At 36.3% G+C, this 72,089-nt stretch overlaps 4 protein-coding genes and 1 long non-coding RNA gene across 9 annotated transcripts in view; 3 read left to right on the top strand and 2 right to left on the bottom strand.

Moving 5' to 3' along the window:
• LOC143589139 (4-diphosphocytidyl-2-C-methyl-D-erythritol kinase, chloroplastic/chromoplastic-like) overlaps nt 1–2,958 on the bottom strand; it is a 5,799-nt gene extending 2,841 nt beyond the window's left edge. The window contains exons 1-6 of the mRNA XM_077069982.1: nt 2,813–2,958; nt 2,638–2,733; nt 1,922–1,990; nt 1,717–1,821; nt 1,581–1,637; nt 356–556 (exon numbers count right to left, since the gene is read on the bottom strand). Of these exons, the coding sequence (XP_076926097.1) occupies nt 356–556; nt 1,581–1,637; nt 1,717–1,821; nt 1,922–1,990; nt 2,638–2,733; nt 2,813–2,956 (672 nt within the window). The 5' untranslated portion in view covers nt 2,957–2,958. The remainder of the gene's footprint in view (nt 1–355; nt 557–1,580; nt 1,638–1,716; nt 1,822–1,921; nt 1,991–2,637; nt 2,734–2,812) is intronic.
• Nucleotides 2,959–3,763: 805 nt separating this feature from the next.
• LOC143589137 (uncharacterized) lies at nt 3,764–5,817 on the bottom strand. Its single transcript, XM_077069981.1, has one exon. It carries the CDS (start codon nt 5,723–5,725, stop codon nt 3,872–3,874), a length of 1,854 nt encoding a protein of 617 aa, XP_076926096.1. The 5' UTR covers nt 5,726–5,817; the 3' UTR covers nt 3,764–3,871.
• A 22,255-nt stretch (nt 5,818–28,072) lies between these two features.
• On the top strand, nt 28,073–39,695 carry LOC143589143 (uncharacterized). The gene is made up of 18 exons (XM_077069986.1): nt 28,073–28,252; nt 28,798–28,949; nt 29,350–29,359; nt 29,576–29,740; nt 29,802–29,848; nt 30,546–30,606; nt 30,679–30,762; nt 30,888–31,001; nt 31,636–31,775; nt 31,914–31,983; nt 32,909–33,115; nt 37,462–37,680; nt 37,774–37,821; nt 38,012–38,155; nt 38,246–38,605; nt 38,725–38,784; nt 38,889–39,047; nt 39,582–39,695. Exons 1-18 carry the CDS (start codon nt 28,073–28,075, stop codon nt 39,693–39,695), a joined length of 2,334 nt encoding a protein of 777 aa, XP_076926101.1.
• A 98-nt stretch (nt 39,696–39,793) lies between these two features.
• Nucleotides 39,794–43,541, top strand: LOC143589136 (sulfite reductase [ferredoxin], chloroplastic-like). 5 transcript variants are annotated; one of them, XR_013145219.1, is made up of 7 exons: nt 39,794–39,913; nt 40,589–40,971; nt 41,206–41,897; nt 41,983–42,269; nt 42,395–42,458; nt 42,648–43,074; nt 43,259–43,538. XR_013145219.1 is itself a non-coding variant. In XM_077069979.1 (6 exons), the coding sequence occupies exons 2-6, from the start codon at nt 40,851–40,853 to the stop codon at nt 42,741–42,743; spliced, it is 1,221 nt and encodes a 406-aa protein (XP_076926094.1). In that variant the 5' UTR covers nt 39,794–39,913; nt 40,589–40,850; the 3' UTR covers nt 42,744–43,541. The 5 variants fall into 5 exon arrangements, 4 of the variants coding, with proteins under 4 accessions (XP_076926094.1, XP_076926093.1, XP_076926092.1 ...); XM_077069979.1 differs by having other exon boundaries at nt 41,983–42,134; nt 42,395–42,554; nt 42,648–43,541; XM_077069978.1 differs by having other exon boundaries at nt 42,648–43,540.
• A 202-nt stretch (nt 43,542–43,743) lies between these two features.
• LOC143589141 (uncharacterized) lies at nt 43,744–45,299 on the top strand. Its single transcript, XR_013145220.1, has 3 exons — nt 43,744–44,099; nt 44,510–44,637; nt 44,730–45,299. It is a non-coding gene; the product is annotated as an uncharacterized LOC143589141 (long non-coding RNA).
• The last annotated feature ends 26,790 nt before the right edge of the window (nt 45,300–72,089 follow it).

Below are 72,089 nucleotides of genomic sequence, written 5' to 3'. Positions count from 1 at the left end.
GTATTAGACTGTGTGTAGTGCTTTAACTAAAAAGTGAACCCCTCCCCCCCCCCCTGGGTCACTGCCACATAGGCATGGGGGGGCCTCACATTAACTTTTCCATAAAAACGCATAATTGTTTAACTAACACCACGATTATTATATAATTATTTTTTTATAAAAAATGTGACATGAACATGACCCCACACCCCCTTGCCAATGGCGCTCCTTCCCTTCTGCGCCCCTCACGCCCTACCCATTTTGGTGTTTGGCGCCTTATGTGGCTGACATGGATAAGGGCGTTTTAGCCCATTATACCTAGTCTTAAAAAAGAAAACAGTAAATTGATCATCTGTTAATTTAAATGGATACGTACCTCACCTCGACCGGTGCAATAGGCGGCTCCATTGGAGAAGAAGAACGGGACATCTGAACCGATCTCACCCGACCATTCTTGGAGTTCTTTTTCAGTGGCTAGACCGCCACTGAACTGGTTTGCTGCCCATAGTGCAGTTGCAGCGTTACTACTTCCGCCACCAAGCCCCGCCCCGGTTGGAACTCTTTTATCAACATGAACCTGCCACAAAATATCATAAGCGGATAAATAATAATAATAATAGAGGTCGCAATTTTGATACATGTGGTTAGAGTTTACGGGTGTAAATGAGCCAATATGGTCGTGAGGTACTCGAGATCAGCTGGTTAAAAGCTAGAATCGAGCCGAACTTAATCAAGCTTGAGCCAGAGTTTCACTTATCAAGCTTGAGCTGGCTCGTGAGCCTAAACGAGCCATTATTTATGTAGTTTTTATTTAATATTTAAATCCACATTTATATAATAGTTATTATATATACAATTATAAAAATAAGTAAATAATATATATTATTATCTGCATAAAATTTTAATTAAAATATATACATGTATATAAATAATTATAAATGTATATAAATTAGTTAATAAATAATAAACAAGCTGAGCTCGAGATTGAAAAACTACTCAGGAGCCGAGCTCAAGCTTTAGAAACAAAGCTCGATACGAGCCTATTGCGTATATAACTTTGATTTAATATAATCAATATTTATATAAAAAATATTATAAATATAACTATATAATATATATTATGATACTTAAAAATTACAATGAAAATATATATGCATATAAATAAATATATAAAATATACTTAATAAATGATAAATGAGCTCGAGCTTGTAAACTACTCACGAGCCAAGCTCAATCTTTAGAACTAAAGCTCGAAACGAGTAGAGCTCGAGTTCTCATAACCTATACGAGGGAAGCTCAACCTAAGCTCGGTTCATTTACACCCTAATTCAGAATAGTCAATCCAGATTGTCTTTTCTTTAGCGGGTCAAACTGGTAAAAAAATAGCTTAAAATAAAAACAGGTCAAAAGTTACCAAAGAACTTTCTCTCTCTCTCTCTCTCTTGTATAAATGCTCATAAATCATTTTGTTCACAAAATAACATCACAAGACAACAAATTATTTACTACGAAAACTATTATGGGAGGTTAACATCAAACAAAAATTATATAGAATCTAACAACCAGAAATTCATTATTTCATCTAATTTTGCACGTCTTACCCAAAAGAATTTGTCACTTCCAGTCTTCTTGCGGTATAAATTCAAGGCCTTTATTATCTACATGCACAAAATATTTCATAAAACCATTAAACACGTGACACTAAAAGCACAAAAGAATTAAAGATTGATGATTTACCAAATTTCTTTCATCAAGTGGGATTCCAGGCACATTGGTTGACAATCGATCAGTAGATGTTGATGGTGACAAGGAGAACTTTATCTTATCACCTAAACTGATTACCTAAGGGTAAAACAGTTCAGTTTTCAACACCAAAAGTTTAAATAAACCTTCAAAATATAGAATAAAAGATCAATAAGAAACAGCATATTATACAACTTACATGAAAGAGAGATGCCAAGTCGTGAAACCCGTCTGGCCTCTTACTCGTTATTCTTAAAAACACATTTATCTGCATTTTGAAAAGATTTCAAAAGCCAGTTCATAAACAGAGTGTTGCATTGACTTTTGAAGTCAAACTGACTTCAACTTTAAAATGCATATAAAATTATATTCAGAACACTTATATTAAATGTACTAATATGTAGTGTTGTAAACATCGCTAGGCGCTACGCAGGCGGTGGGGTACTGACTAGTGATTAATAAGGATTAGTTGGGCGATGGGGTACCGATTTGAGTTGTGAGAACTCGAATGAACTCCATTAAACAGTAACTTAAAAATAATCATATGTATTATATGTAAGTTACATCTACGAAAAAAAAATACATTGATTGACTATACATATATGATACATACGGGTATTTTTTATTTTATTTTTGATTTGTTAATAGAGTTCTTTCGAGTTTTCACAACTCAAATGATCTAATAATTCCTATGCACACACACATTTTGTATGTACATTTTGTAGGTTTTTACCAACCTTAGCATTTTAAACCCTTGTTTGATCATGTTTTGTTGCTTAAAAACTTGTTGATGTTTAAAACTCAGGTTAAATTAGGATAACATGAAACGCATGGGAGGGAGTAAGGAATTAGGCATAAATTAAGAAACATAATAAAAGAAAAGGAGAAGATGTAAAGTAAGTAAGTATTAGTAACCTTGCAAGGAGAAAAGAGGGAGAGTCTAGACAAACCAGCATTCATATCCACCTCATCAGCTAACCTATTTAGCTTCTCATCTAGATTATACACTATCTGAAACAACAAACTCACTTATAATATTAATAATCATCATCATCACAAGTAAATTAAATTAAATGAAGGAAGCATCAACCTCCACTTGCTTTCTGGTATCAGATGAGGCTTTGACTACTAGTCGATTTCTTGAACCAAATTGAAGAGATGAGAAGCGTTTAGATTGATGGTGATTGGCCGTGAATTTGGATGGGAACAGATTAGAAGCGCCCATTGTCGCCATCGATTGAACTTCAGAGACAGACTGACACAGAGATTATTATTATTATTATTATTATTATTATGGTGGGAGAGTGGGTGGTTAGTTGGTTGGCGGAATCAGAATTGGGGGTTAAATGAAGATTCTCAGCCTCTTTATTTTGACTTATAGACATCTCTTCTATATATATATATACACTCCTCTCATCTCATCTCATCTCATCTCATCTCATCTCTTTTGGATTGGTCCTCAACGTCAACATTCTACTCCCTTATTATTATTATTATTATTATTATTATTATTATTATTAATATCTATAAAATTTGAGATTCACATATGCATCTTTACTTTATTATATTTATTATTTACATGTGAATTTTAATTTTTACACCATGGTAATGCTTTTAGGTGGATAACTTGTTTCTATTGTATAGGTTCCTCTACAATACAATGAGAGGTACTTTTCTTTTCTCCGTCCAACAACTGAACGAAAGCTAAGGCCTCACACACAACCTCATACTCTAAAAAACCAATCAAAACCGCTAGAAGATGTTTGTGATTGTTCCTATATATCATCTAACATGGTAACATTACTATGCTATCAACACATCTTTCTTTCTTTCTGCTGCTAACCAATCCCTTCACTTTACTCCTAACTATTTGCAACGACCACTTCAAACAACTTACCTGAAATTGTGGATTTTTTTATTTACTTTTCTTTTTTATCATTTTAACCTAATGAAAACGAAAATCTAATGTTTAAGTAAGGATATGTAAATAGGCGGCAGCAGCAGCAGCAGCAGCAGCATAAATAAATAAAGAAACCAAACAGACAGGCAAACAACAATAAACACACACACGTTTAAAAGTCATGTTTTCTTTTTCATTTTCAAACCATTTCTTTCTTTCTTTCTTTTCCTTATTCTTTTCAAACTCCCACTAGAGAGAGGGCGAAGAAACAAAGTGTCTGGGCAAACTAAACAAGTCTTTCTCCTCAAAAGGAGACGTCCATTCACCCGCTTCCGAACCACCACCACCACCGGCGGCGCCGCCAACCGCCCCAATGCCCACTCCATCAGGGCCGTGCAACCCAACCCCGCCACCTATTGACAACACCGGCCTAATTGCACTCCTACCAGGCGAAGACCCCCACGACCCGTTCGGTATAAACCCACCACCAGCTGGCGCAGCACGATTTAAACTCCAGTCTATGTTTGTGTAGTCAAACTGTGACGACCAGTCACCGTTCCAGTCTTGTGACGGGCTTGAAACCCCGTTTGAACCGAAACCCGAGAACAAGCCAAGAGAAGTAGCAGCCGTTAACGGTGGAGTTGAGGTGGACCCCACCGTCCTGTTATTCCACAACTGGTTTGTAGCAACTGGCAGTTGACCACCATGATGGTCAACCACCCCACCACGAGGCTGATAATGAAGCTGGTCATACAGTTGGTTGGTTCTATAACTCGAGGAATTCATGTTAAAGCCTCTTGTCGTATGGAACCCGTTTGGATTCAAGCCTGTTAAGGGTTCAACTGCACTGTTAGAACTAGAGCTCATACTTGCAGCAGGCATATGCTTCGATTGAGCCCTCTGCATCATTATAACCGGTTCTCTAACTGACCCGACTGACCCGATCTGAAGACTCTTTAGCTCATTACCAATGTTCATGTACGGTGTTTCAGTTTTGGATAGCGGCGGGGCAGCCTGCAACGAAGACGTCAATGAATAAGAACCCGATGGGCTCGGGCTCAATCCACCAATCGCCCACCTCTTTTCTAAAGATGGAGCCGGTGGAGCTTTCTTCAACAGTTGTATATTCTTGCCGCCAGGTTCTGCTAATGATCGCCCTGTAACCGCCACGGCTCCAGGTGCTTGATTTTGCTTTAGTTGATGTATATGTGAAGCTGGCTGTGGCGGCATCTGGGTGGTGCCGCCAAAAGGTTTAGGTGGGGCACCGTTTTCCTCCGGCTTAGGCGGGACCGAGCCAGCATTAGATTCGGTTTTCTGAAACTTTAACAAATTCTCTGCCACCTGCGCAAGGTCACCCTCCCAGGCAACTACCGCACGTTCGACCTCTTGTTTTGAGCATTTGAATTTAATTTCCATGTCAGCAATTTGAGCAAGCTCGTGTGATATGTCAACTTTCAAGTTGCCGCCACCATGGTCAGAGTTGACTTCTTTTTGGCTGACTGAATCTTCACCACCTTCAAACAACCAAGCCACTGATTCTTCTAACTTTCCTTCGTTTATAATAAGGGCCATTGTTGCGCGTTCAGAAGGGAACCCCATTGCAACGAGCTGTTGAGAAAGCGATTCTAGCTTTCTCGACATTAAATACCCGCAACAACGTTCGTGTAGCTCCTGAGCCCGTCTCTCTTTCTGTCTCTGATGCTTTTTCTCATTTTTTTGACGAATTTTTTCTCGTTTGTCATTATCGACCCCAGTACCCGCCTCGTTGCGGGTGGTGGGCCCGTGAGTTGGTTTGTCTTTTGGGTCTTCTGACTCGCCTGACCAACTACCATTGTTGGACGCACAATCATATTCCACACCTGTATGAACAGAATTCGGGTCATCTGTATCATCAATATCATGAAAACGGCCATTGGTGTGAATATGCGGAACAGATGAAACTGGTGCGGTTTCGAGTGAGTGAAAGGTCCCAAGAAGTGGGTTGTAACCGCTAGAGGGAGCATTTCCACCAGTGTTTGCAGTTACTGTGGGTTTAGTGGAAGGCTTTGGTTGTTCTTTTCCTGCTGCTTTTTTATCCTTTGACTTTGACCTAGAAGTTGACATTTCTGTTTCTGGTTTTCCTGAAATGTAAATGATTTTATCTTGGTGTTAAATACTTGCAAACAATTGTTGTAATATCTAACATCTAAAACTAATGATTTGCTTGTTCATGTAGTAACTGATGCATTCTTATAATATCATAACCCTAAACATGTCATTAATTAAATTAGAGTCTGCAAATAAACGTCCAAAAATACATTTTATGCTTGATCATGCAGGCTTAGTTAAGTTCAAGTAAACAAAATACAATATACAGTTTCAAAAGTGCAAAAGAGGAGCCTCAATTCTCAAAACTAGATGGAGCAAATGTAAAGAACAAATCAAGGTTGAAAATAGCTTCGATTCTCAGCTGAAATGATATCAGAAGTAAAGATCCAAACAGTTTGAATGTTTTCACAAAGTTCCAGATGGTGATGGACACACCAGCACAGATGTAATATGCAAAGACAATGATCAAATAATAATATACTGATGTAAACTTGTATTCTACCATAATAATATATAAAGCCACAATTTATGTTGCTAAAAAAGCTAGCAGACCAAAATGCATCAGCCATCATTTGAAAGCGAAAACCTATGAATGGTAATAAATCAGCAAATGAAGTATCTAAGCATCCAAAGCCAAACAGTTGCATAAGTTACAACAAAAAACAGTTGCAAAACATAGAAAAATTACTAAAAACAATCCCAAATGAATCATAAACCAAGTAAGATGGGCGGAACCTAATCAGAAAGGTTCGATATATATAGTGCTCGGAAAATGAGTTACATCTCTCTCTGAGACAGACAGGTACACCCTACGTTCTAAATGTAACATTTCATAACATAACACCATACTTATATTCCTGTAAACCTTTAACATGTTAAATCAGATAAGCTGATTCACCACAATTAATTACACATGTTGAAATTGCAAACAAAGGAAGAAAGACATTTGAATGAATTGGATAAAGAGATGAAGTTTACCGCGCCTTTGTTTGTTCGATCGATTTGATTTGTTAGGGTTTGCAAGTCGAACGTATATAAAATGAACCCCTTTTCCTTTCTTCTTACACTCGTTTTGTTTTGTTTTGTTGTTAGCTCTTCGCTCTTTGGATTTTCATACTTATTTATGTATTGTATTGTATTTGTAGGTAGCCGACTTAGCCCATTTACTTTCTGGGTTGCCTGCTTTGGGCTTTTTCTTTATCAGCCTCAATATGTGCTCATTTCGCAAAACATTGCAAGCAAGAAATCAATGAGAAATTAAAGACTATTCCAATGTTAAATTATACAAATTACTGTTTTTTCTCATGTTTGTCATTTTTAACTTTTTTATTTATATATGTTTGTTTTTATCTACTTTTTTTCAGTTAAATAAAATGAGTCTATTTAACATTTTTAGTACTTAATAATTTTTTTGTAATTTCTTTATAAAATAAACGGTAAATAACCAGTTAGGTAGGTTAATCAGTCCATTGATAACCTAGCCGTTTTTCATGATTACAAATTTCAAGCATAAAAACCGGTTATGGGCAATAGTCGGTTTTAATCGCTTGACCAAAAATATGTTCGATTAATAACTGATGGCCCCAAAGCCGGTTTAACGGTATTTGCACCACTAGTGCATACGACCTACATATTTTTTTTTCACATAATGGTTTTAAACATGGTTGAATTTTATAAACAAAGTTAAAACACAAATTTAATATATACTATATTGGATCCAGAGTGATATTAAATGAAAATAATCTGCAGGGGTACGGTACTAAACCCACCTTAAAATAATATAAGGTCCTGCTGAGTGAAGAGATCAAGCGCCAGGCGGATGGCATGGCGCAAGAAACGTGGCCAAATATAATAAAAATTCTCTGACACCTCGGGAATGGTAGCGCCAAGATCTCCACCAGCATGAGACAAAAAAGAAGAATATACATCGAGAATATCGCCCAACCAATGGGGAATGAACAACACATAAAGGACGTTACAAAATAGTGCACCACGTCAATATTAAAAGGTCATGATGCCCACCAACCTCCACAATCACACGAATGGAGAATATAATTCGTGGAAAGCCTGACAAAGCAGTTGGCCATACTCTCTCTCATCCGGTTATTAATACCATGATATCTCCAAACGGTAAGGGATTCAGCATCCAATATCGTACACTCTCTCTATATACTCTTATCACATAGAAAATACTGATTCTCACGCCGGAGGGTGGTTACGAGAGAATCACCCCCTCCCCATTCCTCGTAACGAGCTCACGGTGTTCTGTTTTGCAGAAAGTACTCATTTGCGCCAAGAAGGAATCTAACTCATCGTGGGAGATACTTAACCATAACCCTTTGTCACACCCCGCCTTAGCGGAATCGCGAGCGTGCGACTAATTATGGATAATCACAACTATTGATTAAAGCAAACATCACATTCATAGATCACCAAATAGTTTAGTTATTTTACAAAATAAAAGGTTTGAAAGTATTTCAAAACATGACATAACTATATGATTCCCAATTCTATGACTCAAAATAATTTAAGTTATAGACAAAAATCCTATAAATAGGTGATCCGACATGCAATGCTTTGTCCTATAATACTTCTTACTTGTTTAGCGACCTGAAAAACATACTTGAAAACGTCAACATAATGTTGGTGAGCTCACAAGTTTAATGACACAATATAAATCATTTGTTTCGAAAAGTTAAAACATTTATGTTGAATAAGGAACTTAAAAAGGTGTAAAGTAAAACTAATGTAATGCATGATCCTCCGTAAACTTGCAAGGAGTACGAATTAATATATAACACATGAGACTATAATCAAACCTAAATCTGTTGTTACTTGCCCGGTACCGTAACTCCATGGTATGAGGTTAGAATATATACACCCATTATCACGTTGGTTAGAGCTACTAACCATGAGCGGGGGATCAATCCCGATAGTACTACCCACATATTCCTCGGCTAAACCCATAGTTAATGATTATAGAATGTATTGATCCGAAGATCTAAGGGCCTTGAGTTACTCATGATTATATAAAGATCATTTATTACGGTTTAAAAGATTAAGTACGTTTCCACCCCAAAAATAGTAAAACAATAAAAAGGGGTCGTGAAACTCACCTTAGTGTCGGTGAGTAGTGATGACAAGGTTCTTGATAGTACTCGACCTAATTGTGTCCTATGACAAGTATGGGCCATTGTTAGGGTCGGCATGACATATTAGTTATGTCGGTTTATGCTATGTGTTCATCCAATAAGCTAGACCTAGGCATGGTACGACTCATTGGTGATACGTTAAGTCTAATATATTATGTTTCGTAAATATATCTTCATATACTTATCTTATAAGTAATAGTAAATAAAATATATATTACACTATATCTTTATTTTAAAGGGAAATTGTATTTGTATATATTTATGTTAATAAATATATTACTTGTATAAACATATTTTGAGAAACTATAAGTATTTATACAACCAAAAATACATATTATTGTAAAAATGATTTTAAATAAATTATCATACATTGTACTTTTATAGACTTGCTACTAGATACTTATATATGTATGATTTTATAAGTAAAAGTATGTCTACGTTTTTACACAAAACATCTAACTTGTTTAAAATAATATATAATCTTAAATATATTTGTTCTTATGTATGGTTAAATAAGTTCATAAAAACTAAATTATTTTATTAAATAAACTTATATTTTGTAAAGTAAAACTCAAGTATCTCTTTTTAAAATAGTTTTCTTCATAACTAAGACACAAAAGTAATAAATTTATAATATTTTAATCTTTTCAAGTAACTTATTTGTTTAAGTTTAACCACCATCTTATTTAGTGTGTCCATAAATAATTCTTTGTTCAAACATAACTCATTTTATGAGTTTTTGGTAAATAATTCTTTGTCCACTAAGTATATGTTAAATATATCTTTTGGCCATCTTAAGGTTTATGTATTATATTTACTAATTGCACATTACTCGGTCCATAACTTACAACTATATATTAAGTGAAAACATATTAGATTTTATTGTCGTTGTGTTCATATTTACCTAATGCTAGTTTAAAAAATTTAGTCAGTTTGCTTGTGACACTCGTCAATTTCAGGTTAACTCCGTTAATTCGAACTCCGTTAATTTAAACTTAAGATCACACGAACTGTAACGCATATCTCATTACATTTAAACAAGGGTTTAGATGACGCATGATAATCTCTACACAAGTAGTCTTTCGGAATTTCACAGAAACACACATGGGTCGACTCAACCCGTTGGTGAACAAACGAAAAATATCAAAACAATAAGTATTTGATAATTATGTGTTAATCTATGTGTTACTTGATATTTATATATATAACACAAAAACTGAAGACGCAATGGTCTATTTTTATACTAGAAATTGATTTACTAGATGTTAAGGGGGCTAAGTGTAACAAATTGATATTATAATCAAATATTAACAAACCCTAATTCCCCTACCCCCTGCATACGATCGCCCCCCCCCCCCTCCCTCTCTTCCTCTTGGCAGCCGTGACCTACACACACACATACAATCTCTTTCAAGCTTGTTTTGAAGAATTAAAGGTGCTAGCTAGGTAGTTTACACTCTCTCTAGCCTATTTATTGATTTAATTGCATGGTCAAGCTTAATAAACATAAACCCTAGATGTTAAAATTATTGATTGTTGATAGATTATGAGTCTAGAGGGTTGCTTGCATGGTTGATTGTTCATAGATTGATAGTTTGTTGAGTTTTAATGAAAACTGATGCTGGACAGGTTCTTAACTTCATATTGAAACGACTGTAACTCGATGTTACTTACATGTTTTGAAGTGATTGTTGAATCTATAATATACTAGGTTGAGTCTAGTTTCTGAAAAGTCCAAGATTGTAAATTTTGGACGTGTAAAAGTTAGTTTTTATTATTTTACAAAACTGTTGTGCAAGGCTGATTCGGGAGACCTGCTGTTAGGCTGTTTTGAAATTAGTATATCTCATAAAATACAAGACCAAATGGGTTGGTTCCACTTCTGGAAATTTATATTTTAAGAGTTAGGAATCTAACCCAATTGGTCTTGCATTAATTGGATTTGTCATGAATCGGGAATAACAAATAACATTCTGTTACGCATGATAATGATTGATGTGTGTTTGCTGTGATGTTTTGATCATTGTGATAAAACCGTAGATGATAAAAATATAATAAAAATATTTTTTGAAACCTAACTCACGTATGCTTCTGTGATGATTTTTGGTGATTTATTTGACATGTTAGGATTTATTAAATAGAGTAATCTTGTCGAGTGAAAATCTGACTGGACAATTTAGCTACTGAATTACTTGAATTATCATGAAAAGTGCATAACTGATCGATGTTTGCTATGTTTTGACTAAATTGCCCTTGTGGGGGATATTTGCTAGTAATGAACGATGTTAATACTTGAAACTTAAGTACTTGTTCACATGTGTAACTTATCACCAATGTGTTTGTCGAGTCGCACTTATTTCACAAACGAAACACGAAACGTATCTCATGCATAAGTTGAATGTGTCGAGTCTAGGGACTCACTCGTAGTTCAATACTTAGAAAAATCTTGTTTTTGTTTTTAGAACACTAGTGAGGATTTTTCTGTGACGCACACCTTTCTCGGATCTTTTTGGTTATCTTTGCAAACAATGAGTTTCACGTCCCTTTTTTACTCTTTTAAACGCTTTTATTAGGGGGAGATAACATACTCCAACGCTGTAGATTTTGTTAGTTTTATATATCACTTGTAAGGCTAAGTGGAAAACAAACCAACCAAAGTCCTTCATAACATCGAACCGGTTAATATTTGTATAATAGCGAGTCACTGTTGAGTAGTACTACTGGGTTTAACAACCCCCACCCAACTCTAAACTCTACTGTAGGTCGAGTGGGTGTAATCTTGGCTAACACATTACCATGGTCGTCGTTGACATGGTGGCAAGGCAATTGATAAACAGTCAGCTTCGGTGTCGAACACTTAGTAATACATGTTTGATAGGTTAGCTACCTATTGATATATAATTGACTTAACACTATCTGGTAACGCAAAATGTAAACGCAAACGCTTTATTTATATAAACTTGTGAACTCACCAACCCTGTGTTGACACTTTTAGTATGTTATTCTCAGGTAGCCGAGGCGGACGTGCGGTTTAGGACATGCATTCGCTAAACACCATTGTTTTAAAAACTGCTTTTAATTTTTGTCTTGATAACTTGGGTTTTTAAGTCGTCCTGTGTGGCGCAACTGTTTGGTTTACAATTTACGCTTCCGTATTTCATTTAAGACTTGATGTCTTGTTGGTTTGAAAACTTTTAATATGGTGTTTGATTGTAACTAATGATTCCGATCCTATTAGTTCACACCCTCTGATGGTAAAACTCTGTTAGTGGATTTTGAGGGTGTGACAGATTGGTATCAGAGCCATTGGTTATAGCGAAATAGAATTGCATGCATACTAGACTATAACCGCAACGATCCATTAGTTATAATCATACGCACTGCATATATAAATATATATTATATTTAGCCCTTCGTTTTTCTTTAGCTCTGTACCTCATTCACTCATACGCACGCATACACGACTTATCCTGTAGGGATGTCGACGCCATCATCATCATCATCTGACCCGGTGTCTCATACCCCTGGAAAGGAACCGCAGCTACCCAACTCATCACCACCCGAATAGTCCCGGCACTAGCAGCCCCTGCACCGAAGATGCATCGCCCATCTAGAGACTTGTACGAAGACAACGTTAGTTGGAACTGGTACCCGATTCTGATCGACCGTATGGTTTACCGTGAGGAAGTTCCCCCACTACCTCTCCCGGGCTGTCCTAAATCCTACAACACCCTACCACCCATAACCGAACCAATGGAGCGTGTTTTCGCAGCTATCGCCTCTTGTTTAGAGCGTGAAGTGGGATTTATGTGCAAGACAAGAGCGGATGTTATTGGATTGATAGGGGATGGATCTGAGGCTAGGAAGAGAATTTCCCACCTGACTGAAGATATGAAGGAAGTTCAGGATGCTCACGTTCAGCAAATGAAGATAATGAACAAAATGCAAGCAGAGATGATAGATTTGCATGACCAAATTTTTAAAGCATGATCCCTTGCAGCGACAGCCCTAGCTCGTTGCAACACCTTAGAGGCGCAAATTTCCCAGAATGCAGCAGAGCCTGAGGAAGAACCCAAGGAAGATCCCGAGGAGGAACCCGAAGAGGAACCGAAGGAAAAGCCGGCTGAGGAGGAGACACACTCAGAGGTGTCCTCAGAAGATGACATCTAAGAATGATAACACCTAGATGGAGGGGTTGTCTCCATCCAAACTTATATTTTTCTATAATTTTAAGGAGTGATTTTAAATACTTTGTAGAGGATACAATGGTTTTAATCATGAATTATTATTTTGGATTATTATGTGGTTGTGATGCAATGTTTTTATTTCTTTTTCTTTTCTTTCTTACCTACCTTTTATTACATGTATGGTGTATTGCATATGAAACCGAGAGTTAATGTCTAACATTTTATGTTGTGATCCTAGGAGATGTCTGGAAGAAACGTTGGTGGTGGTCGCGGTAACATCAACATGACCGCGGCGGAACTCCAAGTCTTACTACACGACCATGCGGCGGCAACTCTAGCTGCGCATGTTCAGAATCAAGTCGGAGGTCCAGCCGGAGTCTGTACTTTCAAGAACTACCTAGACTGCAAGCCTAATTCATTTGACGGCACTGAGGGAGACATAGGTTTCATTCGTTGGGCCGAGAAGGCAGAGTCAGCTTTCGAGATGTGCAACTGCCCACCAGCCAGCAGAGTCAAGTTTGCTGCTGGAACACTGCAAGATTCTGCCCTCACCTGGTGGAACTCTAATATGCAAATTCTTGGGTTGGAATTGGCAAATGCTATGAATTGGGAGGAATTCAAGAACATGATGCGAGAAGAATATTATCCTAGAGAGGAAATCTCGTAGCTGGAATCGGAATTTTGGGCGTTAAAGGTGGTGGTATCTGAGATTGAAGCCTACACCACCCGTTCCCATGGCTGGCGGTGATGTGCCTGCGGATGGTAGATCATTCAAGTAAGAGAATCGAGATGTATATCGATGGTTTGGTACCCCCAGATTCAGGGTATGGTGACGTCTTCTAAACCAACCACTATTCAACAAGCGATCCGAATAGCCCACAAACTGACGGATCAAGCAGTGGCACAAGGTGCGTTACCACCTAGAGGTTCCACCTCTAAAACCCGTGACAACTCAAGCACTGAAAACAACAACAACTCTGGGAATGGAAAGAGGAAATTTGACAACACCAGGTCCTCGTCATCGAACCCACCACAGCAACAACACCACCGTAAACCCGAACTCACTCGGAACTTCAATAATCAGGGTTCCAACAATAACAACAACGGTGGCGGACAGGTTCGAGTGGCTATGCTGGAAAGTACCCAAAATGCAACAAGTGCAACTATCACCATCTTGGCCCATGCGACCGTATCAAGTGTTTGTGATGCGGTAAAATGGGTCATCAGGCCAAGGACTGTAGGGGAGACCTAGCGGCTAAGGGTGCTCCTAAACAGTCCACAGCGACGAAAGGGTTCTTTGAGTTTGGTCAAGAGGGTCACTTCAGGAAGGATTGCCCCAAATTGAAGCAGAATGAGAACAATGGAGGCAATAACAGTGGCGGGAGCAGTGGTAAAGGTAGAGCTTTCGTCACTGGGTCGGGTCAGGCCCGCAACGATCCGAATGTGGTTACCGGTAAGTTCCCTATGAACGACTGTTTTGCTTCTATTTTGTTTGACACTGGAGCTGATAGGAGTTTTGTATCGAAAGCCTTTAGTAAACTCTTAGACTTAACACCAACTCCGTTAGATACTAAGTTTCCTGTTGAGTTAGCCGACGACAAGTCTATAGAAACAACTCATGTACTAGCGGGATGTAAGTTGAAACTGTCGGGTCATACTTTCGATATCGACCACATACCCTTTACGCTTGGTAGTTTCGATGTCGTTATCGGCATGGACTGGCTATCCGAGAATAGAGCTGAGATTATAGGTCACGACAAGGTAGTCCATATCACTACCTCTCCCGGCGAAATCATCTCGATACAGGGCGAGAAGAGCGGCATGACTACAAGCGTCATCACCCTCATGAAGGCGCAAAAATATTTACGAAAGGGTCATCCGGCGATCTTAGCTCATATTGTCAAGAAACCCGCGGAGGAGAAGCGAATTGAAGACATACCGATTGTGCGAGATTTTCTGGAAGTCTTCCTGGAGGATTTTCCTGGACTACCACCTATTCGACAAGTCGAGTTCCAAATCGATTTAGCCCCCGGTGCTGCACCCATAGCACGAGCCCCGTATCGGCTCGCACTGGCGAAGCTTCAGGAGTTGTCCACTCAACTACAAGACTTGTTGGATAAAATTTTCATCCGACCTAGCTCATCATCATGGGGAGTCCCTGTCTTATTTGTTCGAAAGAAAGACGGGACTTTCCGCATGTGCATCGACTACCGAGAGCTGAACAAGGTGACGATCAAGAACCGTTATCCCCTACCCCGAATTGATGATCTGTTCGACTAGCTTCAAGGATCGAGTTACTACTCGAAGATCGATATGAGATCTGGTTACCATCAACTGAGAGTGCGCGAAGAAGATATTTCAAAGACGGCATTCAGAACTCGGTACGGTCACTACGAGTTTTCGGTTATGCCTTTTGGCTTAACCAACGCACCAGCTGTATTTATGGACCTCATGAACAGAGTATGCAAGGCGTTCCTCGACAAGTTTGTGATTGTTTTCATTGATGATATCCTCGTTTACTCCAAGAACAAGACCGACCATGAAGAACACCTGAGGTTAATCCTGGAATTGCTAAAGAAGGAACAACTGTACGCTAAACTCTCGAAATGCGAATTTTGGCTTCGTGAGGTTCACTTCTTAGGGTATGTGATCAATGAGAATGGTATCCATGTCGATCCAGGAAAGGTAGAGGCCATCAAAAACTGGGAAGCACCTAAGACTCCGACTGAGGTTCGACAATTCCTAGGACTGGCTAGCTACTACCGACGTTTCATCGAGGGATTTTCAAAGATCGCTCAACCCCTCACCGCATTGACACACAAGGGTACTAAGTACAATTGGGGTGACGCGCAGGAGTTTGCTTTCCAACTATTATTTTACAAAACTGTTGTGAAAGGCTGATTTGGGAGACCTGCTGTTAGGCTGTTTTGAAATTAGTATATCTCATAAGATACAAGACCAAATGGGTTGGTTCCACTTCTGGAAATTAATATTTTAAGAGTTATGAATCTAACCCAATTGGTCTTGCATTAATTGGATTTGTCATGAATCGGGAATAACAAATAACATTCTGTTACGCATGATAATGATTGATGTGTGTTTGCTGTGATGTTTTGATCATTGTGATAAAACCGTAGATGATAAAAATATAATAAAAATATTTTTTGAAACCTAACTCACGTATGCTTCTGTGATGATTTTTGGTGATTTATTTGACATGTTAGGATTTATTAAATAGAGTAATCTTGTCGAGTGAAAATCTGACTGGACAATTTAGCTGCTGAATTACTTGAATTATCATGAAAAGTGCATAACTGATCGATGTTTGCTATGTTTTGACTAAATTGCCCTTGTGGGGGATATTTGCTAGTAATGAACGATGTTAATACTTGAAACTTAAGTACTTGTTCACATGTGTAACTTATCACCAATGTGTTTGTCGAGTCGCACTTATTTCACAAACGAAACACGAAACGTATCTCATGCATAAGTTGAATGTGTCGAGTCTAGGGACTCACTCGTAGTTCAATACTTAGAAAAATCTCGTTTTTGTTTTTAGAACACTAGTGAGGATTTTTCTGTGACGCACACCTTTCTCGGATCTTTTTGGTTATCTTTGCAAACAATGAGTTTCACGTCCCTTTTTTACTCTTTTAAACGCTTTTATTAGGGGGAGATAACATACTCCAACGCTGTAGATTTTGTTAGTTTTATATATCACTTGTAAGGCTAAGTGGAAAACAAACCAACCAAAGTCCTTCATAACATCGAACCGGTTAATATTTGTATAATAGCGAGTCACTGTTGAGTAGTACTACTGGGTTTAACAACCCCCACCCAACTCTAAACTCGACTGTAGGTCGAGTAGGTGTAATCTTGGCTAACACATTACCATGGTCGTCGTTGACATGGTGGCAAGGCAATTGATAAACAGTCAGCTTCGGTGTCGAACACTTAGTAATACATGTTTGATAGGTTAGCTACCTATTGATATATAATTGACTTAACACTATCCGGTAACGCAAAATGTAAACGCAAACGCAAACGCTTTATTTATATAAACTTGTGAACTCACCAACCCTATGTTGACACTTTTAGTATGCTATTCTCAGGTAGCCGAGGCGGGCGCGCGGTTTAGGACATGCATTCGTTAAACACCATTGTTTTAAAAACTGCTTTTAATTTTTGTCTTGATAACTTGGGTTTTTAAGTCGTCCTGTGTGGCGCAACTGTTTGGTTTACAATTTACGTTTCCGCATTTCATTTAAGACTTGATGTCTTGTTGGTTTGAAAACTTTTAATATGGTGTTTGATTGTAACTAATGATTCCGATCCTGTTAGTTCACACCCTCTGACGGTAAAATTCCGTTAGTGGATTTTGAGGGTGTGACATGGCTACATTATTAGTTTTGTTTTGTTGGTTTTACTTGGATGAACTGAGCATAGCCTAAACTAGATTTTTAGTGTAAAGGGAGGGTTAGAATGGTACTCATACACACTAGACAAGCTAGGTGAAGATTTATAGTGAGGAAATAAAATAATCTTGAGCACTCCAATCTAACTTTTGACGCTCGTAAATCCTCCTACTCCTTGGTTCCTCCTTGAGCTTAAGCACATTTTCTTGAACTTGACTAGGCCATGGAGCTTATTTAATGGTTATGATGGTGATGTTGGATAGAAATTGGATTACAGTATGGGTTTGGTATTCGGCCGTGAAGAGAGCAATAAAGGGGAAGTATGATTTGTTTAGATAAGTTTTTGGTAGTTGAATGCATGTCCAAGCCCCCTTTTATAACCTTTTATTTCTATAACTCTCTTTTTTAAGTTATATGTGTGTGTATGAGTGGAAAAAGAGTTAACTGCATTTTCACCAGATTGGCTTTTGGTAGGTTTTTTCTAGTGTGTTTTTTTCTATATAATTCTCCTCGGTGACTACTAAGCTAATTGTTTTAAATAAGAAAAAGAAGAAGAAAAAGAAAAGAAAATATTTGAGGAGAGAGAGAGAGTGTTGTTTTTATCAACTGGGTAAATATTTGAGTGACTACTCCTCGTATCACGGGTCCATCCAAAAGAACTCATTGAACTAGAATAGATAGATATAGATCTTCTTTTTCTTATTCAATTCATGTCATGTCTGCTGCATTCACATGTCGGCCTTCAAACACCACGGTTAGTTACGTTATAATAATAATAATAATAATCTCTACCAGTGGCGGATCCAGGAATTTTTTTCGGGTGGTGCACAACTTTTAGATGATTCAATTTCATGGGTATAAAAAATTCTGGGTCGGTTTGAGGTCCGGGTCGGTTCAGTTCATTACATAATAAAAATACGATAAATAATAAATTCCCGGTCCGTTGGAGGTTCGGGTCGGTTAGAAATCATATTCACAATTAAACTTAGCTCAACAAAAAACATCCACCAACACCACCACTCTTGTCTTTCCAACTATTTTAACACCCAACACCAACAACCATGATTTGAAACATATTATTCGTTGACCACAAGCCACTAAAACTAAATTTAACAAATAACCTAACAATTAAGTAGTTAGCAATCAAGAACAACTAACAAGTCAAGAACAATTAACATTTAACAAATGAATGCAAACTTACCTTCAAAGTGGGAGGATTCGAGCAATCGAGCTTCGAGGAAGAGTAGAAGACAAGAGGATAGGAAGGCAGGAGGTCAGAGAATGGCCGGAAAAGCTGCGGCGGTGGTCGGAGATTGGCCGACGGGGACGAGGGGTCAGGGGAGATAGCAAGGCGCCATTGTGTTTAGTGTCTGTGTGTTTTAATTTTTGACTAAGAAAACCTTAAATGGGTTGTGCAGTAGTTAGTAAAAAGGAAAAGTTCTAAAAAAAAGTCCAAAAATTATATGGAAATCCAGAATCGAACTTGTGACCTTCATGTTGCAAAACTAGCACCTTACCAGCTGGACAAGCGTTTCAAATGTTTCTAAGGTGGTTCCTTCCTAATTTATAAGGTGATTTCTCTAGTTTTTTATATATAAAAATACACTATTATTTCGAAACTCGGGACCCATTTCTACTGTAGATCCGCCCCTGATCTCTACTATATATAAAGCAACAGTAAAGGATCTCTTAAATTTTAAGAGGTACCTAACCTGTTGCTTAAAGTACAAATTACATAGCATCAATTTTTGAAATTTAAGGGTTATAGTTGTCTTTTCATGAATCAATACTACAAAACAACTACTCTTCATGGATATATTTACATTAATTATCCTTTATCTTTGGTTATTATTTTTAATTTAACCAATATTTACATTTCAAGCCCATCATCTTTATCCACATATTACTCAAATCTATCTTTCTTACAATTTTCTTTATCTTCAAGTATATTATGATTTCTAAAAAAATCAAACATACCATTGCAATGTTCTTATTTTTGTCAACGTTTCAATATAAAAAACTTTCAAAACCGATGTGTTTTTAAAAACGTACAAGTCAATGAAGCATGAAGGTACAACTCAAATATACAACAATAAATAAACCTATAAAACATTCAAACACATAAAATATTCCCATGCTCTTTGTTAGTTTATTAAATTTGAAATTACAAAACAAGCCCCCCCTAAAAAAACTCAAATTACATTTTATACACCAATTAATATTATAAACTGGTACACAATAAAAAACTTATTAAAACTTTTATCCAATTATCAAATCACAAAATTATCCACCCATCAATAAATACAAAAAAAACTATTAATATCAATCTAAAATCTGTCCAGGTTTAGAAATGGGTTATATGGGACAGGTTAGCAGTTTTCACGAGTTTGTTATGGACGACTAAAAACCGGGTTTTAAATGGTATTTTTGACCAGTTTACACAACTCGTTTTGCATGCATGAATATTGAATAACATGTGTGTTGTCTTTATAATAATTTTGACTTACTTAACTACCCAGTTTACACAACTCATTTTCCCGCTATATATAATTAAATGTAATCTTTAGACAATATAAAATAGACACACTACAATAACAAAAGTAGTATTTTTTTTTTCAAACAAGCTGTGACACCCTGCTGCTCTTAGAAATGGTGTTCTCCTCTGGTCAAGTTACAATGTACAGAAAGCATGTTTAAGTCTCTTAAAATTTGCACATAAAATTAACTATTAATGTTGGGTCATTTAATATACTGACATGTTAAATAAATAAACGTACCCATGCATGGCGAAGTCAAATCTATTTGATAATCATTATAAATAATTATTTTTATAAGATTCATTTCATAACCAAATAATAAAAGGCTAGACTTGTGAGCTTACATATATGATATATCAATTAGACATATTGACAGATCAACTTTGTAGCATGCACGCGTAGGACAGGTACACTACAAAGATTATTGATACGTATAAAAGAATTTTAATATCGCTGTTTGACTTAAATAATGAAAAATTTTACACTTACATGCTAATGAAAATATCAAGACAACTTTTTAAAGATATTACAAGGGAATCTAAGGTACTAGAGCTAGAACTTATTGTTTCGGTCAAAAATTAGCAAACTAACTTTTGATCAAATTAGTGCGTGAGGCGAGGTGCTTAATGGTAAAAAGATTGAACACAAAGATATGATTATGAGGGAAAAAACCCATGATTATAATAGTCTTCGTTTCGGTCAAGAGTTTACAACTTAATCCTTAGTCGAATTTGCTTCGGTTAAGGATTATGAACGTAACTTTTGGTCGAATTAACGCTTGATTAATATGATCTCCGGCACAAAAAACCCCCCGGACGGTGAAAACTATCGCCGTTTGAGAACTCTTCTTTTGAGTCTATCCACGTTGTTCAATGTTCATCCCACGTCTTTGATCGATTCTTTTGGGAGTTACTCATCAAACGTGGTCCCATACATGCTAATATTAATTATAGGTGCGATATTTCAACATAATAGTCAATATTTGACCATTAACCATTACTTAGCCTTTAATCCCAGCGGTTATAACTTCATTCCACACGTTTTATGTAACCACCAACCGTGTATTTCGCATGGATTAAATCAACAATTAATATTTGCAATTATAAATCAACACCAAGAGAGAAATATCTATTTATTAGCATTAATACTCAGGATACTAAACTTATCTGAGAATCCTGAACATATTCGGGATCCCGAGCATATTTAGGATCCTGAGCTGACCACAGATCTGACTATAAAATTTGGGCCCTAACAATTGTCCCCAAAATTTGACAGCTGTTTTTTTACCAATTTCAGCGGTTAAATTTTCTAATGATAAACTATTTTCCATGTAGCACCAAAATTTTATGATTTAGCACCGACTAAAGTTGACGTCATTACGAAAATAGATCAGTCCTTCGAAATCCCTGTTGTTGTTATTAGAGAAAAATTTAAGTTTATTAGGAATGAAATTCTTTAGTAATAACTTAAGTTTAACACAATAAACCAATATCAAGTCAAAAAATTTATCTTGTAAATAATACGAAATATAGAATATTCACAAATTGTAAATCATACCAGAACCGTATATCAATTAACCTGGATACCGTCTAGACCATCTTATTCTCGCAATAAGATTATTGTTTAGAATGCTCCTCTAATCCTGGGGATATAGCAATAGAATTGTAATATTAGTATTATCCTGGTAATATTTTTAGAAAATCTGGCGACAAGGCCTAAATAAACTGGCGACAAGGCCGTTTAGAAGAGATGAAAAATCTCTTAAAGCATTAGAAACGAACTTGCGACAAGGCCTTTTAGAAGAGATGAAAAATCTCTTAAGCCATTAGAAACGAACTTGCGACAAGGCCTTTTAGAAGAGATGAAAATCTCTTAAACCATAGGAATGAACTGGCGACAAGGCCCTTTAGAAGAGATGTAAATCTCTTTAACCTTAGATTATGGTACGTCTAACATAAACTTGTGATTCAAACCAATAGCCGAGGATAACGAGGTAACCAGTCACTATATTTCATGTGTTGTCCCCGCCTCTCAAACTAAGGCCGAATAAATCATGCGCTACAGGCGTCTTAAGAAGAGATGAAGATCTCTTAAACCTCAAGATCCAAACCAATAGCTGAGGATAACGAGGTAACAAGTCACTATATTTCATGTGCTGGCCCCGCCTCTCAAACTAAGGCTGAATAAACGTGCTCTACATGCGACCTTAAGAAGATATAAAAATCCCTCAAACCTTAGAAGAGGTGAAAACCCCTTATACCTTAAGGATAAGATGGCAACAGGGCCCTTAGAAATTGGTGACGAAGGCCTTGTTAACTTCATTCCATATGAGAATCCCTCATATCTACAAAACAATCAGCTCTAAGTGAGGGAAGGCTAACACCCCTCCGATGCTTAAGTTAGTACCACGTTTGAAGAATAATAATATTAAAAAATAAATAAAAGTATAAGTTTGAGTACATACCTTGACTGTTTAGTATAACAGTTATCCTCGGGATAGAAGTCTTACATGAAATACTTTTTGAGATGTATAGCGTTCCAAGCCCTTGGTAGTAATTCACCATCCAAAGTAGACAATTTGTATGCCCCCTTTCCTGCTTCCGAATCGACCACGTAAGAACCTTCCCACTTTGGTGTGAGCTTCCCATCCGTAGGACTGGTAGTATTTTGAAAAGCTTTTCGGAGAACCAAATCCCCTTTTTGAAACCTTCGAACTCTGATATTCTTGTTTTAGGACTTTGCTATCTTCTGTTGATAAGAAGCCATTCTGATCTTTGCCAAATCCTGGAGTTCTTCTACTGCATCTAGATCTTCAAGTAGACTTCGAGTGTTATCTTCGGGATTTTGATGAGTAACTCTGGCCGTCGGGATAACCATCTCTGTGGGGATAACTGCTTCAGCTCCAAACACTAATGAGAAAGGAGTCTGACCAGTAGCATTCTTCGAAGTGGTTCTATCTGCCCAAAGAACGAAAGGTAGTTCCTCGGCCCACTTTCCTTTCTTAGACCCCAACTTTTTCTTCAGGTTATTAATGATGATTTTGTTGCTTGATTCGGCCTGTCCATTAGCTTGAGGATGGACAGGTGTTGATGTGATCATCTTGATTTCCCAACTGGCACAAAAGTTAGTTGTTCTCTTGCCAATGAATTGCGAGCCATTGTCACACACTATCTCTGCCGGAATCCCAAATCTGGTCAGGATATTGTGCTTGATGAATGAGATAACTTCTTTTTCTCTGACTTGAACAAAGGCTTCCGCTTCGATCCACTTCGAGAAATAATCTGTCATAGCCAACATAAAGACTTTTCCTCCTGGAGCTCTTGGTAATTTCCCCACGATATCCATTCCCCACTTCATGAAAGGCCAAGGGGATATAATAGGATATAATGGTTATGCTGGCTGGTGCAAAATGTTGTTATGTCTCTGACATGCATCACATTTCTGAGAATAATTCATAGCATCCTTCTTCATAGTTGGCCAGAAATACCCCATCCTCAGGATTTTGGATAATAGTGCTCTGCCCCCAGTGTGGTTTCCACAATCTCCATCATGGATATCTTGAAGAACTTCTTGAGCTTCTGCCTTCTCCAAGCACCTAATATATGATCTTGCAAGAGATTTTCTGTATAATATATAATTCATTATAGTATATGGGATTACCTTTGTGCGAAAAGCTCTTGGGTTTTCATCCTTGGGGATAACTCCATCCTGAATATATTCCTTGATTGGGATAATCCAAGAACTTTCATTATCCTTAGGATTCGTGACTCCCATATCTTCGTCATCTTTTGATATCTCATTGACACCTTGCTCTTCTATTGCTGGGATCAGGATATGCACTATAGGGATCTTGACACCTTCTGGTATCCTGAAGGATGAAGCTAAATATGCTAGGGCGTCTGCTTCAACATTCTCTTTCCTAGGTACCTGCGAAATATTAAACATTTCGAAACACTTTGCTAGTTCTTTAACTAGCTCTAGATATTTCATTAGTCTTTCTCCTCTAACAGTGTAAGAACCATTAAAATGATTAGTTAGTAATAATGAATCAACATGTACTTGAATAAAACTGATTTTCATGTCGATTGCTAGTTGTAATCCTGCTATCAAAGCTTCGTATTCTGCCTCATTATTTGTGGCTTGAAATCCGCAGGATATGGATTGAGGTATAATGTCCCCCTGTGGCAATTTCAGCAGAATCCCAAGACCTGTTCCTCTAACATTTGAAGCACCATCAGTGTATAGAGTCCACTTATATTTGGTTTCTTCAAGTTGTTGGACTTCCAAGTCTGCCTTTTCTTTAAGTTCGCTGGTGAAATCTGCCACAAAGTCTGCTAATGCCTGGGATTTGATAGCAGTCCTAGGTTCATATATTATATCATATGCACTTAGCTTTACTGCCCATTTTGCCATTCTGCCTGACATTTCTGGTTTTCTCAAAACAGACTTAATAGGATAATTGGTTTTAACACATATAGGGTGAGTTTCAAAATAATGTCTAAGTTTAGTAGATGCCATAATAAGTGCTAAAATTAATTTCTCAAGATAAGAATACCTGGTTTCAGCGTCCAAGAGACTTTTACTTACATAATATATTGGATGTTGTTGACCCTCGAGATCCTTAGCCAAAACTGCACTTATAGCATTATTTGATACAACAAGATATAGGGATAGAGATTCACCTTCCTCAGGTTTTACCAGTAGAGGAGCAGAAGAAAGATAAGCTTTTAAGGATGCTAAATCTTCCTCATGCCTACTGGTCCATTCAAACCTCTTGTTTTTCTTCAGGATTTCATAAAATTCTTTGCACTTTTCTGAGGATTTGGATATGAATCTGTTGAGCGCCGCTATCCTGCCGGTTAGCCTTTGAACATCTTTGACTGATTTTGGGGATTTCAGATTTAGGATAGCTTGTATCTACTCTGGACTTACCTCTATCTCCCTCTTGGTGACTATGTATCCCAAGAATTTGCCAGCCTTCACTCCGAAATGGCACTTTGAAGGATTCAGCTTCATGTTGTATTCGTCGAGGATATCAAATGTTGTCCTGAGATCTTGAAGGTGATCTTCAGCTTTCTTGGACTTCACCACCATATCGTCAATATAGACCTCCATTGTGTCCCCCAGTTGCTCTTTGAACATCATATTAACTAACCTTTGATAGGTTGCACCTGCATTTCTAAGTCCAAATGGCATAGCAATATAATAATAAATACATGTGGGAGTCATGAAGGCCGTATCTTCTTGATCTGAGGGCTCCATCTGGATTTGCTGAAATCCTGAGGATGCGTCCATAAATGTAAGCATCTCGTGGTCGGCTGTAGCATCCACCATTGAATCGATGTGTGGTAGAGGGAATGGATCTTTAGGACAAGCTTTATTCAAGTTTGTGAAATCTACACAAACTCTCCATTTGCCATTATTTTTCTGTACAACCACCACATTTGCTAACCATCTGGGATATTGAACTTCCCTAATCATTTTTGCCTTCAAGAGTCTCTTTACTTCTTCTTGAATAATTATGTTTCTTTCAGATGCAAATTTTCTTCTTTTTTGATGGATTGGCCTGAAAGAATGATCAATTCCAAGTTTATGTGTTATAATATCTTTGGAAATACCTGTCATATCTTCATGTTTCCATGCAAATGTTGACAGCCTTGTCTTGAGGAACTCGAGTAAATTTGACTCAATATCCTCAGGAATACTCGTTCCTATCAGCACTTTGACTTCAGGATCCTCGGGATAAAGAGGTACTTCTTTAATTTCTTTTTCCCTGGCCTCCATTACGTCTCGTGCTGGCTTCTGTAATTGCTACGTCTGCTGGGGTTTGGCATATACTTCATGGAAGAGGTGTAGCAATTCTTCGTGTCTTGTTGGTCACTGATTATTTTGATAACTCCCCACAGACTTGGGAGTTTCACGCATTGGTGATAAGTGGAGGGTACTGCTTTCATGTCATGTATCCAGGGCCTGCCTAATATAATATTGCAACAAGATAAACAGTCAATAACACAATATTTTTGCATTTTATTTACCCCTTCGACATATATTGGGAGCTTAATCTCTCCAATAGTGTTTTTAGTTTCTCCACTGAATCCAACCAATACTGAGGAACTGGGGATGATCTCATCCTCAGGAATATTCATCTTTTTCAGCACGTCTAATTGAATAATGTTGACAGAGCTTCCGCCATCTATGAGAATCATGCGTACATAATGGTTAGCCACATATAAAGTTATTACCAAACTATCATGATGAGGATCCTGAACATCGGCTCTATCACTTTCATCGAAGGATACAATCCTCTCTTGAGTGAGAATAGATGTCTTTGTTGGCCTGTCAGCCACTTCTAACTTTCTTTGGTCATCATTTCTCTTTGCAGCAGAATAAGAGGTTCCACAGATGTCGGATCCTCCGGATATGAACATGATTGTTCTTGCATCCGTTGGTGGAGGAGTTGGCTTTTCAGGAATTTTCTCGGGATCTTGCTCTCTTCCCTTCTTCTTGCCAAGTAGCTCTTTCAGGTGGCCCTTGCTGAGAAGATAGCTGATCTCCCTTCTGAGTGCAATTCTTCATCATCTTCCTCATCTACTGCATTAATCCTGGGGTTATCAGGCTTGTGGTAAGGCTTTGCTCGATAAGATTTTCCCGGGGATTTGAATTTCCTGTTCGTCTGATCATACTTCGGGATATCGACCTTAGAGTTTTTCTTGTCGTCTTCTAGCCTGATAAACCTCAGAGCTTTGCTTCTTGCTTCATCTAATGACCTGCATGGCGTCATAACTAGATCATCATAGAAAGATGAGCCCTTCTCTAAGCCCAACTTGAGAGCTTCCACTGCTGAAGCTGGGTTTAGATTCGGGATTTCCAGCGACTCATTACTAAACCTGGTAATAAAATCTCTCAAGGATTCCCCAGGATTCTGGGTAACTCTATAAAGATCACCTGTCATTTTCTCAAAAGTTCTACTGCAAGAAAACTGGTTATTAAACATGTTAACTAAATGAGAAAAAGAATTGATAGTATTAGGAGGAATACTCAGTAGCCATTTCATGGGTGCTCCAGTTAAGGTAGACCCAAACCCTTTGCAAAGACATGCTTCCTTGATTTCCATAGGGATTGGATTGATATCCATACGTTCTCTGTATTGTGCGACGTGTTCCTCAGGATCCGTTGAGCCATCATATAGTTTCATATTTGGGGTTTGAAACCGTTTTGGGATCTGTACGTTGCTAATTTATGGCACAAACCGGGATATCCTGTGACTATCGGTGAGAACTTCAGCTATGGGATGGATTATGCCAGGGACATTCGATATCATGTCCTTTAGCTTCTGCAATTCTCGGGCTAAGCCCGGACTTATGCCTGCATCCTACAAAAATCCTTGATTAGCATTAAATGGAATCGTATTGAAAGAGTTACCCTGATTAACATTCTGAGGAGCGGTCTGGGCCATGTAACTCGTATTCCCAAACATAGTATTTCCAGGGTTGGTAAACGGAGCAGTTGGAATGTTAGCCTGCATCGGGATAGTGTCTCCCTGGTGCACGTCAGAGGATCCTGAGGGCTGCTGAGCTTGAGTTAATCCTGAAGATACCGTCTGCTGATAAGGACCAGCCTGATGGAACAATCTTGAGGATCCAAACTATTAAAACAATCCTGAGGATCCAGACTGTTTGAACAATCCTGAGGATCCAGACTGTTGGAACAATCCGGAGGGTCCTCCTGGCTGTGACGATCCTGAAGATCCTGCATGTTGAAAAGGCCCAGCAGATGAAGCATACGGGTATCCTTGAGATCCAGATGAGTGCAATCCCGCAGACCCCAAATGCTGGAAAGATGGGGGTCCAGAGTTGTACGCCGTGGTCGGCTCTGGATGCACCAATCCTGAGGATCCTGGAGGAGTAAAATCCAGAGATCTCGGGATTAGTGGTGTGAATTCTTCCGCCGGCTTCTTGGCCTTCTTGAAATCTTCTAGTTCCCTCACGAGCATCTGGTTGGTCTTGTTTTGGCGATCCATCTGTTCTGTAGTCGTTTGTACAGAGACAGAAGGTCGTTGTTGGACACCATGATGGGATCCTGGGAAGATGGTTTCGATCCCGAGAACACAGGAGTAGCAGCCTTCTTTTGGATGTTATCAGGCTTCTTCGGGATACCACCAGCAGGAGGAGGAGGCATGGGCGGCCTCGCTGAGGATTCTGAGGTTGCGGCAGAAGATGAAACAATCTTGGGCTGTGAAGACATGTTGTGGGTATTGAGAGTAGCGTTTCGTTTGAGAATGAATAATGATCAAAGCACCGTTTGCCCCACGGTGGGCGCCAAACTGTTTCGGTCAAAAATTAGCAAACTAACTTTTGATCAAATTAGTGCGTGAGGCGAGGTGCTTAATGGTAAAAAGATTGAACACAAATATATGATTATGAGGGAAAAAACCCTTGATTATAATAGTCTTCGTTTCGGTCAAGAGTTTACAACTTAATCCTTAGTCGAATTTGCTTCGGTTAAGGATTATGAACGTAACTTTTGGTTGAATTAACGCTTGATTATTATGATCTCCGGCACAAAAAAGTCAAATGTTTCTAACAGGTTGAATATTGAAAGTCACCACTCACCAGGATTCATTTATACAATTATTTATTTATTTTTTCTGGGAACAAACACCCTAAGTATTTAGAAGTAACAGATAAGTGTTTAGCGCTCAACTCAACTAGTAAACCCGGCCCGGCCCATTCCTAACTACTGAAAATGTATCTTTCTTTCAGGATAATGCTATGGTAAGATGTTCTATATCAGCAGAATCTCGGGACATTAGTGCAAGTGAAGATACAACTGATGATGGAAATAGAAAACAATGTTTACCATGATGCAGAAAACGAAACTGGTCAAGAATCTGATGATGATGATGATCCCGAACATATATTTAGTGGAAAGATCTTTATGACTTTAAGGTACTTACTTTCTCGCTATTGGCTGAGGTGGCAAAATTGACGGGTTGGGTAACGAGTCAAAATGAGTAATTTTTGTATGGTGTGGGCCGGGTTGGATTAAGCTTAAAACTCTTTTTTGACCAAAATTATATATAATTAATATTACAAAATCTACATTAATTTAAAATTTTTTATCGAAATGATTTACGAGGTTTGACGCATTAAAATTACATTTTGGCTGAATTCGACCCGTTTGACCACATTCAAGGGTGATTTCAACCTCTTTTCACACCATCAAGGGTGATTTCAACACATTCACCCATATATTATCAACCGGCTATGTAAAAGTTTTTTTAAAAATTATTTTAATGTCTTTTTTTATTTTATTTTTTTTCTTTAATTATGTTTTTTTTTTTTATAGTTTTGGTACCGTAAGGAACATAACCGAAACTGACTGAATTCATGTCAACTTGTTAGAGTTAAAGCGTAACCTGAATCATAACCTTTACTCTAGGATGATCTTAACCATATCTTCATGTTTTCTATATATATTTTTTTAATGTTGATTTCTCGAGTGAAGTTGTAATCTGCTTGAAATATTTTATTGTCCCCAAATTAGTGATTTTTAATGTTTGGCACTTATTTAGGCATGTGAAGCTGATGAAACAGATGTGGTTTATCCTAGAGACATCGAATATGCAGCAACTGTATCTGATTCATTGGAAGATTCTCAACCTCTTGAAGAAGATTCTAATGTTGTAATTAATGAGCAACAAATACAGCAACATAGGCCTAGTGATAATCAGATGGATGTACCTCAATCTTTATCTGGACTCGAATCAAGTACCGGGACTCCTGTTAGCAAACTAACAGGATCCAATATTAGTTCTAGGCTCTCAACGATTTGGAAACAGAATAATGTAAGTTTCATTTACATTTATAGGTTTTTTTTTCTTTTTCTTTTTTTTTTTAAATTTGATATATAATATCTATACTACTGTATCAAAACTGAAAATCTAAAGATGTTAGCTTTTGTTGTGATTTATGTTATAACTAGTGGCATGAACTTCTAACGCACACAAACGCAACATGAACTTCATGGTTTAGGTTTAGTTTAAATGGTTTCAGGTCAGACCCCGAACCCATTTAGCTAAAGCCCGGCCTGTTCAGGGGCTGACCTGATTATACATTTATTTAATTTACATTTTTTGAAATAACATAATCTATTCGAGTATATTTTATACCAAAATTCAAAACTTCTATAAATAAATTGACATACTTTAACCGCTTAAAAGAAGTAATATGCAATTCGTAGAATTTTAGAGAATTAATTTTTTAAATTTAATAATTTTTTTCCATCTTAATCGGTTTGTGTTCGGATTCATGTGTGACACGATTTTCGGGTTCGTGTCGGGTCCGACCCATTTAGCAACACTATATACAACATGATCTCTTTTTGCTGATCGTTGTTCTTTCTTTTCCACAGGGAAGAAAGACCCCCTCAGTGGAATCATTTGATTCTTCTGACGAAGAGTAAGATTATAGCACCTGTCACACTTCAGTTAATTTTATTTTTTCCGCATTTAATATCATGAACTGAATTTTATGTGTTTGTAGACTTGCTATTCAGAGACTCGAGCTAACGAAAAATGACTTAAGGAAAAAACTTGCAAACGAGGTCATACTTTTATTTTTTTTGCTTATTCTGCAGTGATCACATAATAATATATTAATATTAATACTTGTTTAGGCGAGAGGTAACACGATACTTCAAGCTAGCTTGGAAAGAAGGAAGCACACGTTACATGAACGTAGGGTGGCACTTGAACAAGATGTAAGCCTGGATTGACATGCTTTTGACCAATGCTGAACTTGTGTTGACCGCACTTCATTTAATATGTCGGAGTTTGAGTTTGTTATCATTTCATGCTTCTGATTTTTACTCACCTGTCATGACAGGTTTCAAGATTGCAAGAACAGTTACAGGCCGAGAGAGAATTAAGATCCGTATTAGAAGTTGGGTTAAATATGTCTTCAGGACCGGTTTCTGGATCCCATAATATGGATCCAAAGGTTTCTTTCCTTCATCTATGTGCTTTAACTTTTTGTATGTTATTTCTTTAGTGGAAACACTCTTTGTCCAAAAGTTTTAAAATCTAATTAAACGAGCCAAGCCCGAGCTCGACTAGGATCGATCTTGGCTCGTTTAACTTGTGAGGGCTCTAGCACAAGCTTGGCTCATTAGTAGTTTTTCAAGCTCGAGCTCAGCTAGGGCTCTGCTCTTTTCTTATTTATTACTTAATCTATATACATTCTAAATTATAATTTTTATATATGATAGTCCATATTATTTAGATTAAATTTTATCATAATTTTACATATAATATTAAATAAAAGGCTTGCATGGGTTCGCGAGCCAGCTCTAGCTAGATAAGTGAAGCTTGGGCTCGGGCTCGTTTAAGCTCGGTTCAATTCAAGATTTTAGCGAGCCGATCTCAAGTAGCACACGAGCGTCTTGGCTTGTATGATTCGTCTATTACAGATATAATATTATTCCAGTAATAATAATACTAATTTTTTTTAACAAAATTATTCGAAGGTTATATATGCTTTAGAAGTACAATCTGGGCCACTTTCAACCCTTTTAACCGTTTTTAGCTAATATTTTGTTAAAATTATTTGATTGATCATATACTTTTAAATGAAGATGAGAGCTGAGCTGGAAGAGATTGTTATTGCTGAGGCAGACGTTGCTCGCTTAAAGCAAAAGGTTGCTGAATTGCATCAACAACTTTATCAACAACGCCATTGTCACTATGATTATCAACATGACTATAATTATCAGCGGTGAGTTATTTTATTAATAACACTTTTGGTTTTATGATGGAACATATTAACCTTTTTGTACTTGTTTGGATATGTAATAAGTGATTATGTCATTTAATTAATCATAACCGGATTGTTAAACTTTATAATATTTGGCAGGAGAGTTTTACAGCAAGATTTTGATTCTACAATTGCTTATATCAACCATGAACGAAAACAAAGGTCCGAGGTAAATATACTCTAAATATGATGATTATTCATATTTTTTTGGCAATTTCAGTTTCCAATTTGGCCAAAATTGGGTTGATAGACGTGTTAGATCCTTAACGGGCCAAGCGGATTTGGGTCAAAAGTCATTCAAAGTGTACTCAAATGTATAAACCCCCCAAAACTGCTTTATCAAACAAAGCCACACTTATTGTAATGCTATAGTTTTTGTGTAATCATGCTTAATCATTAGGTACCATAAATTAAAAAAAAGGGCATTGTGCAGGACGGAGCTGACTACAGTTGCTAAACATGTCGTGTTCATGGATTAGCATGTTGAACCCAAAATGAACTCTGAAATTTTACATGAACCTTGTGTGGGACTGACCTGACTAGGGCTGCTAAACAAGTCGTGTTCGTGGGTTGGCATGTCGAACCCGAGACGAACTTGAAAATTTTACACGAAACCGAAAATCTTCTCGCACACATGAACCCAAACATGACATGTATTTGCGAGTTGACATGAATACGACCTGTTTAACCCTTAAAAAAACTAAATGTATTGTTTTTACATATTGATACTTTAAAATTCTAAATTTACATATTTGTTATTATTATTGTTGTTTTTTGAAGCAATTATGTTAACCCATGACAATTCATTTTAAGAAAATTATGAACTTTGGCATATTTACCCAAATAGTTTATGTTTGTTAAGTAAATCAAATTTCAAAAAACTAAAAAATTAAATAAACACGTTAAATTTTAAAAACTTGATCACAGCCAGTTTAGATAAACGTGTCCACAGGTTGACTCAAACCCACAATTTCGTGTTAGGTTTGTTTCATTTCCATAAATTCACACCCCTAGACCCGACCCTTTTTGCCACCTCTTGAGATATGTTTTGCTCATTTGAATAAGTCATGTATCTGTTTTTACATAATTAGCAGGAAACTTCACTGGGCGCAGAACTGAGAAACATAAAAGGGCAAACCTTAATGAATGGAAACAAGAGTAGACAGCCTACTCGCTTTCAGTTTCTAGACCCGACAAGATTAAGTGATTCTAAAACCACCAAAACATCTACAAGTTTTTCCGTGGATGAATTTGGGGCCGTTGATTATTCAAATTTAGCATCTACATCTGGACCAACCGAGGTTAGACTTGATGCAAATGACTTGTTTAAATTTTACTTTGTTTAATACGGATAAAATCTTGAAACTGTAACAGGTTTTGAATTGTTTTAATCAAGTCACTCATACTTTTTTCTAACCATAAAACCACTCTATTTTTATTATTGTTCCATTGTTAAATATTTTAAAATTGTTAAAACTAAATGACCTTGATGGAACAATTGTAAAGTGAGGTTATTATTTAGTGACTTTTCTTCTTTACAGTTACCTCCTACTTCAAGCTAAACATGAAATGAATAATCATTAAATAGTAACTAGTTTCGTATTTATTCCATTTAACATTAATAAAAAGTTTCACTATAGTGAAACAATATTCAAACTTGAGTGTTTTTAGGTTAGAAAAAAGTTTTAGTGACTTTAATGGAATAGTGAAGAAACTTGGTTACTATTAGGTTGAATATTCATCGTTGACTGCAGTAAAATAGCGTTTGGTTACTAAAGTAAAGGTGTTAAATGTGTAGGTGATTGGTCATCCAAGAAACCCGTTGGCATCATCGACATTAGTAGAATTAACAACCCGTCTTGATTTCTTCAAGAAAGGCGTTCTCAGCTCATGGAACAACTTCACAACTTAGACTTAAGCTACGCAACCTCGTCACAAGATTTTGCATATAAACAACAACCCGACCGGAAGATCCCTAAAAGAAGTTAACCCTATTTGTATATCCTCCGTTTCTTCTCTTTTCATGATTCTTTTGTCATTTGGTGTAAAAAACAAAAACACTAATTTGTTATTTTGTGTATTCCCCAAGAATCCTTGATTAATTGTATTTTATATATGCTTTGATGTGCGTTAAAGCAAATCCTATGTGGATCGATTATCGGGCTGAGATCGACTCTAATGGGTGGGTTTATGGGTGATATTTGAGAGAGAGATTAAAACACACAGTTAAGAGTGTTTGTTTATTGATACGAATAGTGATCCTGACATTGTTACAAGCATACAAGCTATTTATATTCATAATATAGCATCTACAATCGTAGCAGTATTCCTAATGGCTGACCACGTTCAGGGACAATACTTTTCCAGTTGTAATCCTTGTCTTCTTTCTTGTCTTTATCAAGTAGATGCTTATCTAGCTTCTCCTATAACAATGCTTACAGGGTTTTGGATGCCAAAAAGAAAATGTTACAATTTCCATTTTGGAACATCTTTTATGTTCCTTTCAAAAAAATAAAGGGGGGGGGGGGGGGATGATCGGTGACATTTTCGGGTACAAATGACACTTTTTCTGCAACACGAAGAGGCCATACTGTTGAAGAAATGAAACTATCTGAAACGCATTTCCACAAAAAACAAATATTATTTATGTGTGTGTAATTGCATATGTATTTGAAAATGAAGGGTTACCTGATCTGGTAATGCCATTTTGAAAGGCTTTGTAGAGGTTTTCTTTTGTAATGGATCCAACAATAAGGTTAGGAAGTTGATATCCAGCAATAACATTTCATTAATTCTAGTGAGAATTATAATTTTTTGAGAGAGATTGGTGTAAAACAATAAGAAATCAAATAATAAATACTATTTTAATATATATAATAAATACTTTTTTCAAACGGTAGTATTACCATTGAGAGCATGGTGGGTCCATCAGAAGCAAATCGTCGAGTGGGATCAAAACACATAACATTTTAGACAAAAAGATAATTAATGTGACGAGTGATAGCTAAATGTCAATTTTACCCTTAAGAAAGATCATGCAGCTTTAGCCTATTAAGTACATACATGTCGTTTTGAAACATGTATATCTATATATCTATATCTATATTACATATAAAACATATTTGATGGACAATATAGTAATTATACACTATCGGAGGAGAGACGCCGCTATATTTATTATGGCTTCACCGCTGGCAACCATTCCTTCAGTTACATTAACATTAGCCGGAATTCCCAAATCACCAAAATCATTTTATTTAAGTTTATATTAATCAAAAACAACATTTTCAAGTTTTTACCTTGTTGTGTTTTGAATTTTTGTAATTTTCTTAAAATATTGCAATTTTAATGCTAAAGATACACTTATATTCAAACAAAAAGTTATGAACGCCTGAAAATTATAAAATTTGGTTTTAGTCATACTTTCCCATATTAAAAACAAAACAAAAAAATTTCATTCTATTTTGACTTGTTATGACGATACTTCTAAGTTTAACGCTCATAAGCTCGACTTTACCGTTGTTAACAAACTAAGGTCTAAGTTTAAGTAATACAAATCCATTTTCTCACCAAGTATATATGGTCACGAACTGTAATATTACAAAAATTAGGGTTTTGGCCTTTGGGTTGTTCATAACATAATCTTTCACAAAAAGTAACAAAATGCTTAATTTAGTGAATGATTGTGGTGTTTAAGCTAAATTCTTTAACTAGGGAATCCATGTTTCTAGTTGCTATTGTTGTATGAGGTTCAATTTTCATATGTTATTAGGATTTGTAATAAACATGATTTAAGGTAGAATCATCATTTATACAAAAATACCCACGAATATGCACTAATTTAAGGTTTGAAAGTAACATTGTTTAAGGTGGGTTTCGAGCATTTTAACAACTAGGGTTTATGGATTCATGATACAATTTAAGTTTTGTAGTATAGCTTACATCATAAAAAGGTTTATATATAATATGAATTTGTAATAAAGTAGCTTTAAGCATGGGAATTCTAGCATAACAATGCATAAAAACTTACAAGTATAAGAAAATGATGATGATTTGAGCTTGAATCCTCCAAGAATTTGCAAGAGATCCTCAAAGTGTTGTTTTGATTCTTAAAATCAGATGCTAAAATGACTTGTTTCTGATATAAAAGAGTTGAGAGGAGACAAGATTGCATGTTGTATACGAGAACCTTATAGGTGAAGGAAATGAGATGAGGGAGGGGGAGGCCGGGGTAACATTATGATAAGAAAAAAAATAGTTACTAGCATTTAAAAACAATAAATGAGAATTAGTGATACTTAATCTCAACACTTTGTAAAACACAAAATTTAGAAATTATATTTTAAGTGTTTTTATAAAAATGCTAATATAAGGTGTGGTTTGGTTACTTTACGGAGCTTTTTATAAAATGATGCATATAGAAAACATATATTTTGGTTAGGTCATAATATATAACTTTTTATAAAAGTAAAAATCTACATGGATGGTATATTTAAATAAACTCCCAAGTGTTGGTGAGATTGTGTTATACTTTTATAAAATATACAATGAGTAGGTAAAGATTTTATAAACTTTAAAATAAGTATAAACTTACACGGATGAGTTTTTAAAGAAAAAGACAAAAATAATATTAAATGGAAGTATATAATATTCCACTCAAATTTTAATATTAAATGGATGGTAAAAACTGCTAGTGGTTTTATAATTTTATAAATTGTTTATGTATTAACTCCCATGTTATATAATTATAAAGTTGGCTTCACCGTATTATTTTAATGTTGTATATTTGTTTATGGCATACATACTTGACTATTTATTCAAACTTTGTATTTTTAATATCGGATGACCATAAAATATTATAAAAATAATTTTACTATTATTCTTGAATAGTCTAATAATCGATGTCGAGAAAACAACATACGTGATGATATCGATTTCTTCTTCGTTGATCGTGCATCCCTCATAATCTCTTGGAATACCAATCTATGCGAATTGAAAGCTAGGTTACTGGCAATCTAGGTGCGTTATGTATTGTGTATTACCTTTCAAATGTGAATGGATACCATACCACATTAATCCTTAGCCAAGCAATTATGCTCCTCTCTGTCGCATGCCTAGCTATTCCATTCATGCAGACTTTAAAATAACACCTAATTCGATGTATGACATTTACAGAAATAATTAAGAATATGGTATCTTATATTTACCGAGTATAGACTTTGTTGAGTGAAGTAGGATTTAAGATTACAAAGATCGAGTTGCAAAGTCTATAAGAATTGCCGGATAAACCGAACTTATTGCTTATTTGGATAAGGATAATAACCAAACCATCTCAGGTAAATATGAAATCCACCCATAAAATTGTTTTAGTTTAGAAAAGATGAAAGAGAAATTAATTGAAATGTAATAATAATAATAGTAATAATAATAGTCCATGAAACGAAATGATAATGTATAAAAGGGGGCTGAGGGTTATCATTCTCTCTCGCAATTCTTTCGTTTTAAACGTTCTTTTTTTCTGCAATCAAACAAAACACTTCTTATTCAACGGCGTCTTCTTCTTAACGATGATGATGATGATGATGATGCACATGGCGCGTACTGCTGCTGCGATTTTCTTTACGTATTTTTGTTGTTTTTTTTGCAGGTGGAATTCAAGGGTTTCATCAACATCGCCGCATCCAAGATCTTCACTTTCTCTTCTTCTTCAACTGTAGTAAGAATATTATTATTATTATTATCATTATTATTATTATTATTATTATTATTTTATGATGATTCTTGTTGTGTTTTAATATCTTTCTTTCTTTTTCAGAAATCACTTCAAACTGGTAGTGAATTAATGCTGCTTCCTGCTCCTCCAAAGGTATGAACTTTATTAATCTTTTCATCATCTTTATTATTATTATTATTATTATTATTATATGATGATTCTTGGTGTGTTTTCTTTCTTTTTCAGAAACCACTTCAAACTGGTAGTGAATTAATGCTGCTTCCTGCTCCAAAGGTATGAACTTTATTCATCTTTATTATTATTATTATTTAAAACAAGATCTTTCAAGATTAATCTTTAAAACAACAACTGTCAAGATTAATGTTTCATTAATCAACAGTTTTGAGAGCTTGAAAATAATAATGTATTATTCAAATCAACAGTTTTCTTGAAAATAATATATTTAATTATGCCAATCATACAGGTGGTCACCTTAGAAGAAGAATCAGAAGAAGAATATGGAATGGGCCGTCTTGATTTGAACCCCGCACCAGCTGCTGCTTATATTGCTAAACTTAAACGTGATCAAAGGCAAGATTTAATGCTGCTCGAAGATACTGCTCCAAAGGTAAATGACGACTTTATTCATCGTTTTTATAAATGTTTTTCCAATCTGCATGATATTATTTATTTGTTTGCTGATGCGCTTTCGTTACAGCCTTCATCGGTGGCCACTGAAGAAGAAAAAGAATCTGGTTTTCGTTATTCCATACACCCTTCATGGGAGGTGACTGAACAAGAAGAATCTGATATGAAGTCATCATCATCAGTATCTTCAAAATCTGCTTATGTTACTCCACCAATTCTTACAATCGAAGCTACAAACGCTGCTTCACTTCAACATGATGGTTCCAACACATCAACAGCAGATTCTTCCTTGTTATCTGGATCATCCCAAACTCAAAAGCAGATCAAGAATCCCACAAAAGCTGTGAAAAGATCCGCTCCTATTGCATCTGTGCCAAAACAACCAAAACAAGATCCTGTGAAAACCGAAACTAAACCAAAACGAGATCCTGTAAGAATTCTCATTATTAATGTTATGTTATGTTCTGTTCTATTATGTGGTATACTAATTAGCATCGTTGTTGTTGTTTGTTTAACCTCCTGTTTGTTATGTTCTGTTCTCTCTTTTAGGCTACTAAACTTAAAAGTGACATAAGAGAAGATGTAAAGCTGGTGCCTACTGCTCGAAAGGTGATATATGACTTTATTCATTTTTTTTAATGTTTTTTTTTTCTCAAATTATATATCTGCTTGATACTTGTTTACATATTGATGCGGTTTCAATATGTCAACAGCCTTCATGGGTGGTCGCTGCATCATCCCGAACTCAAAAGCGGATAGATGATTCTAGGAATCCCACAAAAGGTGTGAAAAGATCTGGTCGTACTGTATTTGTGACAAAGCAACCGAAACAAAGCCTTGTGAAAACTGAAACTAAACCAAAAAATGATTTTGTAAGAATTCTCATTATTATTATTAATAATTTTCTGTTATGTGGTATAATAATTAGCATCATCCTGTTGTTTGTTTAATCTTTTGTATGTTTTATTTTAGGTTGCTAAACTTAAATGTGATAAAAGAGAAGATATAAAGCTGCTGCCTACTGCTCGAAAGGTGATGCCTTTTTTCATATTTTTTATAAATGTTCTTTTTTTTCTTAAATTATAAATCTGCATGATATTTTTTACTTACTGATATACTGATGTGGTTTCGTTATAACCATACAGCCTTCATCGGTGGTCACTGGATCATCCCAAGCTCAAAAGCACATCAATGATTCTAAGAATGCCACAAAAGGTGTGAAAAGATCTGGTCCTATTGCATCTGTGACAAAGCAACCGAAACGAAGCCTTGTAAAAACTGAAGCTAAACCAAAAAAAGATTGTGTAAGAATTCTCGTTAATATTATTAAAATTATGTTCTGTTATGTGGTATAATAATTAGCATCATCCTGTTGTTTGTTTAATCTTTTGTATGCTTTCTTTTAGGTTGCTAAACTTAAATGTGATAAAAGAGAAGATGTAAAGCTGCTGCCTACTGCTCGAAAGGTGATGCCTTTTTTCATATTTTTTATAAATGTTCTTTTTTTTCTTAAATTATAAATCTGCATGATATTTTTTACTTACTGATATACTGATGTGGTTTCGTTATAACCATACAGCCTTCATCGGTGGTCACTGGATCATCCCAAGCTCAAAAGCACATCAATGATTCTAAGAATGCCACAAAAGGTGTGAAAAGATCTGGTCCTATTGCATCTGTGACAAAGCAACCGAAACGAAGCCTTGTAAAAACTGAAGCTAAACCAAAAAAAGATTGTGTAAGAATTCTCGTTAATATTATTAAAATTATGTTCTGTTATGCGGTAAATAATTAGCATCATCCGGTTGTTGTTTGTTTAATTTCTTGTTTATTAATTTCTATTCTCTCTTTTAGGTTGCTCATAATGAACAATTTGAAAAGTTTCGCGAGGACGCAATCCGCCGCCTAAATGCTCTACAAAAGGAGCTTGACGCGATTACGTTTACTCCAATAAGATCATATATCACAGAAAATCAAGATCCTCCTATGGTAAGAATTCTCATTAGTGTTACTTCTGTCTTTGTGTTTTTCAATTTTGAGAGCTTGAAAATAATGTATTTAAATTGACAGTTTTTTTGAGAGCTTCATATTTTTCATAAATATTTTTTTTTCTCAATTTATATACCTGCATGATATTTGCTTACATATTTATGCTGTTTCGTTATGCCATACAGCCTTCATCGGTGGTCACTGGATCATCCCAAGCTCAAAAGAAGATCAATGATGCTAAGAATCCCACAAAAGATGTGAAAAGATTCGGTCCTACTGCATCTGTGGCAAAGCAACCGAAACAAAGCTCTGTAAAAACTGAAGCTAAACCAAAAAAAGATTGTGCAAGAATTCTCGTTAATAGTTAGCTTCTTCTTGTTGTTTGTATAATCTCTTGTTTGTTAATTTATATTCTCTCTTGTAGGTTGCTAAACTTAAAGCGCCTGCTTCTTGGTGGAAGTTTTGATGTTTCATATATTCTGTCACACTACCTGCTTATGTGTGTCTGGAGGATTATGCTCAGGTATTCTTACACTTTTCAACATTTGTATTGAATCATTGTGTTCCTTGTTTTTGTTTTTGTATTGTGTAGAAAATGTTGGTTCTTGTGATTATTGGTGAAAATGCTGAAGCTCCCTGACATCAAGTGTATGCTAGAAGACTCCTAAAAAGTTAAGTAACGAGGCATGTTTTGTATGTTAGTTGTTGTAATATCTTACTGCCTAAAAAAGTTCAATTATGTATTTTGTTTTGTATTTGTAGATGGGAAAAATAAGAGAGTGACGAAGAAGTGTTGCAGAGACAAAGGTATGCTTTAGAACCTATCAAAACACTAAAACAATCAGGTAATTTTAATATACATGTTCTCAGGGTTAGGTTTTTTCTCACATTTGCGTGGGCATCTCAATACATGATATTTACATATACACATGACATTAATTGTGGCTCCGACTGATTTGTGCGTCTGAGTGTCTACGGGTTTCAAGCTCGTGGACCCTCTTTACGGGTTTTCTGTGAGTGTAGTTCTAACTTTGAATGAAGAGTTGTTAACTGATGCACCTAAGATCAATGAGGCTGCTACACAACTGATCAAGTTCCATGGAAGTTACCAGCAATATGACAGAGATGAAAGAGGTGCTAAATCGAGCTCGTTTATGCTTCGTACAAAGAACGCGTGTGGAAAAGTTTCCAATCAACTGTACCTTGTAATGGATGATCTTGCTGATCAGTTTGGTATTGGAACCCTTCGGTTGACCACCCGACAAACATTTCAGCTTCATGGAGCTCTCAAAAAGGACCCTAAAACAGTTACGAGCACCATCATCAAAAACATGGGATCAACACTTGGTGCATGTGGTGATCTCAACAGGAACGTTCTTGCTCCTGCTGCCCCGTTTGTGAAAAAAGATTACCTTTTTGCACAAGAAACAACAGACAACATTGCAGCACTATTAACTCCACAATCTGGATTTTATTATGACATGTGGGTTGATGGGGAGCAATTTATGACTTCAGAACCGCCTGAAGTTGTGAAAGCCCGCAATGATAATTCACACGGGACGCATTTTCCCGACTCTGCTGAACCAATTTATGGAACTCAGTTCTTTCCAAGAAAGTTCAAGATAGCAGTTTTTAATGTGCCTACTTTTAACTTTGTTGATCTTTTCACAAACGGCATTGGTGTGGTGGTTGTTTCTGATGAAAATGGAGAACCACAGGGTTTCAATATATACGTATGTCACTTCTAATAAGCATTATACATACTCGTTTAATATTGTCGGTTTGTTGTATATTTGAGTATTTATTTATGTTTTTCAGGTTGGTGGTGGGATGGGAAGGAAACATAGGGTGGAAACCACTTTTCCTCTTGTGGCGGAGCTGATAGGTTATGTGCCTAAAGAGGATATTTTGTATGCAGTGAAGGCTATTATTGTCACACAACGAGAAAATGGTAGACGAGATGATCGCAGGTACATCAGAATGAAGTGTTTGATAGATTCACGGGGGATTGAAAAGTTTAGGTTGGTTGTTGAGCAGTATTATGGAAAGACGTTTGAACCTGCCCAAGTGGGAGTTTTAAAAGCCTTCTGGGTTGGCATGAACAAGTAAGTTTCATTACATTTTTTTCACATAATTTGGTTCATTCTTTTAAGTTATGAGTTGATTGCTTAACCAAAGCTTATTTGTATCAGGGTGATGGTCATTTGTTTTGTGGGCTCCATGCTGCCAGTGGTAAGGTTAAGGGAATAGCAAAGAAGACGCTACGAGAAATAGTCGAGAAGTATAACTTGAATGTAAGCATCACCACAAACCAAAATATTGTTCTTTTTGATATCCGCCCTTCGTGGAAACGCCCCATCACTATAGCTCTAGCACAAGGCGGTCTCTTGGTAATCACGCATCTGTCATGCATATCTTGTTTTGTTTTGTTTTGAGGAGCACCTATTTATGTGTGTATTTATATATATTGTTTATTTTTGTAGCCTCCTACTTATGTGGACCCCCTTAACATAACTGCAATGGCATGCCTTGCTCTGCCCTCTCGCCATAACCGAGTGAGGAATTCCCGACCTTCTTAAGCGTGTCCGAGCTGTAGTTGAGAAGGTATTTTCTTTGAAAAATGGATTTTAACATCTTGAGTTATCCATATGTGTGTGTGTGCGCATATCTAATCACAAAGTTACATATAATAGATGACAAAACTACCTTCAAATAATATTAAATATATAAAATAAATATCATGATTAGTTGTTAGGTGTTCTTAAAGTTTTTAAATTGTTTTGTAATATTAGGTTGGTCTCCCATATAATGAATCCATAGTAGTTAAGAGTCACAGGTTGCCCTAATGGATGTGCTCGACCCTACACGGCTGAACTTGGATTAGTTGGTGATGGTCCCAATAGCTATCAGGTATGTTCTTAGGTTAGGTTTTTGCTCACATTTGTACGGGCATCTCAGTACATGATATGGACATATACATATGACATTAATGGTGGCCCCGACTGACTTGTGTGTCGGACTGTCTACGGGTTTTAAGCTCGTGGACCCTCTTAACTGGTTTTCCGTGATTGTAGTTCTAACTTTGGCATGGTAGAGATGAAACCAGGGTACACCACCACCGAGACACACCTGTACCAAAGGAGTCTCCTACATTGTAAGTCACCGGCTATAGCCGCTCTAAAATTTGTCTTAAGAAATGCACATGTGTTGATTTTGTATTGTGAGCACACTACATAAGTACAAATAAAACTAATATCAAAATCTGATTTTTATACCTTTTTTTAATATAAATTAGATGTAAATCACTTTCCTTTATTTGATTGTAAATTTTATTTCCCATTAAAATGAGTTATATTTCCATTATATGTGTAAAGTCAATAGCATAAGTTTGATACGATATTGCAGTGATATACTTAAAAATGTTTTTTATATGTATTTTATAGGTCCAATATGCATGAGGAAGATTGAAGAAGCAGCTCTCGGCCATGGGTATAGTCTCCTACATTGTAAGTCACCGGCTATAGCCGCTCTAAAATTTGTCTTAAGAAATGCACATGTGTTGATTTTGTATTGTGAGCACACTACATAAGTACAAATAAAACTAATATCAAAATCTGATTTTTATACCTTTTTTTAATATAAATTAGATGTAAATCACTTTCCTTTATTTGATTGTAAATTTTATTTCCCATTAAAATGAGTTATATTTCCATTATATGTGTAAAGTCAATAGCATAAGTTTGATACGATATTGCAGTGATATACTTAAAAATGTTTTTTATATGTATTTTATAGGTCCAATATGCATGAGGAAGATTGAAGAAGCAGCTCTCGGCCATGGGAAAAGTCGTTTCAAACAAGAAAGCATATTGTCACCGTGTTATATTCTGAACTCTCGCGCGGCGGCTCCACAACCTACTGAAACATTAAATCAGGTAACTTTAGGTTAAAGATTATTAATATATATTTTTTGGCATATGGATCCTCTTTTTTGCTTATAAACACCTTACTGTATTGTGCATCATAATGGTGTACCGGAGCTAGAGCCAGTGTGTGAGTTTAAAGCTGCAGTATAATCTATGAAAAGTAGGCTGTGAGTTTTTCATTTACTAAAAATTATCCATCTTTTGAAATTTAGAAATGCCTTTTTTCTTTGTGATTATAATGTTTAGGCATAAACTTCAGAACAGGATAATAAAGATGCAATATGCCATGATAAGGTGGTACCAAATAAATAAATTGAACAAAAAAAATACGTTTTATACATTTTATACTTTTGTTCTTATAGACAGTAACCACTTTTTAAGATTTATATACTCATGTTAATCGTGTGTTCTTCTTGCAGTTGGACACAACTTAAAGCAGCTTGGAATGATGGTTGCAAAGTTAGCTCCCATGATTGTGCTTCGAACCAAGTGTGGATTTCGAACAAAGTTAGTCTTTATGATACGACAACAGTGAGCATGTGTTGAGGTTTTAGTTTTTTTTTTTTTTTTGGTATTACTTTACTCTAATTGATATTATTTAACCATATGAATAACAAACTACAAGATGCTTATTTGCAGGTGTAACAAGTACCCATCAATGGCTATTCCAACATCTAGTAAATCAGCTAAAAAAAGGGAGTGGGATTTCAGATACCCGCTTTCTAAGTCTTTTCTTTTTTCGTATCTTGGTCAAATTATAATTTGACTTTTTTTTCCTTTTTTTCCGCAGGTGGGCCAGATCTCTACATGTTCCTTTTTTGGGGGCTAACACTGTATGATCTATACCTACCTAGAAACCGTTACGAGTCTGTCTGATAGCCAAACAACATAGTATACCGGTGTTTTGTTGGTTTTATTTTAAATAAATAATACACTAAGTATTAGGGGAAGCATCATGAGAGAATTCCTCCTTCGTGAGAGAGCTCTATCTAACCATTGGTTTAAGTGTAGATCTTTTTCTAGGGTTTAGGGTTTAATTTTTAGAGTTTGGGGTCTAGTTTAGTTTTTAAGGTTTAGGGTTTAGTTTTAAGGTTTAGGGTTTAGTAATGGTTAGATAGAGTTCTCGCGAGTTCTCTCACGAAGGGGGGCTCTCTCATGATCCTTCCCCTTAATAATAACAATAGTAATAATAATAATAACCTATGGTGGGTTTCATAATGTTTGAACCAGAACACTTTGATGCTTGTTTGTGCTTGAAAGCTTGGCTAGTACGGATTTCATCGGGGATGGTCGGTCGCAGTGATTTGTAGAGTGTAGGTGCGCCTAGACGTGTTTACACTTCGAACGCACCACTGGTCGGGAGCCGTTGCCGCTCTCCTGATGAGTCCATGGTAGGACGAAACCAGCCACATATATCTTAAGTGAGACGGAATGTGGAAGGAAACATGCCTGGATTTGCTGTCAATTACAAATACCCTAATAGTCAGCGCGAAACTATAGTCATTTGCTGTCTACTGGAAATTCTAAACACTCTTGTTTTGCTTACAAATGTTTTTTCCTGTTATTAGAAATGGCCTTGGGAGAAGGGAAAACTTTTCTTGTTGCATCTCAGCTTCATCTGCTCAAGTTGGCTGATAGACAAGATGTTGGCTACTGGTGTTGATGCAGCTCCAAAGGTGATGATAGTCTTAAATGAGTTTATATACGGGCCGATTCAATTTTTTTTTCTTTTTTTTTTATTTTCTCTCTCAAATTGGTCAAAATAAAAGAATATAGAAAGGGAAAATATGTCAAAACTGGTTGAAAATCACCTGAGATATTATTAGTCTATTAAACGTTTCTATTATTTAGATTCATACCGTACTAGGCGGATCATAATTAACGCAGCATTTGTTGTATACATATTTTAAAACTGTATAGAAACGTATTTTCTGGTAGACCCAATCTGCACTAAATTTAACCCTTGCTCCTACGCATTTGCCATCTTTAACTAAATTCCTTACTCATTATCTGCAATGGAGAGATACAACAGAGAGAGGTCGGCTGATTGGGATTCTGATAAAGACGACAGAAACAAAGGGTGATACAATGAGAAGACCGGTTTTGTGGTCAAAGTTTACTATTTTCATAAAGACGACAGAAGCAAGCTGGGCTCGTTTCAAGCTCTGTTTATGGAGCTTAATCTCAGCTCGTTTACTATTTATATATTAATTTATCTAAATTTGTAATTATTTTCATATATTTATTAACTACAATTTTATATATAACAAAATATATATTATTTAGTTATTTCTATAATAATCCTGTTCATAAAAATTATTATTATACAAATATATATTGAATATATTAAATAACTAGTAGAAACCCGCACGATGCGGCCGAGACAGTATACCATTCGATACTGGTTTTCTGTCAGTTTAGCAATTCTCTCAGATATATAAGTACTTTTCGTTTTTTATTAGTAGCATTTTTGTGATCTATTTATGTCATGCCTTACATATCTCAATTAAATAATAGATATAATAATTCAAAAATAAAAAAATCCGAACAAACGAATACATAAAAAATATCAGCTGATGATTACAAAAATAGCCACAAATTTAGGCAAATATTTTTAACGAGTTTCATTTGGCTTGTCAAACTAAAAATGGTGCACATCAACCTATTAGATCTTTAGATGAACACCTATGACACCGGTTCATTCACGAGTAGCATGTAACAAAAGTGTTTTTGTCCAGCACTAGACACAATCAAGTCTCCAAGAATTTAGACAAAACACCTATAAAGTAGTTCCCATTCATTTTAGAGAAACACCTAGATATTTGATATTCTCGCTTTTGCTAATTGTGTCTCTCGTGTCTGTCTACATTGAACCTGATATGATCTCTGAAACTAAGATATACCAATTTTAAATTCCAGTCATTTTAAATAATGTAACTAATGAAACACTAATGTATGTATGTGTGAACCCTTGGGTGGGCAAAAGTAAAATTGCACTAATTTTGACGTTATTTTACTAATCACGTGAAAATAACGTTAAAAGTGGCGGAAGGTTAATCAGGCATCATGTGGTGGCGTTGATAGCCGAAAGACAAGGGCACATGCACCAATCAGCCGGTGTCCCGATGATTGAGTGTTATGTGCCTTATGTCCAAGGCTTGATGCAAAACTACTATCGAGCCGGGGGTCTCACCGGAAGCAGCCTCTCTATCCCTAAGGCTGTCTACATCTTACCCTCCTCAGACCCTACCATAGCATTGCTATTGGTGGGATATACTGAGTACGATGATGATGATGATGATGATGATGATGAATGAAACACTAAGTTGATGGATCTTAAAGCACATCCTGAAGCAAATTGTATTCTTATTTAAGAAGTCAAAAAGGCTAATTTTGGTATAAGTTAGATTGACTTACACTCTTCCCATTGAAACCGTCCCTTGTAGAATCCCATTGTTGCCACCAAGAACTGACAACAAATCAAAAACTAAACCAACACAGTCCTGAAAAAATGAGCGTTCCAATAGTGTGACTTGACCATGACGAGCATTATTTCTATTTCTCTCGACCAAAACTTCACCTGAAAAATATATAGAAATTATTCTTCGTTTGTAGCAATTACAAAATACTGATGATGGCATGGACAATAAAAAACTAACAAAAACACCGACCCTCTGATAGCTTTGTTCCACATAACTGTTACCATTAATTAATCAGAACAAGAAGTTTGCTAATGTTCATTCATCTAATTGTCTTGACTTTTAAAACCCAATACTGAATTGCGTTATGACTGTTTGACTTTTAAAGTCAAAACTGATCAAATTTAAATGCATTTTGACGGTTTGACTTAAAAAATTCAAAGATGATCATATAAATAAGCATATTGACAGTTTTGACTTATAAAAGTCAAAGATGAACATATTTGATTGCATTTTGACACGGTCACATGTATTTTTTGGTGAACTCTGCCATGTGTTGGTCACATAAGTGCAGGGGCAATTTGGTCGCAAATGTTTTAAGAGTATATCATGAATATTTCGCCATTTTGTCTAAAGTCTAAACTGTGCCTTTGATATTTACTTGCCTTGTTTGTGTCAACCTTTGTGCATTTGCACTTTATATATGAAATATGGTTTATGTGGAAGCTTAATTGTTTTAGTTTGCATTGGAACTTGTGTTATTGCTGACGGACGTTTTCTGGACTTTCGAATATTGTTATTGGACAAGGTAGCTAAAAACTTTCAAATATTGATATATAATTAAGCAAAGAAAAGAGGTGAAAGTAAATAGTGTGGCAGGACTTTTGTGCTCATACTGTGAACGTTAGGGGTCTAAATGAACCGATGTCACTTTTTGAATGAAAAATACATCAATTAAAGTCAATAGTATTTTTTTGCAAATGCATTTAATATTCCCCTTGTTTTTCTGGTTTGACTTTTGCTGACTCAATGATTCTGCAGAACTTTGAAGATTACAACATTTGGCTTGCTGCCGAACATGGTGTGTTTTTAAGACAAGAAATGGTCTCAAAACTTGACTGTTAATGGTCAAATGCGTAACTGGTCAATTAGGCCAGTTTTACCCGCTAAAGTTTCTTGAAATCTGTCAACTTGTTCTTAAAATTTGATGCTGGTTGCAGCATGTTTTTTAGTACTTCACTGAACGAACTCCACGATCTTACTATGAGCTTTGCGAGACATCAATCATTTGGAATTACAAGTATTTTGGTTTGTACCCAACTGGACATTTCATATTTTTAATGTTTTTGTAACCGCAATTAATTATTTTTTCGTTCTTTTGCTTGTTTCTTAATAAAGGATTTCAGTTTGGGAGACTTTAAACAAAGGACATGTTGCAGCATTTGTTTACCGGGCCCATATCAAACGCTTCAATAGAAGTGGTCCAAGGTGGGCGGTTTGACCACTTCCTTCCAAAGGTAATATCAGCTGACTTTTAACAAAGATTAAAAATGCTGACGTTTAGTAATTTAGGAGTCTAATGCTGAATCATGGGCACTTTGGTCTTTTTGATTTAAACAAAAAGTAAAACACCATCATCTCAAAATGTAAATTTGTCGGTTTTTCACGAGACAAAATGGTTTCCGTTTTCTTGCAATTTTGATGATCGAGGGTGGATTCAGTATATGTTTTTATATACAAGGGACAAAAGGATTAGACTCAAACGGATCAAAAGAACTAAAGATAACTTTGGGAAAAAAAAACCTTTTTAACGGAAGTATAACCTTTTTAACTGAAAGATAACCTTTTGATGATCAGGTGGATTCGGTTTGGTTAATGTTTGATATTAACCAAGAGATAATATTGTTGACCCATACTTGACCTGCTTGCATATTTTAACCGTGTGCATATTATTATTTCAGGATGCGGACGTGCGCTTTGAGCCGGAGCCTCCTTCTAACAGCAACCCGACTCATAGAAGCAAAATTTCTAAAGAAATTTCGTTTTTCAAGATTCGCATGTTATTATTGGCCATTAGGTACTTTTACAATTTTTCAATAAATTCTCTTTTGTGTTTTTACTTTTGAAGTGTTTTTTTATTAATATTATTGGCCATCAAGTAATTATATATTTTTAGGGTAAAGGTTTGCGGTAATGCTTCGTTTTCAGTCATCGATAGTATGATACATGTTGTACAAGTCTCTTCATTAGATTCAAAACAATTAATAAGCTAACGGAAGACGAGTTGGATATGATTTTGATAGTTAATTTATAGTTAACTTACTAAATTGTGTGTTCAACTCATAAACAAAATGCCAACATTACCATCGATCGGCATTCTCTATATTTAATTATTTATTTTTTAGCCCTTCTGAGAATTTGATTTATTGTTTAGAAAAAAAATCAAATACATAAATAATGTAATCGTCAACATGATAACTAAATCATACCGAATTGAGGGAAAGAATTGCACTTTAACAAACCAACCTCCTATTGCCTGAACCCCCTTGTCCGCGTGGGCTTTTTTGCTTGTATTAATGATCTCTGTTGCAACTTTATTTAGAATTTGATGTAGAAAACATTATACCAAGTCGGGTTTTGTCAAATTGGGTAATGTAGAAATACTAGTTTGATCGTCCAGTGTTACGAGAGTTTATTTAAGTTTTTGTTTTTAATCGTTTAGCTATTTTATGATGATTTATTATATTTTAAACGTCGTTTTGTTCAAATTTAAGGGATTTTTACATATATCTCCCCATTGAGCCTTTCAATTACATATTTCCCGATGTTAAAATTATAATTACATATTTCCTCTTATAACATGTAATTACCCTTTTACCTTTTTTATTTTATAATACTCATGCTTCCATTCAGGGCACACTTAAGAGATAGTACCTGTGCCGTAATGTGCCTTTATGAATTAACAGTAAAAAAAATAAAAAAAGAAGAAGCCTTCTTTACGACCTAAATGGTTCCACAACCAATAACTCAGAATCAAGGTTTTTGTTCATTCTAATCCTCATGGCGGACAATGCCGAAAGAAGGCTTCTAGAAGATCAACTGGAGTTTAGCTCATTAGATGAATTATCTTTCTGATCCAGAGTGTTGTTGATTGCTTCCATTTTTTTTAGTTGCCAACTGTTACCTAGGCCATTAGTTATCTGTTATTGTAAATTACTGTAAATGTTCCAGGACCTGTAATCTATGTTAAAAATACCTTCTTATATTTGCTAACAATTAAAAAAACCGACTCCAACTGAATTTATTAGCTTTGATTTATTTGTCTTAACAACGACTCGTTTTGGGTTTAAGTTGGGAGATATGTAATTGATGCTATTAGGAAGGGGATATATGTAAGTAGTTGTTTAATTAGTTCATTAAAGGTAAAATAGTTATTTAGTTAGTTAATTTTAATAAAATGGATAGATATGTAATATATGTGGGTTAGGGAGGGGATATATGTAATTGATGTTTAAGGGTGTATGAGATAAGAGAATTTAGGAGGATGATATATGTAAATGCCCCTTAATTTAATGCATATATATTAGTTTGTTACGCTCATTATATTTTTTAGCGTTTGGGTTTTTTCAATTGAGATGTGTAGGTTTTTTAGATTTTTAAACGAACAAACATAAACGAACATGAGCATGTTGATTTTTTAAATGAAAAAACACGAACACAAATATTTGACTAATGAAAAAGGGGCAGTTGATGTAGTTGACGATGGTGAGTAGTATTAGAAGTTAACCGGCGATGAAGATGATAGACTAGCAACGGAGAACATTTAAAGGAGATAAATTAAATAAGGGTTTGATGATAAAAGTGTTTAACAATAAATGAGATATTATAACCCCATTTGAAGGCTATTAGGGTTTGGTAAAACCCATAACCCACGGAAATTATTCTTTGATGATTAAGGGGTATTTCACAAATAAATGAGATGTTATAACCCGTTTAAGGGTTATCCGGATTTGGTGAGACCCATTACCCGTGAAAATTATTGTTTGATTATGAAAGAGTTTCATAAATAAATTGGATGTTATAACCCATTTAAAGACTATCCGGGTTTGGCGAGACTCGTACTTGCGAATTCGGGTTAAATGCATGAGAAACCTCCATTTAGAAATCAAGCAATCATGTGGCTCTAAGAATGGGGAATCAATCTAAGAGCGACACGTATGATTTCATGGTAGACAATTATATAGATATTAGATATCATTTTAGTGTAAAGAAAAAACTATCAAAGAGACCAAGAAGATAACATTACTTGCCATTGACTGTGCTTGAGGGGTTCTTGCATGGCCTATTTGCCTACTTCTCAATATCATTATAAGGTCTTTTTTGTGTCCTATTTCTTTAAAAACATTTTTGAAAAGGCTATAGCGCCTTTGGGGCAGGATCTTACCATGAAGTCTTATTTATTTAATTAGGGGTGTGCAAGAAACCGAAAAAACCTAACCGAAAAACCGAACTGATGCAAAAATCGACGGTTCGGTTTTGGTTTTGCATATAATAAAAACCCAAAAAACCGAACCGAAACAAAAATCGACGGTTCGGTTTTGGTTTTGCATATAATAAAAATCGAAAAATCGAACCGAATTCCTAAATATTTGTTATTTTATATTTAGTAATTTATAAGAATTTAATAAACATGCAACTCAAATATTTTTGCTAAAATGTTTAATAATATATTATTTTACGATTAACAAAATTATTTACACCTAAATTAATTATTTTTTGAAAACTTTTTTGACCTAAAATTTTCAAGATTAAATGGCAAAAACCGAAACCGAATCGAAACCAGAATGAAAACCAAAAAACCGAAACCAGAATGAAAACCAAAAAACCGAAACCGAAAAAACCAAAACCGAACGGTTTCAAATACTCCAAAAACCGAAGTTTTGGTTTTCGGTTCGGTTTTAACAAAAAACAGCACTGAACCGCACCACGCACACCCCTATATTTAATAATATTTCCTTTTAAACGTCCAACTCAAATGATTGATCTCACCTGTTTAACTATTCTTTAGTGATGAACTAGGTTAGAACCCGTGTGATACACAGATGATTAAAAATAAATACAACTAAAAAGTTGAATTTAATAATATACATAATAACACACCTTATAGATTATATAAAATGAACAAACATGTACATGAGTTGCGTTCGTTCATCTATGCTCATGAACGCACGGAAATGTTTATGCTTGTTCGTTCATGCTCATGAATTGATCGAAATAACCGAATCCCATTTTATTTCATTACAATTGTTTTGACTTTTAAAACCCAATACTGAATTGGATTATGACTACTTAACTTTTAATATATTATTAATTAATATATCCTTCTCCCCCGTCACCTACGATCAACAATTCAAGCCGAAAACATCACGAAATTAATATCACTAAATCGTTAAGTGATTAAAAACGCGCTAAATAATCATCTATTCATGAATACGACAACCAATTGACACCATAATCACTTGCTAACAAACCCGTGGACCGATTGATCTTGTATCACTATTTATACGCGTCGATAATTCTATTAACTCGTCATACACCATCTCTACATAAGTCCGAATCAAAATACTAATTCAATTTCAACATACAAGTTGTCTAAGATCAATTATGTTTCCGGGTTTCATGCCGCAAACCCTAACTCTCGTTCACCCTCAATTCATAACCAAATCAAGTAAGTGTTTTGTGCTTCTAGGTAGGACTTAGTAGAGGATCGAAAGCCCTCTATCAATTCTCTATCAACTTTATCCTTATGCAAATGGGTAGCTTCAACGTCATCGTTCGTATGGATTGGCTCTCTCTCCACCATGCCAAAATTCTATGTTTCGAGAAACTCATTCGAATCTCTATCGATGGGGCATGATTCTAAACGTTCCCGGAGAAAGACCTTTCTCAAAATTAAACCTCATGCCATGCCTCGAAGCCCAACGTTATTTACGCAAGAAGTATATCGTTTTCTTAGCCTATGTCACTACCAAAGCCCAGGAAGAAAATAAACTTTTCGACATCCTGATTGTCTACGACTTCCCCGAAGTCTTTCCTGATGACATTTCCGGACTCCCTTCCATTCGTTAAGTGGAGTTCCGTATTGACCTTATGCCCAGAGAAAATGATGTATATAAAATTATACATCTTTTAAGCATCAAATAATCTCTAAAAACTGCAACTTCTATCAAATAACATAGCACAGAAGGCTACTTATCTTAATAAAATGTAATTTCAGGTAAACCCAAGCCTCAAACGAAGATACAAGCAAAAAGACGAAGAAAAACAAGAAACACGCCCCCCATGCCTCAAGAAATACGCCCCCATGCTTCTGAACACAAGAAAAGACAAAAATATACAAGAATTTAAGCACATGTCGACAAAAGCATGGGGCCGTGCTCCTTTGGCCACGGGGCCGTTGTCACCTCCAGATAAAGACAAAAGTAATTTAAGCACACGTCAATAAAAGCACGGGGGCGTGCCTCTGAAAGCACACCCCTGTGGTGAGTCATCATGTACGATCTGACAACATGCAACTGGGACACGTAGACACGGGGCCGTGCTTTTCCTTCCAGACAATCTATAAATAGAGGCTCTTGTGGCATTTGAGAAGTGTGCTTGAAAAAGAATTCTAAACGGTTTTCACTTATAGAACACCCACATTACACTCATATTGAAGATCTTGTGAGGAGTTTGAAGGCTTGGAGGTTATCATCATCATCCATCATCATCAACACCATCATAATCCATCATTAAGAGAGGAGATTCATCCACATTTGATTAGATTGTTCTAAGTTTAATCATGTGTTTATTATCATCACTTCTTATGTTCATAACAATGCTCATTATGAGCTAAACTTCTATTACCATCTATAATCTATGAAGAAGCTTTGTTTTACTTGATGATTATATGAAACATGTGGTTTAGTTTGGTAAAGTACATAGTTATTTTGCAATTATCCATTGATGAAGAAATGTTTTATCACTTTAATCCAATACATCAAGGTTTATAATCATTCATGGTAATTCATGTTCTTGGAAACTAGAAATTGTAGAAAGAATACTTTAATACTTTATTTAAGATAAAACATGGATCCTTATGTTGCACTTAGAAATGATGAGATATAAGTTATGATCTATTTCTCTAGTTTTGATAATTCTGAAATAACATTGTTGACACGATTGCTTAGGTTATCATGCTAGTTAAAGAAATCATATGTTAATGGAATGTGTAATTATAACCTAATCTATCAACCAAGGGGAGGTTGTGTGAGTTAACTACAACCACTCGAAGTTGTTAGGGTTGGTATTTGAGAAATCGAAGTCAATCCTAATCATTCTACTTTACCAACTGCTTATCTATTTAAATTGGCATTCTCGGGGTAGTGTGCCATTAAGCATAGGATGGACTTTAAAATATGCATACTATTTACCATTATGTCATAGAATATGTTCACTCAAAAATGAGGAACATAGTCTATCATATATTATTAAGGCAAGTTTATCACATGTTGAACTATTAATTATCAATGAATGATGGAGTGGATTCTTGATATTAGATGGTAAACCTTCATATAATTGAATTACCCAATTAGAATTTCTCGTCTTGTCACCTATATATATATATATTATATTTATATCTTATAAAAGTTTAAAAATCAACATCAAAATGATTAAAACTCTCCGATTAAACTAAAACAAAGATTCATTATTAGAAACATTTGTGTCCACGGATCGATACTTGGTTCTTACCAATACTATTCTACATATACGATATGTACACTTACCTATTTTGTGTGTGTTTAGTCTTAGTGGAAATCACTTTTATAAATTTAAAACACGATCTTGTGCAAAAGCTAAAATCTCCAATCCATTACATTTTACTAGCACGCTCAGCACACATCAGAAAACCCCGTAGCCAAAGCACCTTACCCCCTTGCACCTTCCGAGATGCAAGAACTCTCCAACCAAATCCAGGAACTCACGGACAAGGGTCTCATTCGCCCGAGTTTGTCTCCATGGGGCGCACCCGTCTTGTTTGTCAAAAAGAAGGACTGTACTCTGCATATGTGTACCGATTACCGCGAGCTCAATAAGCTTACTATCAAGAATCATTATCACCTTCCGCGCATCGATGATCTTTTCGATCAACTCCATGGAGCAGCATGTTTCACCAAGATTGATCTTCATTCGGGTTATCACGAACTTCGTGTCCACGAAGATGACATTCCCAAGACCTCCTTCTGTACTCTTTATGGCCACTTTGAGTTCTGAGTTATGCCTTTTGGGTTAACTAATGCTCCCGCAATTTTCATTAACCTTATGAATCGTGTTTGTAAACCGTACCTCGATAAATTCGTGATTGTTTTCATCGACGACATTTTAATATATTTTAAATCCGAGACCGAACACAAAGACCATTTGCACGCTATTATCGACTTGTTACGAAAGAAACAACTTTACGTTAAATCCTCCAAATGCGAATTTTTGCTAAAGCAAGTCTAATTCTTGGGCCACATCATCAACGACAAGGACATTCACGTTGATCCCACTAAAATCGAAGCCGTTAAAAATTGGAAGACCCCGTCCTCTCCTGTCACACCTCGCCAAGACAGAATAACGAGCGAGTGACGTCATGTATACCGTAAGCATATGATTATTGCCAACATGCATGTATTAGGATACCAATAGTATTAAAAAGCGTTTACAAATCATAACTTACTTTCAAAAGGAATTTGTTGAAAACAATTAGGAGATTTCTCGTATATGACCTTAAACATCGATAGGGTTATACAAGAAAAATCCTCCAAAATGGTATCCTAATTATGCATTGAGGTCCCGTCTTCATGATTCTTTATGTGCGCTATTAATTCCCTAAAAAACATACATTTAAAAAAAAGTCAACACAATGTTTGCTGAGTTCACAGGTTTTAACACTCGTATGAAAATGAGATATTCATAACTCACTGAATCAATTCGCAAACAAGTATACGATAATATGTTGAAGCAAATACAATGATCCTCCATAGGTAGCTAAATCTACGAATTAATATGACGAACCCTGAGCCTATTACCAAACCACGACTTATATCCTTTTGCCATGTTCAAATCTCACAGATGGAATATATGCACCATGTTTCAATGCAATATCGGAGGTTAGCACGAATAACCTAACACGAAGAGGAAATGTCAACGTCAGTAGTACTAAACGTATATTCCTGTGGCTAACTCCGTTAGCTAATGGTTATAGTATGAAAGAAAGGGGCATATAACACTACATAGTTCAACTCATGTTCGCATAAGGATTGGGTGTTTGTTTCTAATTATCGTATATAAAAGCAGTTGTTTATGTTTCCCCCCAGGATTAATAAAACAGTAAAAGGGGGTCGTGAAACTCAGTTGCTGATTTTAGTTTTGCACATGCTAGTACTTTGATTAAATCCAGTTCTGGTGACCTTCTAGTGCGTGAAAGGTCATGTGTTTTTAGTTATCGACTAGTAAGTCTGTTTATGCTAGTTGCTTTCACCCAACTAGTCATTTCGTTAATTCGTTTGTGTCGGTTGCTTTCACCAACCGAACGTTTCTTTTGTTTGTGTCGGTTGCTTTCACCAACCAAACGTTTCGTTTGTTTGTGTCGGTTTCTTTCACTAACCGAACGTTTCGTTTGTTTGTGTCGCTTGTTTTCACCAACCGAACGTTTGGATTGTTTGTGTCAGTTGCTTTTAGGCATAACTGATTTGTTTGATCGAGTAATAAATAAATAAATATAAAATTATATTTATATTTAATTCTAGTTTATATTTTGTTAAGTTACGATTGATGTTTCTAGTGAAACGTAATATATCTATATTTTCGTTTGAAATCTCCGAACTGACTTTATATACCGTTTCGGCCATTGACTCGTACAAGTTATTATTTTCTTTTCGTCTAATACATATTTTCCAGTATATATATATATATATATATATTATTGATGTAAAAATCAACGTTTTGAGACAAAGTGCCGTAATTACAAATAAAATTTATTATTTTCCGTTTTAAAAGATAAAAAAAGCTTTATTCAGTAAACAAATTTAAGCTTTATATACTTATGTAGCATGTTTTGAACATGAAGAAGTATAAAAGTATATATTTTTTTACTTGAAACACATTTTGGCTTTAAAATGCGTTTATTTCTATCTTAAAAACCAACAATTCTTTTATATTCAAATGACACATATTTTTCTATTTATATGTCCAAAAGCCATATTTTTATACTCAAATTTATATATTTTTCCAACTGTCTATATTTTACTAAAATCCACGACATATATATGTTTCTCAATAATCACGTTATAAACCAAGAAAACCCCGTTTCAACACGTTTAACTTTGTATATCTAAATCTAAATACTTCTATAAGTTTATTTTTCCATCTTTTAAATAAGCTAACATAGATATATTTTGAACGGAAATCCATCATTTTCAATCTTTATATGTTATGTATAGAGTTTTGTAATTACCATTTAAGTTCATCTTTTATACTCATCATATTACTCATTAATATGAAGAAAACCTTTTCAACAAGTATGTAAACATCATCTTTTACAATATTCTTGTGTATTTCACATGTTTTTAAATCATATTTTATAACACTTTCAAATCTTAACCAAGCTCATATTTATTAAGTTTCAACATACACATTAGCATTATTAAACATAATATTAACTTGCATGTAATTTCATCTCTTGGGTGTTAGAGCTATCATAAACACACTTTGTACGTATAAATATAAAGATAGGCTCAAGAGGTTTAGCTCACTGATCAGTTATAGGATTAAGGTTTAGAAAGAGACTAGAGAGCCTTGAGCTCGTTTAACCTTTCGGAAGGGCCTCCTACACCGTCTTGATTCTTAAACCCAAGATAATATATGTTAGTAGAATGTTTGGGTGTTTTTAAATATGTATTGTGGAAAGATAGAGCTAGCGTGAGTATATGTGTGTATTTTACCTTAAGAGGGAGAGAAAGAGCGTAGCCAGAGAGTAAAGGTGGCAGATGAATATGGTGGTTCTAGGGTGGTGTATGGTGGTCGCTAGAGGCTGGAGACGGTTTGTCACTCCCCAAACTACGGCCTAGGTGTATGACACATATGTTGGTACCACAATTGTAATTAAATCAGAGTTACGTTTTAATAGCGGAAGTCTTTAAAACTTGTGGATTAAAATGCAATATTTTCATACAAATGACGTGATTTAAAAGTTCCGTATATAGTTTGAAAGATTACTTGTTTTAAGTTTTACAAAACAAACCACCATTTACATTATATTATATTTAACAAAAATATCTGAGCCATCGGATTCTTGCACTTCGTCATTCCAAGTGCTAACCTTGATCACCTGCAAAAAGTAAGAAAATACGTCAGCAACGAATGCTGGTGAATATGTTGACGCTAAAAATATTTTCTTTACTTAATCACCCCTCGAGACTACGTAGGTCTCGGCCCAACGTGGCTTAGGAATAATCAAGTTAAAACAACACAATTCATAAACTCAAGTCTTTATACTCGGTTCCCCCCAGCAAACACCGCAACGTTCGACTAGTTGAGTGCCTAAACGTATACACAAGGTCATACTCCCCGCAGGCGAGCGTAATTGTGACCGGGTGTGATGTGCCCACCACATATGTAAGGATCCAGACAAACATACACGATAGCCTGAGGCTAGTATTTATACTCTTGTTTACAAATGTTTTAGAGACACTTAGTCTCATGTAAAGTTTTTCATATAACACGTTGACTTATTTGAAAACAAGTTTGTAAATAGTTGGGGCGTATTCTCCTTTTGATTTGGATCGGCTTCAAACACCATCCGAGGGTCTTTCGCGTTGCTATCTCGCACCTATAGTACGAGTATAACCAATCGTTAGTCGGATATAAAATCCGGCTTAATATCTTTAGTCTTATTTTATAAACTTTACCTCGATAAACCTTTAGTTCAAATCTCTTTTACTTAAAAACCTTTAGTTTAAAAGTAATTTATAAACCTTTAGTTTATTTATAAAAACCTTACATTTCTTCATCTAGGAAATGTATCATTTTCTTTTATTATTTAAGAATAGTTATTATTACTTAAATAATATTTTCATAACAAAGGATATATACTTACACACATATATATTTATCAATATTCATAATTATATCTTTTGTTATTTTCTTTGTTATGTTTACTTTTTCCTATAACCTCGACTTAAAGTTTAAGCCTTATAATATTTTATTATTATTATTTTATTCGGGTATTATGCCTACCTTTTCTCAGCTTACAAACCCTAAATACTTGAGCAGCACTTCAGCAATGTTTCTCCTTCTTTAACTTCTTGTTCCACCCTTCTTTATGCTCGCCAAATGATTAACACCAAAAACTTCAACACTCGTCCGAACGCCTTTCGAGACTCATCACCATCTTGATGTCGAGATATAAAAACACCTTCTTGGTCGATACGTTAGTGGAGAGTGGCACGAAATTAGAGGAAACGAACACAACAATCGAGGAATCGGGGCACGTTTATCGAGGTGGGTTGTTGGAATGATTGTGAACTTCTAGTGAGATGTTAGAGAGAGAGTGAGATACTGAATTTTGGTGTGAAATTATGAAAACCCGAGGCTGCTATTTATAGACATTTTCTGGAAGGCCGTCGCGGTACACGACGACCTCCTTGGCACCCGTCGCGTATCGCGACGTAGCCCAGGCCAGTCACCATATAGGTCTGCCACGTGTCGCCACGTGGCAGACGGTGTGTCACGTGTTGACACGTGGTGGACGACGTGCCACGTGTTGGGACACGTGGTGGATGATGTGCGACGTGTGGACACGTGGCAGATCTTGTGCCAGAGGTGTTAGGCCACGTCATCGCGGTACGCGATGACGTTGGTTCAACAGCGATCGCGTATCACTGTTGACGCCTTATAGAACTTTTGACCAAGCCCGTCGCGATACGCGAGGGGTTCGTCTTTTTTATCGTCGTGTATCGCAATAGGACAAGAAAACAAGATATTTCATTTTTAACCTTGGAGTTTGGAATTTAGCAGAATTGATCCCTTATCTTTGAAAGTTTGACATTTATGGCTCGAAATTTCAGTGATGTTACATCCTCCCCTCCTTGAAATAAATCTCGTCCTCGAGATTGCTTTACAAGAATAAGTGGGGGTATTTCTTTTCATTTCGGATTCGAGTTCCCATGTATACTCGGGCCCTCTTCGCGAGTCCCATTTTACTTTTACAATTTTCAATGTTCGTCTTTTCAATTTCTTAGTTTTCGAATCTTCAATTTGAATTGGACGTTCTATGAATTTTAAGTTTTCATTTATTTCGACGTTTTTTAAGGGCATGGCTAAGGATTCATCGGTTAAACATTTACGCAAATTCGAAACATGGAACACATTATGTATTCCTTGCATTTCTTCAGGCAGTCGCAAACGGGATGCAACAGTACCAATTCGTTCAAGTACCTCGAAGGGTCCAACGAATCGAGGACTTAATTTTCCTTTCTTACCGAAGCGAATGACACCTCTCCACGGTGAGACTTTCAAAAGAACTTTATCACCAACATTAAATTCTAATGGCTTACGAAGAACATCGGCGTAACTCTTTTGGCGATCACGTGCCGTCTTAAGTCGTTCTCGGATTTGGAGGATTTTGTCGGTGGTTTCTTGGACTATTTCAGGTCCAGACAATTGATTGTCTCCGGTTTCAGACCAACACACGGGCGTTCTACATTTTCAATCATATAACGCCTCGAATGGTGCGACTTGAATACTTGTGTGATAACTATTGTTATACAAGAATTCCATAAGGGGTAAGTGGTCATCCCAACTTCCACCTAAGTCAATCACACACGCTCGGAGCATGTCTTCCAACATCTGTATTGTCCTTTCGCTTTGCCCATCAGTTTGTGGATGATAGGCGGTGCTAAGGTTTAACTTGGTGCCTAACGCTTGTTGGAAGCTATTCCAGAAATGAGACGTGAAACGACTGTCTCGATCAGAGATTATAGATAGCGGGACTCCATGTAAAGCAATGATGTTGTTCATATAGATTCGCGCTAGTCTATCCATTGAGTACGACTCATTGATAGGTATAAAGTGTGCGGACTTTGTTAGTCGGTCCACAATAACCCATATGACATTATGTTGTCGAGTCGTTTTCGGGAGTTTGGTAATGATATACATAGTTATTAACTCTCATTTCCATACGGGAAGTTCGGGTTGCTGTAGCAATCCCGAAGGCTTTTGGTGTTCTGCCTTGACCTTCAAACATGTTAGATATTTCGCAACATGCGAAGCGATTCCTTTTTCATTCCATTCCACCAGTAGTTTGGCTTCAGGTTTTGGTACATTTTGTCACTACCGGGGTGCATCATGTATTTGGACTTATGGGCTTCATTCATTATCTTTTCTCGCAAGTCCCAACGATTGGTACCCAAATCCGGTTTCCCATTCTAAGGATACCATCGTCACCTTTGACTAGCGAGTTAATGGTGCCGTTACGTTTTTTGTCGGAGATTTGGTTTTCATTGATCGCTTGAGTTTGGGCAGATTTTATTTGTTCAGAAAGATCGACTTGAAGTTCTAGCCTTAACGCTCAGACTCTTTTTGGCTTTTCTTTCTCTTTACAACTCAAGGCGTTAGCCACTACGTTGGCTTTGTTTTCATGATAAACGATCTCGCAATCATATTCGTTGAAAGTTTCCATCTAGCGTCGTTGGCGCATGTTAAGCTATTTTTGATCGAAGATGTGCTTCAAGCTTTTATGATCAGTGTACACGGTAAATCTTACCCCATAGAGATAGTGCCTCCATATATTTAGTGCAAAGATTATAGCACCTAACTCTATATCGTGAGTTGTATTGTTCTTTTCGTGCATCTTGAGTTGACGAGAGGCGTAAGCGATTACTTTCTTTCGTTGCATTGGTACACATCCTAAGCCGGAATGAGACGCATCACTAAAGATAACGAAATCTTCAGTACCTTCTGGTAAGGCCAGTATAGGTGCTTGGGTAAGCTTTTGTTTGAGTATATCGAACGCCTCTTGTTGTTTTGTTCCCCATTCATATTTGATATTTTTACGAGTTAAGGAAGTTAGGGGAACTGCTATACGAGAGAAATTTTCAATGAACCTTCGATAATAGCCAGCCAATCCCAAGAAACTTCGAATCTCGGTTGGCGACTTTGGGACCTCCCACTTAGAGATAGCTTCAATCTTAGCGGGGTCCAATTGAATACCATTGACATTGATGATGTGACCAAGAAATTGTACCTCGTGCAACCAGAACTCACATTTTGAGAACTTGGCATACAATTTCTCGGTTCTTAGAATTTTAAGCAAGGTTCAAAGGTGGACTTCATGATCATCCTTAGACTTAGAATAAATAAGTATGTCATCAATGAATACGATAACAGATTTATTCAAGTAAGACTTGCAGATACGATTCATCATGTCTATGAACGCGGCTGGCGCATTAGTAAGTCCGAATGGCATAATGGTGAACTCATAATGTCCATACCTTGTTCGGAATGCAGTTTTCGGGATATCTTCTAATTGGACTTTGAGTTGATGGTAACCGGAACGAAGATCGATTTTGGAAAGGAAACTAGCACCTTGAAGTTGGTCAAAAAGATCATCGATTCGAGGGAGTGGATAACGATTCTTGATTGTGACTTTGTTTAACGCATGATAATCGATACACATACGCATAGATCCATCCTTCTTTTTGACGAAAAGTATCGGCGCTCCCTATGGTGATGAACTCGGATGAATGAAGCCTTTTTCGAGAAGGTCGTCGAGTTTTTTCTTTAGTTCTTTCATCTCAGTCGGCGCTAAGCGATATGGAGCTTTGGCGATCGGAGCAGTACCAGGAATAAGATCGATCCTAAACTCTACTTCACAATCGGGAGGAATTACAGGAAGTTCATCAGAAAAGTCATCAGAAAATTCGGAAACGATAGGAACGTCTTTGAATTCTTTTGGTTTGGATTCTCCAGTGACGTAGGCCATGAATGCTAAGCATCATCGATTCAAACATTTGTTAGCCCTAATCATAGAAATTATGCTAACTTGGCCAGCGTCTTTGTCCCCTTCAATTCGAATTGTTCATTTATCTGGGGCTTGAAGTTCGACAGTTTTGCTATTGCAGATGATACGAGCATGGTTATCGGATAACCAATCCATACCAAGTACAATATCAAAACCAGCAAGAGTCATAGGCAATTATTGAATGGGCAGAATCTAACCAGCTAAGAGAATTTTTCCGTTTTCAAGGGCTTCGAAGATTTTAACTATTTCGCCGCTAGCAGTCTCGATGCTTAGAGTTTTATTTAACTTTGTTAAAGGTTCGTTTAATAGACTACAAAAACTATAATCTATAAAACTTAAATTTACACCTGAATCAAACAAAACTCTAGCATAGGTGTCGTTGACTAGAAACGTACCGGTGATGGTTTCCGGCATGTCAGCGGCCTTTTTCGTGTCAAGCACGAAGACTCTTGCGTTTCCTTTCTTGAATTGGCCACTTCCACCCGCACCACCAGTCGCGGGTTTGTTCTTAGGGCATTCGAAACTTAGATGCCCCATCTCCTTACAATTATAACACGTCATCTTCTTCTTCCAACAATCGGCAGCAGCATGGCCCGGTCTTTGGCATGATTCACAGACGGTAGAGGAAACATGTCGCCATTATCCTCGGTGGCGCTTTCGGCAGTTCTTACAGAATGGGGCGTTTGATTTGAATCCAGATCGATTTTGATTTGCACCCTTGCCCTTGAAGTGGGTGTTTCCCCCAGTTCTCCCTAAGTTGTTGGTTGTTATCACCTTCTTGTCTTCCTCTTTGTTACGGACAAGGCCGCCCATCAAATAACTAGCTAACTCCATTGCGGAATCAACAGTTTGAGGTAAATGAGACCTCACCATATCGCGGATTTTCGGGGTAATCCCCAAATATATTGTGTGACTTTGCTGGACTCAGGGTTAACCAGCCGGGGAACTAGGCGACAGTACTCATGGAACTTTGTGTTGTACTCTCGGAGGTTTGTCCCAATGACCTTATGGTTAAGAAACTTAGTTTGGATTTGGTCGCTTTCGTGCATTGGACAAAACTTCGCCATTATTATCTCCTTAAACTCATTCCAAGACAAATTATACATCACTTCTCTTCCTCTACTCATGATCATCGTATTCCACCACTCGAGTGCTTCCCCTTTGAACATAAGGGCAGAATATTGAATCTTCTCCAGGTCGGAACACTTGCTTGTTATGACAATAGTCTCCATTTCTTCAAGCCACCTCACGGTTGTGATGGCTCCTTTGTCACCATGGAATTCTTTTGGTCCATAGTACTTGAAATCTTTAAATGAACACTCTCCAATCTTAAGTTTCTTAAATTCTTGTCTAATACCACCATCGACATTGGATTCGTGGACACTTTCTTCTAGATGAGAGGGTCTGGGTTTTGAGATAGATTTACGAGAAGGGTTAACAGATTGTGAATGTTTAGTTTGCCTAGATTGAGATATAGCTTCTGTTTCGGCCCTAACGGCATCTTTGATCATTCGTTGTATTTGGTTCATATACTTATCAGGGATCGGTTCTTCTTGTTTAATTTCAAGTTCTTTCTCTTTATTTTTCTCTTTTCTTTTGTCGGCTTCTTTTCGAGAAGCCTCTTGAGTATTGCTTGATTGAGACATTTATCTTTTTATTTATCTTTTCTTTAAATCTGAAATTAAACAATTTATTTCTTAAAACACACATATTTATTTATTTCACATTATATACATATATATATATACATATATATATATATATATATATATATATATATATATATATCATAACATGATATATATTATTTTTTCATCATACTTATATATATATATATATCGTTCATTCGATATATATATTCGCCTATCCTTATTTCTCATTTATTACACATAACACACAAGCTATATTACACATAAACTCTTCATAATACTTCCATCTCTTCATCATTCATCCTTTCAGTCTTTCATGAATTTATTTACCACTTTGGTTAACTTGTTGCATTTTCGAAGAAGCGTCTCTCCTATCTTCTTCTTTTTCTTCCCATCAACAGCTATCTTCTTTCTCAATTCATCTGTCTCATGCAAGACTCGATCGAGATGCTCCTCATGTGACTGGGGAATGTCATTGGGATATCAATAGCGGGGTGGTGGATCACGGTACCCCATCATGAAAACGTCAAAATGGTTCTTCGGGTCCGGATATGGTGATGCAGTCACGTCAGATTGATAATTGAAGAAAGCTTCGGCAGCCTCGTTCTGTTCCCGGATTTCATTCGCTTAATCTTCAATCGATGGGATCTCACCTTGATACGATGGGAAGCTTGATGATGCATTGCCTTTGAGCTCTTGAAGAAATTGCATGTATGGATCAACAGAACCATAACTTGGGTTTGAATGAAAGAATGGTTCTTCCATTGGTGTCATCACCTCATTCGGATTGTCGGGGCATTCCTCCTCTGGGTCTTCTTTTGTCTCCTCCTCTTCTTCCGGATCTTCTTCCTCCGGGTCCTCTTCTTCCATTATTTGGGCAGTCTCCTTTGACATTGCGGGCATACGAAAGTTCTCGTACGGCATCATCACCTTCATTTTGGGCTTGCGAGATGGTCCTTCATTGTTAAGGCGGGAGTCGGCAGAATCCATGGTAGAAGTTCCGGCATTCCACCTTCGCTGATCTGAGTGACATTGCATCCAGTCGGATGAGGGAGATCTTGGTTCCTCCTTGATCGGTCGGTTGGAGAGAAAAGCGTATGAATGGTGAGGATTTTATGGTAGGTACGTCGGAACACCAGATGGGTAGTATGGCGGGACTTCGGATGGCTGATAGGTTGGAACCTCAGAAGGATGATACGTTGGGACTTTAGATGCTTGATACATGGGTAAGCTTGACGGGTGGTAGCTCGAGTGCCTTGGTGCTTGGTATACTTGATTTGGAGTGTTATCTAGATGGTAGATTGGACTTTGTTTAGGGCCGGGGTATTGATCATGTTCCACGTCAGAATTGAAGAATGCTTCGTAATAATCCTTACTCATGATATCTTTTGGGAATTTGTAGTATTTTCCTGCTCTTTTCGATTCACGATCATAATACTCCATTAATTTCTCGAAAGACATCTAAATTAGGTAGTTTATAATGAGGAGAGGGAAATAAAGGGTTACCAACCGATCTTATCCCTATTCAAATAAACAAGTAAAATATTTTCCTATACTTGGATCGAAGCTTGGGTATTATCTTTTAATACCCAATTCGCTAAGATTGATGGCTCTGATACCAACACTTGTCACACCCCAAACTACGGCCTAGGTGTATGACACATATGTTGGTACCACATTTTTAATTAAATCAGAGTTACGTTTTAATAGCGGAAGTCCTTAAAACTTGTGGATTTAAAATGTAATATTTTCATACAAATGACGGGATTTAAAAGTTCCCGTATATAGTTTGAAAGATTACTTGTTTAAGTTTTACAAAACAAACCACCATTTACATTATATTATATTTAAAAAAAATATCCGAGCCATCGGATTCTTGCACTTCGTCATTCCAAGTGCTAACCTTGATCACCTGCAAAATATAAGAAAACACGTCAGCAACGAATGCTGGTGAATATGCTGACGCTAAAAATATTTTCTTTACTTAATCACCCCTCGAGACTACGTAGGTCTCGGCCCAACGTGGCTTAGGAATAATCAAGTTAAAACAACACAATTCATAAACTCAAGTCTCTATACTCGGTTCCCCCAGCAAACACCGCAGCGTTCGACTAGTTGAGTGCCTATACGTATACACAAGGTCATACTCCCCACAGGCGAGCGTAATTGTGACCAGGTGTGATGTGCCCACCACATATGTAAGGATCCAGACAAACGTACATGATAGCCTGAGGCCAGTATTTATACTCTTGTTTACAAATGTTTTAGAGACACTTTGTCTCATGTAAAGTTTTTCATATAACACGCTGACTTGTTTGAAAACAAGTTTGTAAATAGCTGGGGCGTATTCACCGTTTTTCATGTGGACACGTGGCAGATCTTGTGCTAGAGGTGTTAGTCCGCGTCATTGCGGTACGCGATGACGTTGGTTCAACAGCTATCGCGTATCGATGTTGACGCCTTCTAGGACTTTTGACCAAGCCCGTCGTGATACGCGATGGGCTCGTCTTTTGTCTCGTCGCGTATCGCGATAGGACAAGAAAACAAGATTTTTCATTTTTAACCTTGGAATTTGGAATTTGGCAGAATTGATCCCTTATCTTTGAAAGTTTGACATTTATGGCTAGAAATTTCCGTGATGTTACACGATTTCCAGTGGTGATCGTTAGCTAGTAATGGTGTATCGCGGTGGCATTATGGACGTGTTATGCATGTACGTATGGTGGTGTTATGGTGATGTTACGGGTGGGTCCGTTACGGTATAGCGGAGATGGAGCAGTTGTCGTAAGAGTTAGGACGGCAGCAGAGATGGTTGGTTCTGGTATTGGGTGTTGGTGGCGGGTAGGGTGGTGGAGCCGGTTGCAAGGAGAAAACAAAGGGGTGTGTACGCGTACGTTATATGTTGGAGTTTTGGTGTGTTTCCTTTTGGTCCTATGTTGGTTTATAAGATGAGTAATTTGAATGGTTGATACTATAAACAATAATTAACCATGATAAAATATGAAAAGTATGGTTGAGTGCAAGATTGATTTTGAAAAATGACTAAATGAGGTATGTATATATGTTGTAGGGTTATGGCCGATGGCAGTGAGAGGAGACAAGATTGGGTTTCTTTCATAATTAGATGTCAAATGTTAATCTTAAACGTTCGAATATTTCCATATCAATGATAGATATAACTGATGTGGTCTTAATTATATATAAATTATATAAAGTATTTCCTACACTTTAATCGTTATTGAGCATGTTTTTATTTAGTATTACTCTTAATTGGCTCATTATTAAATTTAAACGTTTCAATAGACTTTGAGCTAAAATGGAGTATTCTCACTAAACTTGAGATTGTGAGTAAAATCAATGTTCTTGCAAATTAATTCTATAAATGTTTTGAGGTTTTATTTACTTTAAATAATAATAATAATAATAATAATAATACACTCCATATATAATATTAAGATATATGAATGGCCTTGAAAAGAATCATGATCACGTGCACAGTAAGTAAATATATAAACATAATATCTTATTGCATTATTGAAATCAGGCTATGGGCTTCCGTTGTGGGCTATTGGTCAATGAATGAAAGTAAATAAATTAAAGGGATGATTTGCTGCACATAACCCTATGGACGGAAATAAGAAGAGATGAACAGAAGGGTTCAACATCAAGGAGGGCAACAACAAAAAGAGAGAGCATCTTGGTTTGTGTGGAGAGCATCCGGGTTCAACACCTACTCAACTAAACATCATTACTATTGGTTTAAATATATTATTATCTTTATGAATTCATTATTTGAACCAATTTATTTTCTTTTGTTCTTGAGTATGGTTGTTGGCTAAACCCTTAGACTGCCTAGGCTTATAATGAACTTTTGTTGATTTTGGATTATGGTTTGGATTTTGTTTTCGTGAATGGATTTATGATTAAGTAAAAGGTTTATTGATTTTCATTTGATGCATATGTGTGCTTAGGATTGTTTGGCGAATTTTATTGTTTCATAGTTTCCTTGGTGATTGTCTGTTATATAATAGGAATCTGTTAGGTCATCTACTGTGTGTTTTTGACTAGTTTATGGTTGATTTGCAATAATACCATAGGAACAATATTAATAAATCAAGTAGACCTAAGTGTGCTGCTAATCTAAATAGCTGTAAGGTGATAGATTATGTGATAGGTCTTGGTTGGTTAAGTTGCTAGATTTAGTTCTCTGTAATGAGTCCGTCTAGGTTTGATTTATCAGCTTTGTCTATCTAGTCGAGTGAGTTCATTAAACTGCCTTTGATTTTCGCGTTGTAAGGTAGGATTTCTTATAGAGGTACTTGTCATAAAATAAATTAGCGATCGTAAGTGAGTCTAATTAAAACCGGTATTTTTAATAGCTTATTAGGATTCCATAGGTGTCTTCTTGAAAAGGGTCAAGGGTCCTGTTCGGTTTCCCATTAAGTGAATAGTTTAAGATCTGGTTCCATAACGTAGCATTTTCCTACCATTTGATAATTGATGCATTAGGGATTCTAGCCTAGGTGGTTGTTCGTCATCATCTGACTTAAGTCTAGGTTTAAGTCGTCTTAAGTTTTATTAATTAGTTTAATCTTAGCATTTAGTAAAATCCCCTATATTAATATAAATAAATAGTCGTGTCTATAGTAGAGTCTAATTTAGCTAGTTACGTAATTTAAAGAGTCTCGTGGGTTCGATATCCATACTTACTTAGCTGTACTAGAGTCGACCGGTTCACTTGCCGGTCAGTAGTTTTAATTAAGTTAAGAGTCTAGAATTATTACTTAGTGTCTAGATTAGCGTGTTTCTATATAACTACTTTTAGCACATCAATAACACACCGTAGGATTTTAAACAAATAATACACGCCCGTAAATCGTCTCGTATTCATTGTCGATACATTCTATTAAAATAATTATAACATGAAATCATATAACACATAACTTAAACCTCCAGGTTGATTTTAATATCTATTTCAGTCATAAAAAATATATATCACCAACGACCACATTCGTCGAACAAATTCTATAAGTTCAAGTAATTTAAATAAATTAAATCCTTTAAACGCAATATATTGTGCATATACGGACTTATGTTTGACGCAATCTGATTATACTTAGCTTAATTTAATCTAAAGGAAATTAACGTAAAGAAATCATGTTTAATATTTGTACGGAAAACGACTTGATTGACGGAATGTCACATCTCCAACGGAGGTTCGTACATTTCTTGGTTTAGCGGGGTTATTACTGTCATTTTATTCGCAACTTTTCGAATATTGCTTCACCCCTTACCACACTAAACCACAAAGGGAAAGTTTACGAATGGGGTTCCGATTAAGAGGAAGCATTTCAAAATTTAAGTTACATGCTTTGAAATACTCCAATCCTTGCTCTTCCCGTGATAAACATAGATTTTGTTGTCTTTTGCGACGTTTCCATTCAAGGTTTTGGTTGTGTTCTTATGCAACGAGACAAGGTCGTTGCTTACGCTTCGCATCAACTCAAGGTTCACGAGAAAAATTACACGATGCATGATCTTGTACTTGGTGTGGTCGTGTTTGCCTTGAAAATTTGGACACACTACCTTACGCCACGAAATGTGTGGTCTTCACCGACCATAAAAGTTTACAACACATTTTCGACCAAAAGGACCTCAATATGAGACAAAGATGATGGGCCGGATTGTTAAGCGATTACGATTGCGAAATCCGCTACCACCCCAGGAAAGCGAATTTCGTGGCCAATGCTCTTAGCCCGTAAGATTCATATAAAATCGGTCTTGCTCCATTATGCCACCAATCACCATACAATCCGACATTCAATACCGCATATTTGTCGCACAACACATCTCCGTCGCCGAAGGTAGCTTATACGAAGGGATGTCATGTGGCGCTAAACTCCAAGTTGAAACCAAACTTAATGGCTTACTCTATTATTTGAACCTTTTATGGGTTCCCGATCATGATGGTCTTCGCATGTTCATCCTTGTTGAAGCTCGTAAGCAACGATACTCTATTCATCCAGGTGTGGATAAAATGTCTGCCGATCTTTGTCCCATGTTTTGGTGGCCGAGAATGAAGAAAGATATCGCGGTATACGTATCTAAATGCCTCATTTGTGCTAAGGTTAAACCCGAGCTTCAAAAGCCATTTGGCTTGCTCGGGCAACCTCCAATCCCCGTTTGGAAATGGGAAGACATAACTATGGATTTCGTTACCAAATTCCCCACTACTCAAAGCCGCAATGATAGTATCTGGGTGATTGTTGATCGGTTGACCAAGTCGGCTCACTACATACCTTTCCGAGAAAAGTGCCCCGTAAGCGAATTAGCCTGACTATATATCAAAAACATCATTTTCCGCTATGGAACGTCGTTGACCATTATCTCCGATCGCGATGGTCGGTTTACCTCTCATTTTTGGAGTTTGTTTCAAACCGCATTTGGTACCCGTATTGATCTAATCACCGCTTATCACCCGCAAACCGATGGTCTGTCCGAGCGAATTATTCAAAAGTTCGAAGATATGCTCCGCTCTTGCATACTAGATTTTAGTGGAAATTGGGATACTCACTTACCACTTGTTGAGTTTTTCTATAATATTAGTTTTGACACTAGTATCGGCATGACACTCTTTGAAGCTCTCTATGGCCGAAACTTCGTTCCCCAATTTGTTGGAATGAGATTGGTGAATCGCAAATCACTGGTCCCGAGCTTGTTCAAGAAACTTCCGATCGGATCGCTCTTATTCGTCAAAATCTTTTTGCCGCTCATAGCAGTCAAAAGAACTACACGGATAAGCGCTGTAATTCTCTCAAGTTCAATG

The sequence above is a fragment of the Bidens hawaiensis genome, unplaced genomic scaffold, assembly GCF_021521415.1.
Source record: "Bidens hawaiensis isolate Kalapana, Puna unplaced genomic scaffold, B.hawaiensis_p1.1 tig00037240_1, whole genome shotgun sequence".
Lineage (NCBI taxonomy): Eukaryota > Viridiplantae > Streptophyta > Magnoliopsida > Asterales > Asteraceae > Bidens > Bidens hawaiensis.
This window is presented reverse-complemented; position numbering and strand designations above follow the sequence as displayed.

Excerpts from the sequence above, each read along its gene's own strand:
- LOC143589143 (XM_077069986.1), top strand. The coding sequence starts at position 28,073 with ATGGGATCCTGGGAAGATGGTTTCGATCCCGAGAACACAGGAGTAGCA. Across the intron at positions 29,741-29,801 it reads CTAGTGATAATCAGATGGAT|GATCCAATATTAGTTCTAGG; the intron begins GTACCTCAATCT and ends GCAAACTAACAG. Across the intron at positions 31,002-31,635 it reads CCCATAATATGGATCCAAAG|ATGAGAGCTGAGCTGGAAGA; the intron begins GTTTCTTTCCTT and ends TTTTAAATGAAG.
- LOC143589137 (XM_077069981.1), bottom strand. The coding sequence starts at position 5,725 with ATGTCAACTTCTAGGTCAAAGTCAAAGGATAAAAAAGCAGCAGGAAAA.
- LOC143589136 (XM_077069977.1), top strand. The coding sequence starts at position 40,851 with ATGTTTTGTATGTTAGTTGTTGTAATATCTTACTGCCTAAAAAAGTTC. Across the intron at positions 41,898-41,982 it reads CACAGGGTTTCAATATATAC|GTTGGTGGTGGGATGGGAAG; the intron begins GTATGTCACTTC and ends TATGTTTTTCAG. Across the intron at positions 42,270-42,394 it reads TTCTGGGTTGGCATGAACAA|TGGTAAGGTTAAGGGAATAG; the intron begins GTAAGTTTCATT and ends CCATGCTGCCAG.